Source organism: Lactuca virosa, chromosome 9 (assembly GCF_052849685.1).
Source record: "Lactuca virosa cultivar CGN04683 chromosome 9, Lactuca_virosa_CGN04683_v6, whole genome shotgun sequence".
In the NCBI taxonomy this organism is placed as follows: Eukaryota; Viridiplantae; Streptophyta; class Magnoliopsida; order Asterales; family Asteraceae; genus Lactuca; species Lactuca virosa.
Window position 1 is genome coordinate 125,453,441 of NC_136434.1, and position 72,089 is coordinate 125,525,529.

At 36.6% G+C, this 72,089-nt stretch overlaps 2 protein-coding genes, 1 long non-coding RNA gene and 2 other non-coding genes across 8 annotated transcripts; 3 read left to right on the forward strand and 2 right to left on the reverse strand.

Annotated features, from left to right (window-relative positions):
* Positions 1–13,968: 13,968 nt before the first annotated feature.
* Positions 13,969–14,867, reverse strand: LOC145136586 (uncharacterized). Its single transcript, XR_013720551.1, has 3 exons — positions 14,831–14,867; positions 14,353–14,413; positions 13,969–14,215 (listed from the first exon to the last, which is right to left on the reverse strand). It is a non-coding gene; the product is annotated as an uncharacterized LOC145136586 (long non-coding RNA).
* A 2,611-nt stretch (positions 14,868–17,478) lies between these two features.
* On the reverse strand, positions 17,479–23,846 carry LOC145136790 (GDA1/CD39 nucleoside phosphatase family protein). 4 transcript variants are annotated; one of them, XM_079070906.1, is made up of 4 exons: positions 23,574–23,846; positions 20,943–23,091; positions 20,544–20,822; positions 17,479–18,106 (listed from the first exon to the last, which is right to left on the reverse strand). In XM_079070906.1, the coding sequence occupies exons 2-3, from the start codon at positions 22,930–22,932 to the stop codon at positions 20,545–20,547; spliced, it is 2,268 nt and encodes a 755-aa protein (XP_078927032.1). In that variant the 5' UTR covers positions 22,933–23,091; positions 23,574–23,846; the 3' UTR covers positions 17,479–18,106; position 20,544. The 4 variants fall into 4 exon arrangements, with proteins under 4 accessions (XP_078927032.1, XP_078927033.1, XP_078927031.1 ...); XM_079070907.1 differs by having other exon boundaries at positions 17,479–18,109; XM_079070905.1 differs by lacking the exon at positions 17,479–18,106 and adding an exon at positions 19,409–19,733.
* A 9,015-nt stretch (positions 23,847–32,861) lies between these two features.
* On the forward strand, positions 32,862–32,934 carry TRNAK-CUU (transfer RNA lysine (anticodon CUU)). The gene has a single exon. It is a non-coding gene; the product is annotated as a tRNA-Lys (tRNA).
* A 98-nt stretch (positions 32,935–33,032) lies between these two features.
* TRNAK-CUU (transfer RNA lysine (anticodon CUU)) lies at positions 33,033–33,105 on the forward strand. The gene has a single exon. It is a non-coding gene; the product is annotated as a tRNA-Lys (tRNA).
* A 4,766-nt stretch (positions 33,106–37,871) lies between these two features.
* LOC145139765 (uncharacterized) lies at positions 37,872–38,692 on the forward strand. The gene is made up of 3 exons (XM_079073473.1): positions 37,872–37,889; positions 37,935–38,184; positions 38,259–38,692. Exons 1-3 carry the CDS (start codon positions 37,872–37,874, stop codon positions 38,690–38,692), a joined length of 702 nt encoding a protein of 233 aa, XP_078929599.1.
* The last annotated feature ends 33,397 nt before the right edge of the window (positions 38,693–72,089 follow it).

Below are 72,089 nucleotides of genomic sequence, written 5' to 3' on the forward strand. Positions count from 1 at the left end.
TAGTTAAAAGATGCCTCCGCGCCGATCAACGAGACGCAATCCTCCGATAACTTCAACACCACCTACTCCTCAAATCGATACGGCAGCTCTAAATGTTGCAGTAGCTGCGGCTGTGGCAACAGCCATGGCTCAATATCATTCTTCAAGTGCCACCGGAGGTGGGACTCCTGTTCATTCTACTCACGGTGAAGCCCCCGTGTGCTCGAGAGAGTGCTCCTACAAGGACTTCACCAACTGCAAGCCAAAGTCCTTTAAAGGGACTGGCGGAGTCATTGACCTCTCGCAATGGTTCGAGAAGACCGAATCGGTCTTCGAAATCTGCTCCTGTTCAGAAGGGAGCAAGGTCAAGTTCGTTGCTTGCACCTTCGAGGAAAAAGCCCTGACATGGTGGAATAGCCATGTCAAATCACTATCTCTGGTAGTGACGAATGCTATAGGCTGGGAAGCTCTCCGAGAGCTAATGATTGAAGAATACTGCCCGAGGGGCGAAATCCAGAAATTGGAACAGGAACTATGGAGCCTAACCATGAAGGGCTCCGACATAGTTTCCTATACCGCCAGGTTCAGCGAACTGGTGGCCCTCTGTCCTAACATGGTTCACACAGAGGGAAAGAAAATAGAGAGGTACATCTGGGGGCTGGTGCCTCCATTTCAGGGGAATGTTTTAGCCTCAAACCCCACTACATTCGATAGTGCCAAGAGGTTGGCCCAGAGGCTCATTGACCATGGGGTCCGTACTCCAGCAGCAACAACAACCCTAGCCATCTCGGAACCCTCCAAAGCCGCTGGCAACAAGCGAAAGTTCTGGGAGGATAAGAAGTAGAAGAAGGCTGCCAAAAAGCAGCAGGTCGTGGCGATTCATGCTGCGATAGCACCTACCGCTGCTGCTCCGGTAAAGCAGTACGCTGCAAGTTTGCCAAAGTGCAACAAATGCAACTTCCACCACACATGAGCCTGCCGGGAAATGCAATGCTCTAACTGCAACAGGAAGGGGCACACTGCCCTTTTTTGCAAAGCTCCGGCGAGGCCAATCAACCAAGTCCCCGGTGCTGGCGTGGGCCAATCTTGCTACAGTTGTGGCGAGGTGGGCCATTACAAGAGGAACTGCCCGAAGGCAGGGAATGCCGGCGGAGTGGGAAGAGTTTTGGCTATAGGCCACGAGGAAGCGGTTGTCGACCCCACAGTGGTCACTGGTACGTTCCTCCTCGATAACTCTTATGCATGCATTCTATTTGATAGTGGAGAGGAGAGGAGTTTCGTGAACCAAAAATTTGCTTATTTACTTAAGCAACAATCACGAGCACTTAATGAACCGTTCACTATAGAAATGGCTAACGGAAAGACAGAGAGTACTAACTGCATATACATAGGTTGTACTCTAACTCTAGATAGCCACTCATTTTCAATCGACCTCATGCCGGTCTCAATTAAGAGTTTCGACGTCATTATCGGCATAGATTGGTTGAGTCTTCATCGTGCCGACATCATGTGTTATGAAAAGGCTGTTCGCCTTAATCTGCCGTCTAGCGAAACTCTAGTAATCTACGACGACAAACCCGACACTAACCTTCGCCTCATCTCGAGTAATCTTGCGAAAGGAATGTCGCGCATTCCTTGCTCATGTTGTCGATGTGAGCCAAGAAATGAAATACATTAAGAACATTCCAGTAGTACGCGATTTTCCCGACATCTTTCCAGACGAACTCCCAGGATTACCTCCACAACGTCAAGTCGAGTTCAGAATCGACTTAGTTCCAGGGGCTACCCCAGTAGCCAAATCGCCCTATCGTCTAGCACCTGCAGAGATGCAAGAACTGTCCGGTCAACTTAACGAACTGCTCAACAAGGGCTTTATAAGACCAAGCTTCTCACCCTGGGGAGCTCCAGTCTTGTTCGTCAAGAAGAAAGACGAATCGTTTCGTATGTGCATCGACTACAGGGAGCTCAACAAGTTGACCGTCAAGAATCGTTACCCTCTGCCTCGTATAGACGATTTGTTCGACCAACTTCAAGGGGCAAACTTCTTTTAAAAAATCGACCTAAGATCCAGGTATCACCAGTTACGAGTGTTAGGGGAGGATGTTCCGAAGACAGCCTTCCGAACTCGTTATGGGCACTACGAATTCGTAGTGATGCCGTTCGGATTAACAAACGCGCCCGCAGTATTCATGGATTTAATGAATAGGGTGTGTCGTCCTTACTTGGATCAGTTCGTCATCGTCTTCATCGATGACATACTTATCTACTATCGTAGTAAGGAGGATCATAGTCAACATCTGCGACTGGTCTTAGAAACACTGCGTTCGGAGAAGTTCTATGCGAAGTTCTCGAAATGCGAATTTTGGATCCGAAGAGTCGAATTCTTAGGGCACGTTGTTAGCGAAGAGGGAATACACGTGGACCCTTCCAAAATCAAATCCATTGAGAGCTGGTCAGCGCCGAAGACGCCTACAGAAATTCATCAATTTCTAGGCCTCGCTGGCTACTATCGCAGGTTCATTCAGAACTTTTCGCGGATTGCGAAACCTCTTACGACTTTGACCCAGAAAGGCGTGGCCTTTGACTGGAAAGAGAAGCAGGAGAAAGCGTTCCAAACGCTAAAGCGAGCCTTATGCACCGCACCGATACTATCCCTCCCTGAAGGAATAGAAGACTTCGTGGTCTATTGCGATTCGTCAAATCAAGGGCTCGGCTGTGTGTTGATGCAGCGAGGTAAGGTCATCGCCTATGCCTCGAGACAGCTGAAGACACACGAGGTCAACTACACCACTCACGATCTTGAGTTGGAAGCAGTAGTGTTTGCTCTGAAGATCTGGAGACACTACCTGTATGGTATAAAAAGCACAATCTTTACAGACCATAAAAGCCTATAACATATATTCGACCAGAAGGAGCTCAACATGAGACAACGACGGTGGGTCGAGCTACTCAGTGATTACGAATGCGAAATTCGTTATCATCCCGGCAAGGCCAACGTAGTAGCTGACGCCCTGAGTTGGAAAGAATACTCTGGTCGTAGATTCAAATCTTTGACTATGACTATCCATTCACACTTGTCCACACAAATTAAGGAGGCTCAGCTCGATGCTTTGAACCCTGAAAATGTGGCGGGTGAATCCCTAAGAGGGATGGATAAGAATCTGGAAGTCAAGGGTGGCGGAGCCTTATATCTCATGGATTGGATCTGGACACCGAAACACGGTGGTTTCAGAGACTTGGTCATGACCGAGGCACACAACACTCGATATTCCGTCCACCCAGGTTCAGATAAGATGTTTCTGGATCTTAAAAAGCTATACTGGTGGCCTAACATGAAAGCAGAGATTGCTACCTTCGTGAGTAAATGCCTTACTTGCGCCAAGGTTAAGGTCGAATACCAAAAACCGTCAGGATTACTCCAACAACCGGAGATACCTGAATGGAAGTGGGAGCGGATCACAATGGACTTCATAACCAAGCTACCCAAGACGACGGGTGGTCTCGATACCATTTGGGTGATCGTAGATAGGTTGACCAAGTCCACACACTTCCTGCCTCTCAAAGAAACAGACAAGATGGAGAAGCTTACAAGAACCTACATTAGCGAAATCGTACGACTGCATGGTGTTCCTATATCTATTATCTTAGATAGAGATAGTAGATTCACTTCGAGGTTCTGGCAGTCGCTACAAAGTTCCCTAAGAACTAGGCTGGACATGAGTACAGCCTACCATCCACAGACCGACGGACAAAGTGAGAGGACTATCCAAACCTTGGAAGATATGTTGCGAGCCTGTGTGATCGACTTTGGGAAAGCCTGGGATACTCATTTACCCCTTGTCGAGTTTTCCTACAACAATAGTTATCACACGAGCATAAAGGCTGCTCCATTCGAAGCCCTCTATCGCCGAAAGTGCAGATCCCCTCTATGCTGGGCTGAGGTGGGTGACACCTAGTTAGCTAAAGGACGAGTTCCTGACAGCACTCTCACCGGTCCGAAGATCATTCGGAGAACGACAGAGAAGATCGTTCAGATTCGTGAACGATTGAAAGCCTCTAGAGACCGATAGAAAAGCTACGTAGATAAACGAAGGAAACCTTTGGAATTCCAGGTGGGGGACCGCGTTCTTTTGAAAGTCTCACCCTGGAAAGGCTTGATACGCTTCGGAAATCATGGAAAGCTAAATCCAAGATACATAGGGCCTTTCGAGATTCTCGCTAGAATCGGCCCTGTAGCTTACAAACTCAACTTACCTCGCGAACTCAGTAACGTACATTCTACTTTCCACGTCTCGAACTTGAAAAAGTGTCTGTCCGACGAGACTCTTGTAATCCCACTCGACGAGATCGAGATCAACGAGAGCCTCAACTTCGTGGAAGAACCTGTAGAGATCATGGACCGAGAGGTCAAGCAAACGATGCAAAGCTGTATCCCGATAGTGAAGGTTCGCTGGAACGCCAAGCGAGGACCTGAATTCACTTGGGAGCGCGAGGATCAAATGAAACTAAAATATCCTCATCTTTTTACTTAGTTCTTTGTAACTACTTATTTGCTTAAACTCTAATTTCGGGACGAAATTCCCTCTAACGGGGGGATGATGTGACAACCCGAAATTTCTATTATGTACAACCATTCACTTCAAATAGAAGTCAGTCTTGTTTCTACTAACTTTTGAGCTGTTTAGAGTCCGTTTGAGTGTTCTACAGCCTAGACCTTCAAAAAGGAAATTATAGGACGTATACTCTAGAGTTTATTGTGCATCAATAAAGTCTCAAAACTCCAAGAGTTTGGAGTTTACGGCCCAAACATGGAGTTTACGGCCGTAAACTCTAATGAGTATAAATATGACACTTAGTCATTTTATTCACTTTTTACCATTTTCAAGCCTAGAAACTCATTCTCTCTCAAGTATCATCCGATTTTTCTTCAAGATCTTCAAGAATGTAAGTGTTTCTTGCCTTGATTAGTTGATATCCTTCATCATCTAGTGATCTTACATGATTTCATCCATGAAATCTCTTCATTTTGATAGATCTTCAAGTGTTCTTCATTTCACCAAGAACACACACTAGTGTTCTTGGACTTTAAACACCCTTACAAGCTTCTATATTGTAAGTACTCTTACCTTAGCTTGTTATAGGCTTGATACACTTGTTAAACAACTAGAAAACATCAAGAAACACAAGATCATAAGTGTTTACGGCCAAGGCAATCTCCTTGGGCCGTAAACTCTAATGAAAGGGCCATTATGAGCCCTAGTCCCTTCCTAAGCCTTGGATGCAAGTCTAGATCACTTCCTTGAGGAGTGTAGGACCTTAAACAAACAAAAGAACCAAGCACACATGAGTTTACGGCCGTAAACTCATGAGGAATTGACCATGGGCCGTAAACTCTAAAAGGTGGTGCAATTGTGCCACTATTACTTCCTAAGGCTTGGACTTGATCATGGGATACTTAACCTTGATTTGTAAGACCTTAAAAACACAAAATGGTAGAAGTTACCATGGGTTTACGGCTGTGTCATAACTTTATGGTAAAGTCATGGAGTGGGTATGGGAGGTTGCATGTGTCGTAACTTTATGGCAAAGTCAACACTCCACCTAAAAATCTAACCCAATAGATTTTATTATTGGAAAAGGATTTCCCCCAAAATATGATTAATTTATGAATATTTAGGGTCTTATATGTCAAAATATGAGTTTGGGTGAAAATCCCACGTTAAAATCACGAGAAACGGGCTTAAAACGGAGTCGGGGTCGAAAACCGGGAAAAAGCAGCGAACATCCAAAATCGGGGCCGAAGGTTCGGTCCTTCGTGCTTGGAACCGAGAGGAGTTTCGGTTGATGGATGAGAACCGAGAGGAGGGTTCGGTCCGAGCATCGCAGGCGAACTGGTCAAGAAGAACCGAAAGCGAAGACATGCGAAAGAGGAGGTTCGGTCCGAAGGGACCTTCGGTCCTCCGAGGTTCGGGTTCGGTCCATGGCAGGTTCGGTTCTTTAAGCTAGTTTCGGTCCTTAAGGAGTAGTTTCGGTTCCTAAGAGGTTTCGGCTCCTAAGAGGTTTCGGTTCCTAAGAGGTTTCGGCTCCTAGGAGGTTTCGGTTCCTAAGAGGTTTCGGTTCCTAAGAGGTTTCGGCTCCTAGGAGGTTTCAGTTCCTAAGAGGTTTCGGTTCTGTATGGCTTATTTTCCATTTATCTTCCCGTTTCGAGTTGTTTTTGAATAAATTAAGGGTCGGGATCCCCCGAGTGATGTTAAAAAGTTGAGAGAGATTTCGGAGAGAGATTTGGGAGAGATTTCACATACTTGGAGAGATTTGGGAGAGATTTCACATACTTGGAGAGATTTGGGAGAGGCTTTGTTTGCGACCTTTGCGAGTGCTTAACTTCGAAATGAAAGTTTTGTAAACCCCGTTTTGCCTTGTTATGAGCGTTATACACCCCCAAAGGGTATGCATTAATGTTTTATTGAGTTGTTCCATCAGTTACTCTGATTAGGGTTTAGATTTTCTGAACACGTGAAGACTCAGAGTGATACTTTGCATAAAGATAATGTGTTGTACAATAGTAAACACGATGTAAACCCTAATACACAAGGGTTAATTGAGTTGACCGGTTTGACTTGTTGACTTTATTTGACTTTGACGTGATCGGAAATTGACGGTTGTCACAGATTCGTAGAACCGAAAATGATGTCATCAACATAAATTTGGACGATCATCAAGTGATCACCCTCTTTCTTGCGAAAGAAGGTTGGGTCAACTGAACATTGTTTAAATTTGGACATTTTAAGGAATCGAGTAAGAGTTTCATACCATGCTCTTGGAGCTTGCTTTAGACCATAGACCGTTTTGTCTAGAATGTAGCAGTGATTTGGATACTTTTCATTCACGAAGCCAGGAGGTTGTTCAACGTATACAGTCTCTTCTAATTCTCCGTTCAAAAAGGCACATTTAACGTCCATTTGGAATACCTCAAAGTTCTTATGCGCTGCATATACCAAGAAGATCCGAACAGATTCTAACCTTGCAACGGGTGCGAAAGTTTCTTCGTAGTCGATACCCTCTTTCTGACAATATCCCTTAACAACGAGTCTCGCCTTGTTTCTGATAACGTTCCCTTCTTTGTCCATCTTGTTGCGAAACACCCATTTTAAACCTACTATCGATGCATCTGGTGGAGTTGGAATTAACCTCCAAACCTTGTTTCGTTCAAACTCGTTGAGTTCATCTTGCATCGCTTGCACCCAATCTGAATGATCGACATCAACGTTAACTGTTTTGGGTTCTACTTTGGAAACGAATGAGTTAAACATACAAAATTCCACTTTAGAGAATAAAGCAGTTTGTTTCACTTTTATCTGAGATCTCGTAAGAACACCTGCAGAAGACTCACCAATCACTTGGGTTTTCGGGTGATCCCTGGTCCATTTGGTCAGTGGAGGATAATTTGGATCATAAGAAGGATCCAATTCAACGTTTACTTCTTCGAATTCTGATTGAACGTCCGAATCGTCATTCACATCCTTATTCTCCCCCTCGAATGACGAGAGATCCTCCTCTTCAGGAATTGAAGTATCTCCTGCGAATGAAGGTTCGTGAGTCATTGTGGGAGGTGAGTTATTTGTATCAAAGGGTGGGTCAGAAGAAAGTGACGAAGTGTAACCCTCCCCCTGCGATGGAATGCTCGAGTCTTGAGGTACTGAATGCTCCCCTTGAGGACTTGCATTGGAGTTAGAATCCCCCCTGGAATGTGTTGCTCGTGTCTTGAGACACGCTCGCAGTTGATGGCTGATTGTACATATCTTTCGCAGTATCATCAATTATCTTCTTCAATTCATCTACTTTGTTGTTCGCTGCTTTCGCTTCAGATGTGATAGCCTTTTTTGGCTCATCAAAGAGTAGCATGAATTCGTCATATAGATTAGAGATTGGAATTGTGGCTAGACTTGGCTTAAGAAAGATTTCCTCCGATTGATTCGCATTTGACTGAATCTTCTTTAAGTAGTTGTCATCAAACGTAACATAGTAGGTCTCTTCCATTTTCTTAGATCGTTTGTTGAGAACCCTATATGCCTTAGAGGTCAGTGAATATCCCAAAAAGATACATTCGTCACCTTTCGCATCGAATTTGTTTCGTTGTTCTTTGGAATTGAAGATGAAACATCTGGAACCAAAAACATGGAAAAAATTAACGTTAGGTTTGCGATTATTTATGATTTCATAAGCAGTAATAGAGAATCGCTTATTCAGGACGGATCTGTTCTGAGTAAAGCAAGCAGTCGCAATTGCATCTGCCTAGAAACAAAGAGGCAAGCATGTGAAGGTCAGCATGGTTCGTGCAGCTTCACACAACGAACGGTTTCACCTTTCAACTACACCGTTCTGTTGTGGAGTGTAAGGAGCAAAAAAGTTGTGTGAGACTCCCTTTTCAGCAAGAAATTATTCAAACGCTTGGTTTTTGAATTCTAGCCCATTGTCGTTGCGAACCAGCTTTCGCAGTTGAAGCTCAATTTTCTTTATAAATTCCTTGAGTTTAGGCGTAGCTTCAGATTTCTGTTTAAGAAAGAATACCCAAGTGAAACGTGAAAAATCGTCAACTATTACAAGAATGTACTTACTACCACCAACACTTTCAATTGCAGAAGGTCCACAAAGGTCAATGTGTAGAAGTTCCAATGGTTCAATGACTTTTGTGTTTATAATAGTTGGATGACTCTTCCTGCTTTGCTTCCCCATCTCACAGGCTGCACACAAATGATCCTTATTAAACTTCAAGAGAGGAAGCCCTCACACATGATCACCAAGAACTAGCTTGTTGATGTCTTTGAAGTTAAGGTGCGAAAGTCTTCTATGCCACATCCAGCTCTCATCAGAGTGAGCTTTTGTAAGCAAACATATGACAGGCTTCCCTCGTATCGGATTCAAGTTCAAAGGGTACATTTCTCATTTTCATTGTGACTTTAATAGAACTGCTTTTTGTCTTCTTTTCTATAATCTCAGATCCTTTGTCGTCAAATGATACTTTCAAGCCCGTCCCTACAACCAATTCTGAAACGCTAATCAGGTTGTGTTGTAAGCCTTCTACGTGTGCCACCTTTCAAATAGAAAAATCTCCGTTCGTTATCATTCCATAGCCTTTGATCTTTCCAAATGAGTTGTTTCCATACTTTACATTTCCACCATCTTTGAGAGCTCGAAACTCTTGCAACTCCTCCTTCCTCCCATTCATGTGACGCGAACAGCCACTGTCGATATACCATTCAGTGTGGAACTGTTCGTCACGTATAACCTGAAAAAATCAAGCAGATTTAGGAACCCAAAGTTTCTTGGGTCCTTGTGAGCCTTTTACAGAAAGAGGAAAAGTAATTACAAGATCAACCATATAAGTTCGTTTAACTAAAGTGGTTTTATCTTTCTTAGTTATGGTGAAAACTTTTACTTTATTATTTTTCATTTTCGCCTCTTTTGAATCAGATTGTTTTTGCTTGTTTTTAATTTAACTGTTGACGAATTCTTTCTCAACTTTCTTAGGGTTAGTAGTCGTTTTCTTGGTTTGAGCTTCAGAGTCTAAGACAAACTTTCCCTTTCCCTTGCCATCTTTGAATAATGCATTCGTGGCTTGAGAATGATGAGATTTTGGTTTCTCATTGAGTTTCTTCGAAAGAGAGGGTTTTAGAGCAAAGTCCTTTTGGGGTTTTGAGGGTTGCAAGAAAGACATTGCGAACATTGATTGAGATTCGCATGCGAACGAGTTTTCGCATTTGGATTGGAAGATTTGTCTTTGCGAACATAGTTAGAATTTTGGGATTGCCAAAATTGCTTCCTTTCATTGATATTTCTCTGATATCTCCGATTTCTTTGACGTTTTTGCTCTACAAGTTGCTCAGAAGATTTGTGAATATTCGCCTTGGGTTTCATTTTTCTGGCATGCGATTCGTCCTTTACCAACTGAGGTTCGCTTGGACTTTCCTTTGTTCCACTTGAACTTCCTTTCTTATAGCCGGAACGATTGTTCAGTGGTTCTGCCACATATCTTCCTTTCACTCTCCATGAGGTTCGTTCTCATAGACCCTTCGTTTCGTCTGCATTGTCTATAGGAGCAGACCAAAAGAACTCATCGCAACCATCTTTGTTGTCTTCGTTGACAATGGACGTTAGTTCGACAGTTTGATTTTTGTCCAGTCCTTTAGTGGCAAACACTTGATCAGGGACAGTTTGCACTTTGGGAAAAACCGTTGCCTTAGCTTTTAAAATTTCAGGTTTATTTTGAGAAATACGTGCGAATTCAACTGAATTTTCTGAAATCAAAGCTTTCGCATGTTCATTTTCGTTTTTAACAAACTCTGAGCAATTCACCTCATCCTCTACATATATTTCGCTCATATCACTGTCCTCATCGAATTCAGATGTGTTTTCAACATTTATCTTATTTTCTGAACTCAATTTGGTACTCAATGAATCGAATTTCTGTATAGTATCATATTTAATTTGTTTCTTATCATTTTCGTTCAACATCTGTTTCAACATATTTTTGTGGTCTTTGGACTTAATGTATGATTCAATTCTTTTCAGTCCAACCCTGTAAGCATCAGAAGTTTCTTCAGAGGAAACAATAGATTCGCACTTATAACACTCGACGTCTATTTCGTCTTCCTTTAATTCAAGAAAAGGTAAAATCATTTTGTGGATTTTCTTACCAATCTCACAATCAAGGGGCAACTGAGTAATGTTAAAGTAAAGCCTTTTAACAATCAAACAAAAAATGTTACGTTGTTTTAAAAGATCAAATTGTCTCGTTGCAAATAAATAGACTCATCCTTAGACCTAGATAATTCTGACTCTATCTTCTCAATCCACATGCGCCTCTCATCGCTTTTTGACGAAACCCTGCTAATTTGATCAGTTAGGTTAGAGTTTGTCAAACGAGCCCTTTTTAAACTATCACTAATGCTTGAAAAGGTTAATTTTAGGTCATTTAATTTGGATTCGTATCTAGACACAGGTATATTAAGAGATTCAAGAATAGAGTTTACATTGTTGATTAGCTGCTCGCATTCATTGATCTGCTCTGGAACTGGCCTTGCAGCGAAACATCTATCATCTCTTCTTCCACTCCCAGTAGCATTTTCCTGCGTCTTTGACCCATCACTCGTCACCATCAAACACCTTCCTGCAAACTGCGAACTCTCCTCTTTCGCAACGAACGTCTTACCATGTGTGGGCCTGCGAACTTCTTCATCTGCAGAGTCTGTAGACCAGACCTCAACTCCTCCAAACTCGTTTTTTGCCACATTTTCCTGCACAATTAAAGCGGGCATAGAGTTATCAACATTCTTTTTCTTCTTTATTTCCTCCAACTTTCGCGTGTGATACGCCTCATCATCTTCTCCTTCTTTCTTCTCATTTAATCTTCTTAGCATGCATTCCTTTGCCAAGTGATTTTTGCCATGACAATAATTACAATCATAGCCGGAGTCACCAGTAACCTTTTTCTCCTTCTTTTCTTCTTCCTTCTGTGAGCTGTTCGCATTTTCAGCTTTCGTTTTCTCTGAACTATAGCTTCCCTGCCAGTTTCGGTTTTTGTTGGAGTGGAATTTCTTCTTTGCAAATCGCTTAGGATGCGAAATCATTAGTGCGAACTCTTCATTCGTAAGCTCACATTCTGACAGATCTGACTCTGAACCATAATCAACTACCTTTTTTCCTTTCGTGATTAGAGCCACAGATCCCATTCCGGAGACAACCTTTGCTTCTTTCTTTACTTCGTTTTCGTTAGACTTTAGGATTCTAACCATCCTTGCCAAGCTATAACTTCTGAATTGCTCGTGTGCTTTAACAGTCGATACAACTGCCTTCCACTCAGATCTGAGCCCGTTCATGAATGTAACCTTCTGTTAAATAACCTCTATTCCAATTCCATGTTTCGTCATTTTGCTTTGAAGATGATTGTATCGATTAAAGGTTTGGCTTAATGTCTCGTCAGCCTCTTGCATAAAAGCACCAAATTCTGAGAGTAGAAGAGTTTGTGTAGAATGCTCGAGATCTGCATATGTTGAGTAAAGCTCCTTAAGCCTATCCTATATAGCCTTGGCTGTGTCACAAGAACTGACCAAACGAAAAGTATCAGGAGGCAAAGCAAATCGAATGATTCACATTGTTTTAACATTACTGATCAGTTTGTCCTTCTCATCTTGAGGAACATCTTTGACATCGAGAAGAAGCTGATTATAGTCCCGTTGATTTTTAATAACTCTCCTTGTTCCAGTGTGAACAAAAGCTCCAATAGTAATGGCTTCCCATATGAGATAACCATTGTCCTCAGATCCAAGAACATAGTCTTCAAAGTGAAGTGCCCAGACTTCATATTCATGAGGTAAGAGAATCGGGATCCTGGTTGTTGATCCAATACTTCTTGAAATATTCAAGGAATTGATGTGAGAATCGTCGTGCTGCATGATGATATTTTCTTTGATACTTGTAAAGAATCAGACGTGTAAACAAAGATTGTTTGTAGGGTAATATCAAGATCACTTTAAGCCGTCAAGATGACAATGAAGACGACTGAACTAGATCCTATATTAACGGAAACCCTAAAACTCTGTAAACAGAAGAGATGCGCATAGATTACACAGTCTCCTGCTCTGATACCAATTGTTAGGATTAAAATCCTTAAGGATCGATCAGATTCAGAACAAGTAAATGAATAACACAACGATGAATCAAGAATGTCGAATGATTAAGTGTCACGCCTCAGAAGAACGTTTTTGAAATACGGTGCATGCATGCACTATTAATACTCTAACCCTAATAAATACCGGATGGACAGGCCCAATACCAGATACAAAATAAACTAGTCATAAAGGCCCAATGATGCAACACAAATACCCAACATATATATATATATATATATATATATATATATATATATATATATATATATATAGTATGTGACTTTTTAATTTTAAAATTAAAAAACCTTAGAATTGACATGTAGATATTATTTATTTCAAAAATATCATAAAATGACAAGTGTCAAAACACATGAGAGATTGACATTTGACAAAATGGATCTTCATTTATTATAGTTGAAGTTGATTTTACTAAATTTTATATTATTTTGACATAAAGGTTCAAAAGAAACGAGAGTATGCTATCAACAACAAAGTCAACAATAAAGTGATGTAACAAAATGATATCATCAAAACAAGTTCATTTTGACTGAAGGTAGTATTCCATTGTCAACAATTAGCAAGTAAACATAAAAAAATGCACATAAAATTGTTTTAAATTTATCAGTATCGAATTTTAATTGTTATATAATTAGGAACAGAAATTTGGGGATACGTTAACATGATGATCAAATTTCAAAAACAAACCACGGCATTGATGGAAGAAGAAAGATTATGATCGTTTGTTAAGAAAAACCAAAAATATACAGCTTTCGTTTGCATTCTACCGAAGTAGTATTAACATGGAAATTTTACATTATATACAGTTTTACATTAGTCCTATTAAGAATGTCTTTTGTATCAACTTCTAATATAATGCAAGAGATGTGAATTCCCCTAAATATATACACACTCAACCATAGTTTAATAGAGAACAAAAAAAAAAAAAACAAAAAAAAAACACTTCCTGTTCAAATCAAATCAGTTTTGATATCTGCCAAACAAGCCCTTACACTCATCAGGCAGGTTGTGGCCGTAGCCGTGGCCTTGAATAAAAGACTCCAATATCTCATTGCTAGCATCAGGCCTGATGTGGCCTTTAATAAGAGACTCTATTATCTCATTGCTAGCATCAACCAACCCCTTCATGTTACCTTCCAGATCTGATACCTGAAAAAAAAAAAAAAAAAAAAAGTTATGGAAACCACTATGTTCAATAAACATAATAAATATTTTAAATTTGTGAAACGTGCCATTTGTTGAGCATGCTTGAAAGCCTCTGAAGCATATATGAGGCGGTTTACATCAAGAAGTTGGCTGCGTAGCTTGTCACACTCTCTTTGATACCTGGGTCAAGGTTTGTTAATTAAGTAATGTCTAACAACATAAATAAACAGAAAATTATTTTATGCATGATACCATTTTCTCTCTTTTATTAATTTAATTTCGCGACCTTTAATAGCAAAGGTTTCCACAGGAAAACCCGCTACTTTTAGTTGCTTCTTATATTCAGCAATTTCTTCATCAAATTGCTCCACTGTCTCTTTCACTGTCGCAACTCTTTCATTGATCTAGATATAAGCGATAAAAAGTAATCAGATAGATTTACAGAACCAGATTAAAATAAAATATTATTCAAAGCAATAATACAGAACCAGATTAAAAATATCAAGCAAAGTTAATACACAGATAAAGAGAAATAAAATACCCGATCTCTAATATCCAACAATGACCTCATCCCGTTTACTTGAAACTTCTTGCTGGACAAGCTGTTTGCATTCGGTTAACGTTAGAACAGAACCAATGTTAAAATTATTACAAAGTTTATTAAGACAGAATACTTCTTCACATTAGATGTTTGATTTCTTTTCTCAAGAAAGAGATCAAAGTGCAGGGTTTATCATGAATTACTTTTTTTTTTTTTTTGAAAAAGATGTTAGTGATGTTATCAGAGAAACATAGACAGATTGATGTGCAACATGATTTCAGGGTTTAAAGGATTCAGTTGTAATTAATAGGTCAAAATCTTCAACTTGCCCCCAAAATTTTGATTAGCAGATACTTAATTCGGAAGTCGTGCACATATCAGACGACAAAGAAGAAAATAATGCAGAAAAATCAATATCATAAATCGTACGAGACAGAACAAACTATAGAGAGAACATATCGAATCGAGAGAACACAACCTGAATCGAGAGAGATGAGAGAGCCGTTGAACGATGGAAGCGACGTGAGAGGCGTTTGTTATGTTTTTTAAGGGTTTATCCCATGCGGAAGTCCCCGTATTTTTTGCCCGTACAAAGTAACGTAAAAGGGTAATATATTTTTTAATTTGTATATCTTTACTTACTGAGTTTTTTTTATGTTTATATTTACCCCTTCAACTTGTTAAACTGTATACATTTAGTCATTATGACCATCTACTCTAGATTGGCCGGTAAAAATGACTTAATAGGGTAATATATTTTTCACTCTGTACACATTTAGTTCTTAATATTTTTGTACACATTAGGTCCTTAATATTTTTTTGTTGCAAAATAAGTTATTTTTGTTTTTCTAATAATTCGGTACTTATAAATGATTTCTTTAGGTTTTTATCATGACATCTTACGCGAGATAATCATTAATGAGGTGTTTAGGGCTTTTGATGCTTATGTCTATCGCGATCTCAACTACTTGATTGCATAGGTCATGTGTTCTGAATGTCATAACTTCTTCACACGATCTCGAATTTTAAGATCTTTATATCCATGAGTTCGTATTTTAGTCTACTACAACTTTCGTTTAGATTACTCCCGTTAAAACGTAATAACCAAATATTTACGGAAAAGTTACACTTTAGTCCCAAGATTTTTTTTGAACGAAAAAGTCTTAAAAACTAGCAAAAATTTGCATTTTGACGCTTTTTGACCGATTGGAACCGGTACGAAATTAATTTGATACTATTTCATAAACTAACCAAAAATATTGAGACTTTTCTGTAAACAAAAATATTTGGAATTTTCTACAAACAAAATTATTATTATTATTATTATTATTATAAATAAGAATACTATTTTTTTGAACTTGTATTATTAATATTGTTAATAATACATATAAATGCATTTAAATAAAAAAAATAATATTAATGACATTGTTTAAGGGTGGAGGAGGGGGAGATGGTGATACTTTTAACATTAAAATCATGAATGTCTGTTTGTATATTTGTACTTTGTATATGGTAATTTCACATTTGTTATTATTGTTTTCAATTCAGAATATTAATACTTAACAATTTAAAAGAAGTTGCATATTTATAAAATTGTTTATAAATAGTTTAAGGTAGAAGGATTTCTCACTTTGTATATCCACAACAAACATCTACATAGGTAGCCCTTATCAAAATTCAAAAGTATTAATTACAATATTTTTTTTTGATAAAAAGTAATAGGACATGTTTTTTGGACTAATACTTTTGAATTTTGATTAATACTTTTGAATTGTTCATATTACTTTTTATTAAAAAAGATAATGTAATTAATATTTTTGAATTTTGATATGGGCTACCTATGTAGATGTTTGTAGTGGATCTGTAGGATTTGGAAAGTAATCATTTAACCTTAAACAATTTTATATACAAAGTGAGAAATCATTCTACCTTCAACTATTTATAAACAATTTTACAAATATGCAACTTCTTTTAAATTGTTAAGTATTAATATTCTAAATTGAAAACAATAATAACAAATGTGAAATGACCATATACAAAGTAAAAATATACAAGCAGACATTCATAATTTCAATATTAAAAACATCACTATCTCCTACACCTCCACCCTTAAACAATGTCATTAATATTATTTATTCATTTATATGTATTATTAACAATATTAATAATACAAGTTCAAAAAATAGTATTCTTATTTATATTAATAATAATAATAATAATAATAATAATAATAATAATAATGGTTTTGTTTGCAGAAAAGTCCTAATATTTTTGTTTACAGAAAAGTCATAATATTTTTTGTTAGTTTACAAAATAGTCCCAAATTAATTTGGTACCGGTTCCAACCGGTCAATAAGGGTTAAATGCAAAATTTTGCCGGTTTTTAGGAGTTTTTCGTTTAAAAAGAATATTGGGACTAAAGTGTAACTTTTCTGTAAATATTGTGACTTTTCTGGAGATTTCTCTGATCTTTATATCCATACATTTTTTATAAATGCATGTATGGATGTTTTTTTATAAATCGTAAGTAAAAATATATTACATTTGAACTGGAGTAATTTTAAAAACATATGGATATAAAGATCGTAAGTAAAAATATATTATTTTTTAACGGGAGTAATCTTAATGAAAGTTGTAGCAGACTAAAAAACGAACACGTGGATATAAATATCGTTAAAATCTAATATCGTATGAAAAAATTACGACGTTCAGAACACAAGACCTACACAACAAAGTAGTCGAAATCGCGATTGACATAAGCATCAACAGCCCCAAACGACTTATCAATGATTGTCTCACTTAAGATGTCAAGAGAAAAACCTAAAGAAATCATTCATAAATACTGAATTGGTACAAAAACAAAAATGGCTTATTTTGAAACAATAAAAATATTAAGGACTAAATGTGTACAAAATGAGAAATGTATTACCCTATTAAGTCATTTTTCCCAGCTAACTTGGAGTAACCAGTTATAAGGACTGAATGTGTACAGTTTAACAAGTCGAATGGGTAAATGTGGACGAAAAAAAAAACTCAGTAACCAAATGTATACAAATCCAAAAATATATTACCTTTTTAAGTCATTATCCCTATCATCATCACTATATATAAAAACCTAGACAAAACTGAAAAAAAATGGTCTATGTGTATCTATTTTTTTTTTAGAAAAAAGGTATAAATTCCAATATTTTTGGATTGGTGGTCGGTTTTGGTCCCTATCTATGTCTAAATTAAAAAGACTAAGTTGACAAACTAAGACAAGACCAAAGTTGGTCGAATTACAATACCCAACCTGATGAACAACATGATTATACAACATGATTATAACAGACCATCATAACATAACAAAAACATACTAGCCACAACGACGGGTGTTGGATCATTCTTCCGGTCCAACAAAGACAATCATCTTGACATGATCTAGTTGATTGTGAAGAGAATTATACTTTCTTCTCTCCTTACTTACACTCCTAGCTGCAAGTATTCTCCTAACCATATCCGAAACACCTTAAGTCGTAAGCCTGATAAACTCCTATGTGCGCCTTTCCATACATGTTGCAAGAATCGCAACTCCCTGATCTACTAATGAGCATCAACAGTCTTGAACTTCCAGTGGTGCCTGAACATGCACCAACTCTTTCTTCTTTCGTCGGGCCTCGAATCATATTCTCAATCTACATCGGAGACACCCGTTCTTCCCAAAACCGGGTCGACGACTCGACCAGTGTCATGGTCTCCACCATGACGACCGAACCTACTAGACAAATAAACCTCCATTAATTTTAATTAAAATCGTAGAGAATTCTAACTTTTTAAATAAAAGTGATGTTAATGTTGATTATGACCATAAAATTCGTTATGCTTTTGGAGTTCATGAACAAAGAAATCTATTACAGACCAACCATCAATTATTGATGACAATGTTGACGTGTTGAATGCTCTTTCTAAAGCTGTTTTGTCATCTTTTTATATGGTACTTATTCTCTCATATTGTTTCCTGTCTTCTTCATGATATGTGGGCTAACGAAGAAATTAAATTAATATTTTACGTCTTAAGAAAAATATTCTACGTTATTTTAACTTTTGAAATTAAAGAGAACTTTTGTTAATTAATGAAGATCAAATAAAATTTCTAACTTCTAACTGTAGGTGATTTTCCAGTTTATTAATATAAAATTAGTTATGTTGTTGGAGTACATCGGTATACAAAAACATTACAGGCCAACACTTCCAGTTTAACAGAGGTTTGGCAATTATAACCATCGATTAACGACACATTCACTCATAAGAAAAATATTCTACATTATTTTAACTTCTGAAAATAAAGAAAAAATTTATTAATTAATGAATATCATATATAGTTTCTAACTTCTAAATATAACTGATGTTTTGGTTAATTATGAATATCAATTATATGATGCCTCTAGAGTTTATTTGTACATAAATACATTACAAACCAACTCTTTCAAATTTATGAAGGTTCCTTAGGAAATAATAACGCTAATTAATAAATATCCCTTCATAAGAATTTTTTTATGTTATTTTAACTTTCAAAAGTATAGAAAGCTTTCATTAATTAATGAAGATCACATATAACTCTAAGTTCTAAATTTAACTGGTGTTCCGGTTAATTATGACTATGTTGTTTATTTTTAAGAGGTGAAATGTTTGTAGTTTTTTTCCATATTTGTAGAAGAATATGTGGACAAAAAGTCCGCATTCTGGTAAAAACCTATTTGCAAGTTGCATAACTAATACTAAATCATATGGATCATTGATGATATCAAACAAAAAACCAAGTCGTGGTGGTGGTGAAAGTAGTGGTGGCGGTGGTGGTGGTGACAACAGAGGTGGTGGTGATGCATTGGCAGAGGTGGTGGTTGTGGTGGCGGAGACGAAGATGGTTACAGTAGTGTTGGAAAAAGTAACTTATTAGAAATTATAAGATATCTTTCAAAATCATAATCTATTTTTTGTCTTTTAAAAAAAAGTTAATCTAGACCTTTTTATGTCAATCTTGTAAAAAAAAATAGATATATAGTCTTTTGTTTTAATGTTTGTGTGTCTACCAGCTAGCAGTTACAAGAGATCACAAAGTTTTTTCTGAAAAAACAAACGGCATCTATATATTTTAACCTAAAACAAACGACATCTATGTGTTTTAGGTTTTAACCCAACGGACATCTACTTTGTACCAACGTGTTCTAGATTTCATCCCTCTCTAGTCAACGCCATTTCTATATTTAACATTTTTTAATCTACAAACTAAAGTTCATTGCAATCATTCTTCTTTGTTTTCGACTGAAAATCAGCTCGTGTGGATCTTTAGATGAAACGAGCCTGGATTTAGCTGAGATAATTACCGAGGCATTTGTTGTGATCTACATCCAGGAAAGATGAATCAATTACATTCATTTTATATGAGTGTGAAATTTGATGCACTAGGAGTTGTGAATGTATGTAGTTTCACTGTTTTATGTTACTAATCACGATGATGACGTTGTATAGGAGACAATATCTATTCTTTTCTGTTTTTTTTTTAATTATTTATAAATACAAAACTTTATATTTGTTTAAAGATTTAAAATAAAAATAGAAAAGTTTAGATTTAAGATTTTTTCGACAATCAATTTTTTTTTAGAATTATCTGTAACAATTATATTTGTAACAATTATAAAATTCTTAAGATGTAAATTCATCAATAATGAAACAACCCTTAACTAACCACTTTATCCAAACATTTATTCAGTCCAAAAAAGAAACCATTAACTTTATCGAGACAAACTTCGTTAACTATTTATAAACTGAAAAACCCAAAGACTGATGATAATAAAACCGAAAAATATAAATATAACTTTAGCCAAAAACATCTATCGAATATTGTACAAAAAAAAAAAAAAAAAAAAAAAAAAAATCTAATCCCCCCATTAGGCCAAAATATGTTAACCAAAATTTTCTTATCCTTCATTAGGCCTCCCCTCTCCTCACAAACATATTCCATCCCAAACCAAAATAAACCTCGTGACAACTTGGTCAAAGTCAAACCATGCATCATAGTCAACATGTCAGTCAGTCAACGTATTTACAAAGCACAGCTGAACATGTGTGATTTGACCATGAGTTGACTGATATTTATTTTGATTTTCTGAGAGGAAAAAAAGTCAAACAGGAGATAGTGGTAGTGGTAGTACCTCAGACTTTGACCAAATGAGCATCAGCAACAGAACAATTAAGGTCTTCACGGGATTGCGATCGTCTACTCTGCAGGCGCATTTGGCCTCGGTGTGGGCCCGAGTAGAATCCACTGGTATTACTGTTACTATCAAATTGGGATTGGGTGAGACTACTTGAAGAAAAACTATGTGCAACATTGCTTAGCGAAGATGATTCTGCCAGCTGGATATCCGGACTGAAGGCTCGGTTTTGCGAACTTGCCACTGGGCTCAGTGGCATCTTAACCCTTCCTTCCCCTGTTTTTCACATACAACAAATCAGTACTTTTACTGTTTTACATACCAAAAATACCAATCTATTTGGCTAGTTTTTTTTTTCAATTGAAAAGAAGTTGAGTTCTATAATAGAAAAATTACCTGAAATAATCGGACTCCACCTCCGAAAACTAAAAGGACTTGATATACTCAGCACGGAACTCCCTGAACCATTATTCCGCCTAAACACAAACCTCCGAAAAAACCTCGGGACACAATTCCCCGCAAATGACAATGCACAAATCACCATACACAACGATCCAATCAAAATCACATAAACAAAAACCGGATTTATCTTCATTTCAAATAATCTATAATCATAAAACCCTTTTTTACTCGATACTGAATTCCCAGCTTCCAACAATGCAACCCCAGTTGTCCATGTAATCCCCCCTGACCCAATATTCACTTGTCTATCTGTTATATGCAACCCTTCTCTCAACAACACCACAATATAAGGCGCTCTAAAACAATACTGTTCTATAAAAGGCTGAGGTGGCACGCTTCTTTTAGCAGACTCCCATGTTTTTTCACAAAACTCACGCCCTTTTTCTAGAACATCATCAAGGGCAGAATCGGAACTCAAGTTGAAAAAACGATACACCACGTAAAAACCGGACATCGCGTAGAAATTCCCGTAGGGGCGAGGGAGGGAATTTTGAAGGGCACACGGTTGTAAATCACAGTCGAGTCCCGGGGTTATATTTGACCATTCGGATAAATTTACCGTTACTTTAGCTAACGCGCTACATTCTTCCCATTTTGGAGATCCGATTAGTTGAACGGGAATTCCCGATTTTACCCCTTTACCCAAAAGGTTTCTCTTTATGTTTGATGTTTGGAAAGCGGAAAGACATTGGGAGCAAATGTATTTCTCTTTGTATCCAGATTGGAGACACGGGTGTCGGATCACGGCTTTTCCTTTGACCAAATTACCCTTGATGGAATTCGGACTTTTTTTTAAAATATGGACAACAGATTTATCAAACGCGTCGTTTAAACCGTATCCCGCTAAAGAATACGCGCTTAAATGATGGTTTAAAGGGCCAATCCGTAAATTCAAACTCGTGTCATTGTTGACATAATCATTGCTTTCGAATGTCACTTGTAAAGATGATCCACCTAAATCAAGTGCACCGAATGTTTCTTTTTTTGGTAAAGAAGATCCAAGGACACGAGCATGATAGTTTAAAGCTATCCATCCATAATACGCCTCTTCCATTCCACTTATGGTTTTAATCCATTCTTTCTTACATAAAAAAGATGATTTTTTTAAAATCGACCAAGAGGTTTTTAAAAGCCAATCGGAATCGGAATCAGGGAGGCGTCGAACACCTGCAGTGGCGTAAAGAAACACAGAAGTGGATTTATGTGAATGTTTGGGGATTTGTTTTTCAGCCCATAAAAGAAGTGGTTTTATTGCTTGTTTTAATCCGGATACATTGTGGACTAATTTATCAAATCCAGGTTCGGTTTCCATTCGATTGTAGGCTTTCCCACTTAGAGAACTTGGTTTGCTTTTGAGATCTTCAGGGATTGATTTTAACAAAATGGGAAGAACGTTTGTTTTTTGGTGGTTTATGGATGCTTGGTAGACGTATACACGTGTTCCAGTGCTTCCACAATCTAGAACAACATAGAATCTTCCGGAAGATTGAGTCCAGTTGGAATATAGAAAGAGTAAACCATAGATGATAGAAGCCAATGAAAGTAGACAAAAGAGAACCATGATTGCACGTACCCATTTTCTTCTAATCGTGGTTTGTGATGACGGTTTTTCTTTTGAGAAACTTGTGGTTCCATTTTCTCTTAGTAAAATTTGGTTGATGTTTGATGAGGTTGGTTCGATTCCAGGGGTAAAATTGCCATTTTCTGGATCGAGTCTTCGGTATGCTGAGAAATCTTGGAGGGAGGATGAGAGTCTGAGAAGATTCTTTTGTCTAGAACCAGGAAAACCATAGCCATGAACAGATCCACCACCAGATCCTAGTGGTGGTAATCCAGATGATACGTATTGATTTGTTGAAGATTTTGGAGTTGAGAAACGACTTGTGAATGAAGAAAAGATTTCTGTGATTCCATTGAATGCCATTTTTGGAGAAATTTGGAAGTTTTAAGCTAAGAAAGTTAAGGGTAAGAGAAAAATGAAGACTTGCATCTTCCCTTCATATGGTTTTGTTGAACTCTTGAGAATGAAACTCTTCATGTTTTTGTGTGTTGTGAGAATCGAGAGTTGTATGCATAGGTTCACCTGTAAAATTACATGGTTAGTAGTTAGTATGACTTCATCTAATTGAAGACTCCATGAAGAATGAATAAGAAAACTCTATCATTTCTATGCATATAACTGAAGGTGAAACTGAGTATTTTCTTTCAAGTTCTTAATTTAATTCTTCATCTGTCATCTTATGTGTGTTGCATAATATCAATTCTCCTCCAAAATCTGTGACTAGTAATTGTTTACATGAAATTAGACTCAATTTGTTATGATGATACCTCTAAGTGAGATCAAATCGTTCTAAAACTTTAAGATTTACTCGAGCATCTGTAATTCTATTGTCTGCATTTTAGGTAACAATAACTAAAGTCCTAAATGTCAATAACGTGACGCCGATAATCAGAATTCAAACATCATAGGGTAGATGGAAATTCGAAGATACAAAATTCAGATCTCATAGTAAGAACGAGTGAAATAGTAAATTGTAGAACAAAAATAGATTTACAAATACTTACACAGTGTCAAGAGCAATGAGGTTCCTTTGATTAATGAGTAGAGTAAGACTTCGGATCTCGAGGGATGAGTATGAATGAAGTGACAGTTCCAATACAATAGATTAAGAGGAAGAAGAATATAATTAATAATTTAAGGAAAGAAAGTCGGATTTGTTGTTGTGGTTGCCGGAGATCGCGAAGAACCGTCGGCCGTCACCGGATTTTGATTGGATCCAGAAAGGCGATAGAAGTAATATACGCTAGGCTAGGCTTTCCGCGTTAAACAACTCCGACGCACACATCATACCAAAGTAATTTTGAACCTTCCTTTCAATTTTATTTTGCATTTTTACCATTCTACCCCCACTTTTTTTTTAATTGATATTTATTATAGGAAAAATGTAACGTTCCCGAGTTTTACTTAAGGATAGCAATGGGAAGATACGGAAGGGAAGGAAAGTGAAGGGTGTCGAAGGAAAATCTTGTTCCCGAGTTTCATTAATGGAAGAAAAGTGAGGGGTGGAAAAAGATTTTGAAACCATATTTTCCTTCCAAATTTTTTTTCCTAAATTGGGGGATTTGAAAAGAAAATGAGGAAAATGAAAATTTTAAGTTTTATTTTCTTTTTCCTCCTAACTTAGGAACACAAAAACTAAAAAATTTCCTTTCATTTTCTTCGAGCTCGGGAACACGGAATAATGAATATTTTCTTTCACCTCACTTTCTTTCGGTCAAAATTTTCCTTCCCTTTCTTTTAATGAATTTACAAAAAAACTCGGAAACAAGGCGTAAGTGTAACCCGACTAAATGCAGTTTGCTTTTGGTTTAAAAGGTTTTTGATGTTTTTTTTTTCACTAACCGAACGCTTGAACTAAGAAAAACATTATCAAAAACGCCATTTCATCAAAACTCTAAGGGTAAAATGGTAACATCACTAATGTAGCAATCTAATACAAATTGATATTTCTAGAATTATAAATATAACTAAAATGTAAAATTGAAAGTTTGGTATGTAAATGGTTTTTACTTAACTAAAAGTGCATTTTATAAGACATATTGTAGAATGTATATAATGCACACTTCATGTTACATCATGTCATATTTAATTTCTCTAAGTTTGTATAATGCATCACTTACATTCTAAAATCACTTTCATTCCTTTATTTTCTAAACATTTTTGAAAATGTATTTTTCCACCACTCTATTTTTTAGAATGATACTTTGACCCTCAACTTTGAACTTTATAAAATATCATTTTTATCACCTCTATTTTCTACATTTTCGTGTTTATCCCCCGTGTTATATATAACTTGGTTTTATATAATAACTTTCATTCGTTAACTTTAAAAAAAATTATTTGCTTATTTTTTGTACGTGTCGATATAAATTCGAGTTTATTAACAATTCAATATAAATTTTGTGTATGTTTACGTGTTTTTTTAATCTAGGTTGAAGTGGCAGCACACTTCTTTTTGTCGAACTTTAGTCTTTGTATTTTGGTTGTTGTCATTTTTAGTCTTTGCGTTTATACCATTGTATTTTGGTCAATGTAATGGTCCTACATTGATTATTCAAAACCATACAACTTACAATAATAGTCCCTAAACTCTTCTCTATTTTTGATAAATCGTCTAACGCTCATTTATTTTAAACTTTTAGTGTTGTAGGAAGTTGTGATATGTTTTACTAGTTTAATCAATTTCCATGCCTAATACACATGAAAAACACTTAAAAACCTAGGACAAAGTGCAAGCTCAAATACTAGTATTCAACCTAACGGTTAACATTTTCAAGAGCACTCAACATGTTCTTAAAAAACATTCAAGTTTAACTGAACCAAAGCCTAAAACATTTAACTAATTTCAAGAATAAAAGTCGAAAGCATTTAATCCAATTTTTCATTAAAAGACATGAAAAAAAATCTAATTTCAAAAACAAACCCTTCGTCTTCCATATGTGTTTCTAACCTTTAAATCATTTCCTTCGGATTCAGTTCAACGTTAGAACACCTCCGCCTAATTTCATGTCTCTGTACCTGAATCCGCCACTAGAACATCACCTCCACCCTGACATGGATTTAAGTTTGACACTACTTCTTGCCCGTACGACATCCCGAGGTCCCCGATAAAACCCTGAGACCAACCATCCCCGATTATGCAAGCCAACTAGTTACACCCTTCCATGGGCTCATTATGGAATCACACTAGTCGCCAACCAGTTGTGTCTAATCCGCAACGATCCCCTTTATTATCAAGCTCGGCAATGGCTCAGCTAGATGGAAACGACTAGACTAACAATGTCATTGGTCTAGGCGACCCCTTTTTGAACCCAATGATAAGGTCATCTAGTGACATGGTCTTCGTCTTCTAGGTCAACACGGTCACAGGATATTGGTCCAGTGACACTCTCCTACCGCAAAAATGTTGCACGTCATCGTGTGATGGAAGATGAACTACTGTCCATTCGAAATGGCCTTACTTCCGATGACAAGTAAAGTCGCACACCACAACACCAGATCCCAACTCTTATACTTTGAGGTCGAAATAATCAGCATGTGGCTAACCCCGATACTTCCTTCCAGGAGGCAAAGCATTCATCGACAGGTCAACCTTTACTTTGCGACAACCTGCCAATCAGTCTATACTTCTATGAACCCAACAAAAATGTATGACCATACCTATATGTCCCTTTGGGGGGGGGGGGTTTATTAGCATCAATACACTATCTAAAGATAGCGGAAACAATCAAATGATTTACCTAAGTGTACATGCACCCTAGATCTAGGCTTTACTAGTTATATCAATGAACTTTAAAAATCAACTAGAAAAGCATATTAACCTCTTGATTGCTCGATTGAGATCTTGTACATGCTAGCACTTGCAATGGATGAAGGATCCAAAGTAACCCCCCCCCCTAATGCATTCAGATCCACAAACACCAAAAGCAAAAGGAAAAAAAACCCTAGTTTAGGTTTTAATCGAAATTCTCTAACCCTAGGAGAGAGGTTTGAAATTTCATATACTGAGAGGGGAGAGAGATGAACGATTTCTAAAGTGAATAACCAATCCCAAGGTTTTCCCATAGCAGTCTATTTATAGATCGTAGATAAAATCCTAGAAGGATTCAAACTCTTAGGTTAATCCTTATCTAATTCAAACCTGCCTTATCCTTATCCAAGAAGCAGCCAAAACCGTCCACCCTTATGTTATAAGAACTTCTACAATATTCCAAATTAATCTCTATGAATTATTTAATATTCAAGCTATTTAATTAATTAAAACATTTTAATTAATTCCAAAGTAATTTCTAATTAATTTATTGATTCTTTAATAATTAACAACTTACTTTTATCCATTTCCTTATGCTACTTGGGGTATGAGGCCAACCCAAAAGTACAATGCTATTATTAGAAATATTACCAAAAAAGTTAATGATCGTGGACACTCTTTTCAACACCTTCATTGTTTGGCTCTGATACAACTTGTCATAGACTCAAGTTCGGCACTGCTTCTTGCCCATGTGACATCTCAAGGTCTCTTATAAACCCCTGACAACAGTCCTCCCAGATTACACATGCCAACTATTCCACCTTATCATGAGCTCATCAGGGAAGCAACAATAACCCTCGACCGGTTGTGTCTAACCCGCTATCGTTCCCTTCATTGTCAAGCTCTTCAACGACTCAGCCAAAAGACAATGACTAGATTAACAATGTCCTTGGTCTAGGTGGTCCCCTTTTAAACCCAATGACAAGATAATACAATGGCATGTCCTTCATCTTCTCAGTAAACACGACAACGAGATATTCACCACGTAACACTCCCCCACTCCCAAAATGTTGCACATCCTCGTACGATGGAAGAGGAACTTTTTTCCCTTTGAAATGGACTTACTTCTGATGCCAAGTACAGTCACATACCACAACACTGGATCCCAACCCTTATACTTTAAGTTCAGAATCCTCGGCATGTGGCTACCCCTGATTCTTCCTTTCAAGGAGGCAGAGCATTCATCGATAGATCACCCTTTATTTTGCGGTAACCCACTAGGTAGTTTGCACTTCTATAGAGCCCACGAAAATGTACGAGCATACTGACATGTGAGTTCATCATTTGGCTCTGGTACAACTTTTCATGGACTCAAGTTCTACACTATTTCTTTCCCGTGTTGCGTCCTGAGGTCCCCCATAAAACCCTGAGACCATCCATCCCAAATTACATATGTCAACTGGTTTCACCCTGCAATAGGCTTATCAGGGAAGCGACACTATCCCACCAACAAGTTATGTCTAAACCGCTACGGTCCCCTTCATTGTTAAGTTCTTCAACAACTCGCCTAGACGGTAACTACTATACTAACAACGCCTTTGGTCTAGGCAGGTCCCTTTTAAACCTAATGACAAGTTAATCTAATGACATCGTCTTTTTCCTGTCAGTCAACATGGTCATGGGATATTCGGCCTTTGAAACTCTCGCACCGCCAAAATGTTACACATAATCTTCAAATGGAATATGAACTTTCCCTTCGAAATGGCCTTAATTATGATTCCATGTACAATCGCACACCACAACACTAGATCCAATGCTTATACTTTGAGGTCAGAATCCTCGACATATGGCCACCCCCGATACTTCCTTCAATGGAGGTAGAGCATTCATCAACATATCACCCTTTAATTTGCGGCAACCCACCAGTTAGTCCTCAATTCTATGGACCCCATGAAAATGTACGACCATACCGACATGTCCCTTCGTCGTTTGGCTCTTATACCACAAGTCGTTTGAAATAAAGTTCACAATTCACTACTCGTCATTAAGTCATAATCAAAATATCATCATTATAGTCATAATCAAATATCATCATTAAAATCGTAATCAAGTATCATCATTAGTGTCATAATTAAAATATCATCATTAGATTAGTAATCAAATATCTGTATTAGAGTTATAATCAAAATATCGTCATTAGAGTCATAATCAAAATATTTATATTAGAGTCATAAAAAGAGTAGATGCAATACAAGATGCTTCTAACCCTTTTCTCCTGTCAATCTCATATGCTCGACCTCACATGTTATAAAGTCACAAAGTCAGAAAGTAAAAAGTGCCTCACATTGTTATCATGGGAGAGTATCTAATTAATGTAACACATCCTAACTAAACATTATAATGGAACCTCAAAGTCATAAACAGGATATATGCTCACTCATATATTTGTATACAAGGTAGCTAGCTTTTCATGAAAGTGATGCATTGTCTAGAATACCATCACTAGAATATATATATCCACATACAAAGTAGCTAGATTTGCATGCACGTGATACATTTTCTAGGATACCATCACTAGTCATAAGTCATTATACGTCATCAAAAGTCATTTACCATGAATTTTAGGTTGGACAAACATCATTCACCTAATAGCATCAAAAGGTGTATCATAACTCTACTAAGTGATTCATTAATTCACTTATTAATCTATTAACCCTAAGTCTGAAATTCCCTTATTTCATCATCTTCGTTATGTTAAATATATGAACATAGGAAAAAACCAAGTATGATTTTGAGTCCCGATGAAAAAGTTACAAGTATAACAAGTTAGGTGACAATGATATATTCTTAGGCCCGCCCGAGCTCCAAAGTAGTGACAATTTGAATTAGGCCTGCCCGAGCTCATTTAGGCTCACCCGGGCTCATGTTGTAGGTGTAGAAAAAGTAAAAAATCCCCTTATTTTACCCATTTGACCATTATACTTTGTTCACATGGTTACCAAAATCCATCAAACTTACAAGTTATTCTAAACAACCTAAATAAGTTTCATTATCATTAATTAATCTCATTGAAGTCCTATATTCCCTATGACTTAATGGTTAAGCCATTTTAGCCTTACACGAGCTTTATAGAAAATCTTATGGACATTCACTTTTCCTAATTCTGATTAATAATTAATTAATTTTAATTGATTTCATATTAATTTATTAATCATAATAAATTAACAAATCATTTTTCTATTTCAATTAATATATTAATCATATAATGTATTAACAAATTATTTCCTTACAATTTCCAATGAGTTTATTAATCATATAATAAGCTAATAATTCATCATTTATCTATAAAATGTCATTTTAATCAAGTTCTAGTTATGAGGGCAACCTAAAAAGGACTTTGCTTCTAATTATAATAATATATCAATTTAGTTACTGGCTTAGACACTTTATTCAACATTCTTCTACTTGGATAAGTACGTAACAACAATTGCAAGTATAGACCTTGAACTAAACAACAAAAAGTGTTTTCTAAAGCCACTGTCGAACTCTGATTCAAATCAAGCGTTAGCCCTAAGATAAGTGATCATCTATTCCTTCGTTCTACAAGATATTGTATGGACGTGAGACATGAATTAGAATCAATCTCATAGTCCAAGGTTATGTTTCTCGATTTTCTGATTTATGACGACTGAATTCAGACTACTAATTGAAAGCATCAATTTAGTCAGGGACCAGCCAAGCACTTCAGATGTCAACAACAAATCATCAAGGGGCCCAAAGATATCACTTCCATCTTAAAAAAAAACTCAACAACACATTTCCCCTTTAAATTAATTCCATTCCTTTCCATTTCACTCCCTAAATAAACTCAAGAACAAGGTTTTAGATTGGAGGTCTCGGGTCTATTCCGGGTATTAACGAATTTAATTAATTCAATGATACTACTAATAACTAAATATCCGTTCAAAAAAAATCTAAAAATATGATTTTTTTTTAAATTAAATATTGACAAAACTTCATAAATGGTCCATGTGGTTTCACAAAATCTGAAGTTTCATCCCTAATTTAAAAAACCTCACGGATGGTCCCTGTGGTTTCAAAACTTTTAACAAAATGTCCTTATTGATAACTCCGTCAAGTTTTATCCGTTAAGTGAAGGACATTTTCAGCATTTCACGATTACAGGAACCATTTATGAGTTTTTTGTTATTAAAAAAAAAGAAAAAAGAAAAAATAATTATTTTAATATACAATGGTTCCCATCTCTCTCTTTCTCTCTCTCTCTCTCTCTCTCTCTATATATATATATATATATATATATATATATATATATATATATATCTCTCGATAATCCACTTTACAATGCAGGAATCCTAAAAAAAAGTTGCAACAGTGGAAGCTGCAACAATCGTGTTACCAAATCTTACTCATTCAAATCCCCTAAACCCCCCGCATCGCTCTATAGATCTCACACCCAGCTCTACCATCTTTGGTTCTTAATGAAATCTCTAATTCACAACATTCGGGTCTCAACTTTTCTGCTCATCGTCTTCCCCAAATACACCCACAAATAAAGAAAACCCAAAACCGGAAACTCCAGATTTGTCCACTGAATCATATCCTGAGAAACTAGTCTCGACCCGTGAAGAAGCACTGTGAGGGACGATCCATAATTGTGAACCTGAAATCCCACGAAAATAGGGCATGAAACCGCCTGTAATAAGGGTGAAGATGGTGGCTAAGAGAACCAAGAAGGTGACCGACGTTGGGAATAGAGTGACAAAAGAGGGGTTTGTACATCAAAAAGAAACAAATTCGTCTACGCATTCTCCTGATAGTGATGATGATGATGATGATGATGATGATTGTGAACATAATTTCAGTTTAAGAAACTTTAGGGAAGTGGAATTTTATGATGGTGATGATGACATTCCTGTGAGTCTGCAGAATGGTATCTGAAAATGACGATATGATCGATGTTCTTGGTCCTCAAATCTCAAATAGGTACAATATTGGTTTCTTTCTTTATGTACAAAGTTACCTTGACTCGTGTTTTCATCTTTTGTTCATAGTTCTAGGTTTCAGAAAAGATGCGTAAATCAATTTTATGTTGTGTTCTTGTTATGGGAAAATGATGTAAATATATTCTATATCACAAAAGATTAGTAGAATCATGTTCTTCCTCTTAATTAGTTTTCTTGACCATTGATAGTTTTTCATGGATTTTCTTGATTCTGATGGTGGATTTATGTAGAAATTGAAGCTAGATGTGAATTGGATTTTTATCGATATCCATCAGCAATCATAAATGCGCTGATGTATTCTTATATGTTGAGGAATCGTGAATGGGATGTGCGAATACAAGGGAGATGAGAGTAAGTGGGAAAAACTTAAACCTAGAATTTGTTTTGGGGGAAGCTCGAGTACATCTGGGTTTGTTCATCTGGGACTAATTCCAGGAAGAAGAAGATGGGTCATTAGAGAGAGAGAGGGAGAGAGAGAGAGAGAGAGAGAGAGAGATATTAAATTTCCGTTTAAAAAAAATAATAATAATAGAAAACCTCATAAATGGTCCATGGGTAGTGAAATGACGAAAATACCCTTTACTTAACGGACAAATACAGACGGAGTTAGCCATAATGACTAAACATTAAAAGTTTTGAAACCATAGGGACCATCCGTGAAATTTTTTAAAGTTAGAGATAAAACTTCAGATTTTATAAAACCACAATTTATGAAGTTTTGTCTTAACTATTTCTGAACCAAAATTGTATTTGCTTTGTTTACTGAAAATTGAAAATTGAAAAAGATATACTATAATAAGGAAATCAATACGTAATATCTAAATATTTGATGTTGATTATTTAAGTTGTGTGAAAGAATACAAAATAGAATTATTTAAATATATGAAATATTTTAACTTGTTAATTAAAAGGAAAAGAAAAAACGAACGAACCACCACAAAATCGTCCCACAAGGTCACAAACCATCCATTCCTCTCTCTCTCTCTCTCTCACACACACATTCATTTGTTCTATATCACATAGCGACGATGACCTCGAGGAAAGAAATGCCAACGAGGCAAGAATGGCGGCAAGAGGTGATCACCATCGCCGTCGAACAATACCACCACCGCCATTGGCCATCGCCTTCCTCCATGCACAAGCGAAATCAAGACGATGTCTTCTTCTTTCAGATCTGAAGATAAGTCTTCCATTCTTTAGTGTTAACAGATAACCTTTTTTTTGGGGGGTTTTCATATATGAATGGTGAATGTTTTATTTATTCATTTATTATTTATTATGATATGATATATATTTTTTGATTCAAAATTTTGAACATCGTAATAATCAATAATCGTTTTGAATATCCATATTTAAACATTTAATCTGTCAAACGAATTTTTAAATGTTCACAGATTTGATATTACGATGCTGAAGAAAAAAAATTAAAATTCACTCCTTGAAGTTTTGATACTCGGATAACGGATTTTTGTTCAAATTAAAGTATATAGTAGTCCAAAGTGTGAATAAAAACAAGAGCCCGTCTAGCTCAGTTGGTAGAGCGCAAGGCTCTTAACCTTGTGGTCGTGGGTTCGAGCCCCACGGTGGGCGTTTAATTTTTATCAAAATAGTTTTCGCTCTAAGTTCCGTCGGTTTCTTTCGTAAAAAATGTTTTGACTTTATAGAGAAAAGTTACTGTAAAAACAAAAGCCCGTCTAGCTCAGTTGGTAGAGCGCAAGGCTCTTAACCTTGTGGTCGTGGGTTCGAGCCCCACGGTGGGCGATTATTTTTTACTAACTTTTTTTTCGTGTTTGTGGTTTCTCAATGCGGCAGCCGTATCCTATTCACTCTAAAAATTACAGCATGCAAAATCCTTGTTTTTTATATTTGTTAAGGTGGGTTTAAAGCCGTGGCTTTATATTTCTAAAATCATAACGGATCAATGTGATAGCTATGTTTTTAGCACCCACGTTAATTGTGTATGTGGTTCACTTGGCAATACTTTGTAAGCTCCTCTCCAATCCTTATAGAAGACCCATGTTTAAATCACGGAGAGGGTGATCCGAATGTGTAACACAACGTTGCTTGTAAGCAAGACGTGTGTGTATTGATCACCAAATGGTCCCCATAGGGTTTATAATTCCAGAAAATGAATTGTTGATGGTGTACTGATTGGTTGAGTTTACTTAGTTAATACTTATACATTTTTTGTGATTATCATTTGATCTAATTTATGTATTTATTAACGTTGATCATATATATTTACCTACAAATATATCAGACATCATTGGTTGTAGGCAAACTATGGCTCGATAGTATGTGTTATGGTTGCAAGAGACAATGATCATAATCAACTTGGTCCAATGTCTAAAAACATTCTAACGCTTCTACCGAAAATTTGGCACGACTTTTGGGGAACATAGATAAATCCATGCTGACACGATTACATAAAAGTTAACCCAAAATAGCAACTTCGGACATGCCAATATTTTACAATACAACTACATGGGATACATGACATATAAAACATAATAGTATGACAATAATGGCTCATAAGTTACATGAGTTTTAGATGCAATCACTAGTACAAAAAGCTTTTGTTGATACTAGTACAAAAAGCTTTTGTTGATACGGTTAAAATGATTTATTGATGCGGTTATTGAACCGCACCAATAAATATCGCATAAAAAAACACCCTTATTTAATGGTGCGGTTATAAAACCGCCCCAAAAAATGACCACAACCACACCAAAAAACAAATGGTTTTTTCATAAAAAATCATGACAACCACCTCATTAAATGCTAGAACCGCATTATTAAATCATATAAAAGAACCGCCTCATTAAATGCTAGAACCACATTTTTATATCTTCTTCTGTAAACATTCGTGCTCTCTTTTGAGCTTTACATAACTCAACTATCATTGTGAGAGTACTTCAAACTTCTGCTTCTTTATGCTTTCATAGCCTGCATGGTGAAACAATGGTTTGCTATGACTTATCAAACTTGTACATATATAAAGTTTCACCAAAAAACTAAAAAAAATCAGAAGTTTAACTTACATGATTTGCAGTTAACAGGCTAGAACCAACATGATTATTCTTTGTAAACTTGTTAGCCACTCTCATCATAACTTCTAAAAACTATGGCAACAAACACAAAAGAAAACGATATCATTATACTTTCAACAACATTTGAGAAAATTAGGCAAGAAATAACACTTACTAATGCATATTTTATTCAACTACTTCAGGGTGTTAAGCTGCACATTAATTTAGGGCCTTGACATTTTTTGCACCCAACGTTTCATAAGGACTGATCTAAATGAACATTAATCAATTAAAAGTTATTTGTTGAAACCCTAACTTAAGAAATCAGGATATCAGACATAACTATAAAATAGAAGAAATTTTATGAATAAAAATTGCTAAAACAGAGTATGAGACACACATACCTTAGAGTCTTGGTGGTGGGTTGATGTTGATGGCGATGGACAACAAAGAAGCTAATAGTGGAGGTCGATGCGTCAAAGAGAAATCGGATTCACCACGTTGTTGACCTGAAGTCGTGAATCGACAATGATGGAGGGTGGGGTTGGCCGGAATCAGAATTGATGGGGATGGGGGTGACAGGACTCAACGATGGTGGTCATGGTGGCAGGAGTCGATGATGTTGTCAAATGAAATTAGGTTAAGAAATAGTATCGCACCGGAGGGAAAGGCATCGAGCAGGGAATGAAAATTTTGGAAGGGAAGACATTGCTCGGGAAACAAAATATTAGAATGGAATTCGTTTGGTTTAATGGTGCAATATTTGATCTAAACGCACCTATAAATCTATTTTAATGGTGTGGTTTAGAGGGTGTTTGGTTTAACTTGTAAAATGACTTTTGACTTTTTCTTTTAGAAAAAGTCAAAAAGATGTTTGGGAAGATGAGAATGACTTTTGAAAATGACTTTTCCAATAGAGTAAATTTGGTCTTTTTGAAAAGTCACGAAATCATGACTTTTCCAACTTTTCAACAGTGTTAAACATTAAAATTACTTTTATATCTCCATCTACCCCCAATAAATATGTAAACATGTCATTTTTAGTCATTTTGCATGTAAAAATTAAACCAAACACTTTAATTTTTGATTTTTTCCCTTCAAAAGCTAATCCAAACACATTTAAAAAAGAACAAATTACTGAAATAGTCCCTGTGGTTTGGCTAAAGTTGCGCGTTTGGTCCCTATGTTTTGTTTTGCACTCGGACCATCCCCACGTTTTCTTTTTATTACCCGCCTGGTCCCTGGGTCCGTTAGTCGTCAATTCCAAACGTTAAGTCCCTCACGTGCTTTGCACACGAGGGGTATTTTCGTCATTTTATACATGGCGCCTAAATGCAATGCCAATCGTTTCTTCATTCCGATCATTTTCCGATCACCTCCCTCTCACACACACTCTCTCTCTATCACTTAATCTGTAACTCATCAAAATCGAGTAGAAACCCTAACTCCTCAAAATTTTGCAAGAATCATCGAAGCAACAATGGTGGGTTGGAGGATTAGAGCAAACATGGAAGAAATAGACGTTGAAAACCATTACGGTAACCGCTTAATTTCAAAAGTTAAATTTATCACTTACAAATTTCAAGCTAATAAGTTGAAGCTTTCTCTTTTACAGCTGGTCATCCAACTATCTTCTCCATCAGATTATTCTATGGTGGAGAGTTTACGAAGTTTCCTGGAAGGAGGTACGTCAAGGGCAAAGAAAGATACGTTGATCTATTGGACATTGATGAGTTTTGTGTGCACGATATTGATGAGATGATGGAGACCCTAGGCTGTGTTGAGGAGGGTAAGTTGCTTTATTACCACTTCAAAAGACCCTTTTCAGATTTGGACTTTGGGTTGTTTGCATTGGCTAGTGACAGTGACATTAACCATTTGGGTACATACGTGGGTCAACATAAACTGATTGAAGTTTATGTTGAACATGGTAAAACAATGTTGCATACATATACAATGTCATTTACCCCTAGTAAAGTTAGGATAGAAGAAATCGTTGATCAACCTTCGTGTAGTAGAAGGCTTTTTTTGGAATGGAAGGAAACTGAAACAGGGGATTGTATTGGATCAAGTAAACCAAATGTTGTGCCAACAAAAGAAACTGAAAGTGCCCAAATTGATGCCCAATGTGAAACACAAGGTATATGTGATGAATTTGATGAATTTCTAAATAAAGAAACTGGAGGGATTACTCATGAAAGTGACAATAGAGATGATGCTGATGATAGTGGTGATAGTGGTGATAGTGATGATAGTGAGTTCTTAGTAGACGTAGATAACCTCCTAGATGAACCTGAGATAGACATGAATGAGTTTTTGTTAAATATTGATGAAGATATAGAGTGGGTGGGTGATCTTGGAGGGTCAAATGTCAAGGAAACAGAAACAAGGGAAATTGATGATATTGAGGTTGTAAACAATGAGGTATTCTTATATGAGTCATCATCTGATGAAGGTGGGAGCAACAAGAGAAGAAAGTCAATTAAGGCAATCCGAAGGGCAATGGAAAACAGTGAAGCAAGAGTTAGTGATCCATTCTATGTGTACCAAAAATTCACCTCATCTGAAGAATTGAAAAATGCAATAAGACAACATGCTGTGGAGACAAGGAGGGAACTAGACTTCATAAAAAATGATAAAAACAGAGTGAGAGCTATTTGTAAAGGCACTATCCCAGACCTTGGTCAACTTGACCCATGTGGGCCCAGTCAAAGCAATAAAGAAAGTGAAGAAAACAACTGTCCATGGGTACTTTATGCTAGCAAGTGGGAACAAGATGTTGACTGGGAGATCAAGACCTACGAAAAAGAGCATAGATGTCTACAAACAAGAAATGTGAAAGCTTGTACCTACAAGTTCTTGGCAAAGAAAATTGTGCAACAGATTGAAAGCAACCCTACAGTCCCTACACGAGCTTTACAAGAACAACCTCAACGTGAATACCAGGTAGATATTTCGAAGATGAAGGTATTTAGGGCTAAAACAGAAGCATTGAATCAAGTAAGGGGCGATTATGCAGGGCAATATACTACACTACGAGACTATGTTCAAGAACTTCGCACTCGAAACCCAGGGACAACAGTTAAGATAGAGGTCGAAAGTGAGCCAAACCCATCTTCTGAGACTAGAACTTTCAAACGGATCTACATCTGTCTAGGGCCATTAAAGAAAGGTTTTCTAGCTGGTAAAAGAGATTATCTTGGTTTGGATGGGACTTTTATGAAAGGGCCTTATCCTGGAATGATACTCACAGCAGTGGTAAGATGTAAACACATATCTTGTGTCATTTTATTCCATTTTATTTAAATTACTAACTCCTTCACTATGTTTAGGGTCTTGATGGAAATAACTGTACATATCCTTTGGCATATGCTGTCGTGGAGGCTGAGAATATAAACTCATGGACTTGGTTCTTAAGGTGCTTGGGTGATGACATTGATTTGCAAGCTAATTCCAACTTTACCTTTATATCTGACAGACAGAAGGTAAGTAATTTCAATGGACTTGGTTCTTATTGTACAATGTATACATTACATCTAATGTTGTTTACTTTTTGTACAGGGCTTGTTGCAAGCAATTGGTACATTGTATCCATGTGCAGAACACAGGTTTTGTCTGCGACACATTCATGAAAACATGAAGAAAATGTGGAGGGGAAAGGTGTTCCAAGACATGTTGTGGAACTGTGCAAGTACAACAACAATACAAGAATTCAACCATGCTATGGAAGAGTTAAGAAAGGTAAACAATGACCGCTACGAATGGGTCAAAGCTATTCCACCTCAACATTGGTCTAGGGCACACTTCACAGGTTTGTTTTATTTTGTTGGGTTAATTGTTACCAAATGATTCACTTTCTTACATAATTTTTTATTTATATTGTAGGGAGGGCTCATTGTGATGGGCTTCTGAATAACTTGTGTGAGACCATAAATAATCAAATTAAGAAAGCACGCGACCAACCAATTATCATATGCCTTGAGTACATTAGAGAGTACCTTATGTTAAGGATTGTTAGTGTCCAAAAGGTAATTGATAAGGCTGTTGGACCATTAACTCCAACTGCAACAAGTGTGCTTGAAAAAAACAAATCTGATGCAGCTCAATGTGTGGGTAAGTTCTGTGGGAATGGAAAATATCAGGTGAGTGGTCCATGGATGGACCAATGTGTGGTAGACATGGCTCAGCACACATGTTCTTGTAGAAAATGGGAACTCACTGGTATACCCTGTAAACATGCCCTTGTTGCTATATGGGACATGCGAAAATATAAGCAGAATATTGGCGTACCTGAAGAATGGGTTCATGCTACTTACTGATTAAAAACTTGGAAGGAAATGTATTCTTTCAAGATTGAACCAATTAATGGAAGAAGAATGTGGGAAAAGTTTCCATGTCCAACCACTTTGCTTCCTCTTAATCATCATGTCCCCATTGGAAGACCAAGGAAGAAAAGAAGGAAATCAGCTGTTGAATTAGAAGATATGGTGAAGGGTGGTAGGGCATCAAGGAAGGACAAGAGTGTGACATGTTCAAAATGCAAAAAGCTTGGTCATAATAAAAGAAGCTGCAAAGGTCAAAGTGCATGTGATACTAGTTCAAGCAAGAAAGGGAAAGCTGGGAATAAAGCTAAAAGTGTAGGTGATGGTAGTTCAATCAAGAAAGGGAAGGATGGGAAGAAAGGTCAAAGTACAGGTGATGGTAGTTCAAGCAAGAAAGGGAATGTTGGGAAGAAAGCTCAAAGTGTAGGTGGTGGTAGGCAAAGTGGAACTCAAAGTGCATGTGATGGAATTTCAAGCAGGACAAGGAAGGCTGGGAAGAAAGGGAAGAGTATTGCTTAAGTTATGATTGTGTTTTTATATTTTGTGTCTGTGTTATGAACCAATTATGGTGTTATGATCTTTTGTGTTTGTTATATTTGTCATTATGTTTTGTGTCTGTGTTATGAACAATTATGGTATGACTTTTGGGACCTGTTGTCTATATATGGTATGACTTTTAATGTATCTCTATTTTCAATTATGGTATGAACAATTAGTGCTATAATCTGTTGCTGTGTTTTTGTTTTAATTCAATTCCATTTTATCCAATTCTATTCAATTATTCAATTCATTCCATTCTAATTCAATACCATTCAATTCTATTCAATCATTCAATTCAATTCCATTCCAATAGAAAACCAGTTAATTGCATTCCATTACAAACCACTCAATTCCATTCCATTATAAAACAGTCAATTGCATTCCATTACAAACCACTCAATTCCATTCCATTACAAACCACTCAATTCCATTCCATTATAAAACAGTCAATTCAATTCCATTCCATTACAAACCACTAAATTCCATCCCATTAGAAAACTGCCTTGATGAAACAAAAGATAAGTACATTAATAGCATAAATTAAAGCTTGTAAATTAAAATTGACACAAAAAAAACCCAACTGAACACTAATAACAGCCTCAAGGCCCTATTCTCATGTTGAAGCTCATCCAATGACTTCTGCAAATCAGGGGAGATACTTTTTTCAGTTTTTTCACCATTAAAGTTGTCCTCATCAACCCAATCTATGAAACCACATTTTGCTCCCTGCATTTTGAGTAATTTGGTGTGTGTTAAAGGTATGTGATATATAGATATACTTAAGAAGAAATTGTCCTTACCTTTCCAGTACAACAATAGAAAAGTCTTCCAGGGTTTTTCTTGGTAGTCGATCTTCGTATCACACCAACTTCACCACACTTGCAGGTTTTTTCCATTAGGGTTGATCAAAACTTCAAAGAAGACGAAATGAAGGAGAAGAAGAAAGGGCGTATTCGAAAAATAGAGAGAATCGGGGTTTAGGGGTGTTCTAATAGATTTTTTATATAAAATGACAAAAATACCCCTCATGTGCGAAGCACGTGAGGGACTTAACGTTTGGAATTGACGACTAACGGACCCAGGGACCAGGCGGGTAATAAAAAGAAAACGTGGGGATGGTCCGAGTGCAAAACAAAACATAGGGACCAAACGCGCAACTTTAGCCAAACCACAGGGACTATTTCAGTAATTTGTTCTTTAAAAAACAACTTTTGTAAAAAGTCCTTTTACAAAAATGACTTTTGCCCCACAAAAGCTAAGCCAAACACCCTCTTACATATATAGCACCAAAAAATAACTTTGTAAAATCATTTAATGCGGTTTCTACATAACCGCCCCCAACAAATCGATTATTTGATGCGGTTTCTGTTTTTTTATGCTATGTGTATTTAATAATGCGGTTTTTAAACAAGACCGCACCAAAAAATAAAATGGCATCGCACTATTAAATGAGTTATGTACTAGTGAATTAAAACTTGTTTACATTTATCAAAATATTTTACATTGACACACTTCATGTAAGATGCTATGTATGAAATGCATGATCATGTTGGGTTTTCTTAAAACCGGATTTCAAAAAACATGAGAACAACAACGGAAGCAAATAAAATTTGAACAACATTAAAACCATTTAACACCCACCAAGGATCCATTTGCATGAACATGAAAGATAAAATCATCCATATGGAGTTTCAAAGAAAAACATCCTTTATAGCATTTGAATAAAAATAAACATGAAGATGGGTGAAGATAATGTAAAGAAGATAATGATGCTTCCTATAGAGTAGTCCACCAACAACGCAATACCAAGGAATGCTAGTTCCCTATTAGAAAACCACAATGTCTTAAGCTTGAAGACAAGATCCAAAATTTACCTTCAAGAGATGATGTATGTATCTTTTCTTCCTAAGCCACTTAGAGAGAAAACTGTGTGTGTGTACATAAGAATTCAAGAGAGAGAGAGAGAGAGAGAGAGAGAGTCAATGAGTAATAAATGCCTTCTTTTAACTACGCCCACCTTGAAAACAAAAACAACAAATGATGAACCTTGTTAGCATGCAATGGTGGAGTTTAAGGGACAAAAACAATCTCATTGGACCACCCCTAAACGATTTTCGATTAAGGATGAGGAGAGAGGGAGAATGAGAATGTCCAACACTCAAAGTGGGTGCCACTCTTTATATAATATTTTATAAAATATAACTTTTATAAATAATAAAAGAAGTACACTCATTAAAATCACACCATTTGATATTTATGCTAAGATACATATATTACTATATTAATATTATTATTTTCACAAAATAATAATTTTTCATGATAATTTACAAAAATTGATAATATTTATCAAGAATCAAATTCTTATAAATTTTCATGGGTGTTTACTTGTTATTGGTGTGACCTTATAGGATCATATATTACTGACAATGTCATTTTATAATGATACATGAGCATATAGAACCAACATATAACACTTTAATGCTAAAATATTAGAGGCCATCTAAATCTAGGTATATAAAGTAAAGACCATGCCACTTTAGTGATGCTGAATCGCCGATTATGTATTGTATCATCGATCGGTATATAAAGGACCATATCACCTTGTGTGATGCTGCAAAAGCTGAACAAAATAGAAGGAGCACATCAAACTATAACGACTCTCATGTTTATAGATATCTACTTCACGACGAGCTGTACCATCCCAATAGAATCTTAGGGGTAAAATATGACATAAGTCAAAGTACATTGTTGTTTAAATTAAATCGCACATTAACTTTACAAGTAATAATAAAATACAAAGTAGTCGTACCCCAGTTAGGAATTTCAATAATCAAAACACAAATAAGATCATATATATTAGTAAATACTCATATAAGTTTCAAAACATCAAAATTTGATAATCTGATTTAAATCAATATACAAAAATCTTATTCCTATCCTAATATATTTTAGGAAGAAACAATCCAAATAGTTAATGCAATATATTCAACTATCCCAACCCAAGTCAATCTCAAAATTCCAACACACAGATGGCTCAAGAGGGTACTCCGATGGTAATCCTAATATGGAATAGGGAATCATCACCCCTAGCCGATGGCTCAAGCCGAACACTCTGATGGTAATCTGATTCTAGGGCAAGGGAGCCACCACCTCAAGCAGAGGGGCAGCGAGCCTCTACTCGTGCACCCGGAGATTATCTAGAAATCTACTCACAACAACTAATAATTCAAAAATGGGATCCCGAGGACATAACCATACAAGTCTCCTATCCTTGTATGCATTTATGCAACAAGTAGGATGCCAAATACTCTTTTTTTTTGTCAAAATAAGTATTTTTAGCTTTATATAAACCAAAAGCATTTAGAAATATAATTTCATGAATGCCCTCCACATACGAGTAAGTATTAATCAAATATATGTTAGATATTTTAAAAACAAAAAATCGATAATAAGATGGTATGCTCCCGATATCTCCCAATAAAAATCAGAAGGGTAAGTGTAATCTTAATACCAAATTAATAAGTTAAAACCCCCTAAAATAAAACTCGTTTAAAAAAGCATGTCCTTAGTTCAAAAAGGACGTCCCCGAATAATAAACTATAATATGAAGCAAAGGAAGAATATGTTATACATATTGTTTCTAAGTAATATACATTCTTATAATATAACACAAAAGAGAGAACACAAGTAACATACTCATACTATGGGGAGAAGCGTTCCAAGGTAAAAGTACACACTGTAGTCCAGTGCTAGCAACACCAAAGATCTTCTACACTTGAACTACATCTCTTCAAGCTTCAAATTTCTCAAATCAATAAGCAAATATCATCATAAGGTCTCAAATGACTAAAATACCCTTTTATGTTTCAAATTATCATTCTAAGCTCACATGCTCCTAAAATGTCTTATTGTAGATCATGGAAGCCAAATGAGACCAAAGGAATGAACTATACTCAAGGATCACTAAAATATCATATGATCCTTAAATGTCTTATTGTGGATCATGGAAGCCAAATGAGACCAAATTAATTAACTATACTCAAGGATCACTAAAATCATGAAGATAAAAAATGGAGTGGACCAAGAACATGCCACAACCTCCCCTCGGTCGCATCATGACCACCGAACAAATTGCATAATTTGTTTTGTTTCTCATTAAGCCATCAAACTTTCAATAAAACTCCAAAACGTATCAATGAGTCCAAGGACAAAAATAGGGGTTATAACATTTCAAAGAATGTAAAAAATGATCCCCCATGGTTTATTTCTTTGGTTTAAATATCAAACATCTAAATTTTATAATAAAAAAATCAGTTTTAAAGATCAGTAAGAACCTAGATTCCAAAGTGAAGGAAATGCTTCAAAAGACCAATTGATTTGATTCCACGCATACTAATACATATATATTAAAAACCATTTTGATAAGGGAAAGTGTAACCTCTATTTTTAGGTATTGCTCTCGAGACCCAACATTTAAAATTTTGGAAGTTTTAAAGAATCTTGGCCGACCATGACATGATGATGGAGCTCACCACGACGTAGTTGTGCCCCTAAAAGGAATGCATATTTTTTAATCACTACAACATGGTCATGTATTGGATATGAAATGGTGGTGGCTGGGTGCAAACCCTAATTTTCGGGCCTTGAGCCCTATTTAAGGAACATTATGGGTAGGGTTTGCTCTTAACTCCATCCTCCATTCCTTTGAGAGAAAACATATAGTGTCTGTGTGTGTTCTTGGTGTTTAAGTGTGCATTATTGGATTTTTCAAGGAGTAAGAAGGAAGGAGGAGGTGGTTCAAGTTAGTGTTGGGATTTTTTGCTGTTGAGCATTGATTCTACAATCATCCTTAGATTCTAGAAGGTATAAATTTCAAAAATTTCCATCTTATGAGTTTCTTATGTTGTGTATGAGTCCCTTTTTGGATATTAGGAATGAATCATTGGAGTTTGAAGCAACTCCAGGACCTTGGATAAGATTTATGTTCGTTTTTGGACCTTATGGTCCCATAAAGTTTGCATCCTAACCAAGAATAAACCATGCATGGATCTCTTGGGTTATTTGGTCCCTTTTTGTGTTAGTGTTTAAGATCTAGGATTTTAGAGGATAAAAAGGGGATAAAGTTGGAAACTATATCCATGCATGACCTTAATCAATCTAGATATGAGCTTTGGAGTTATGGAAATAAGGGTTAGGAGCTTAATAAGTTAAGTAGGTCAAGACGTTACCACAACGTAGCAATGTTGCTACCACGACATGGTGGCAAGGGTTTTCACAACCATTTTGGAATTTAGCCACCACAGCATGGCCATAGTGTTGGCCACAAAATGGCGACTCTGTTTTTGGACTTTGACCATTGACTTTTTGACTAAGTTTGACTTAGGGCCAAACTTTAGGGTTTAGGTCTTAGATTGAGGATTTACCTAAATTTAATTTTTAGGTTGGTGTTGAACCGGTTTATTTCATGTGACGAATTATAGGGATATCTACTTTTATCTGTGAGCTGAGTTTTCTCACTGTTTTGTACTGTAGTTTTTTGGTGTGTCAAACCAACAAATAAAGGGATAAATAATAACAATTGAGTTCAATTTCACTGCTACAATACACTAAAGATATTATAGAATAAGCAGAGTCGGTCCACAGAGATACGAGACCTACCGTTTAACCAATTTTCACGTGACACATCAATACCAATTATTAAAAAGAAGGGGTTTTGTTGGTGAAATTAAATTTCATAACAAATTGTAAACTAGATAGTTTGAAAACTAAAATTCAAGAATTTAAAGACATTTCCGATTCTGATTCGCATTTATGTACAATGTTATAAGACGTAATATGACTATGATTCATGTTCAATCTAGGTTGGTAATCAAGATATTAATAAGCTTTAATATCTAAGTTAACAAAATTTTTTTATTCAAAATATGATCTTCAAACAAAACTTCATTTGGTTGATTCAATTCAAATAAGCTTTTGCATCAAATCACTAAATGGCATTAAGTTCTTGTAACAATTACCAACAATATCCAACATTCTTCATAAGTTAGGGAATATGAACATCTAATCTTTGATTACACTAATTTGATCTATTTGAAACTAATCAAGTGTATGTTATCAACATCAAATCATAAAATACACACGAATTTCACAATTTGACTAACTAGATTGATAAGAACCCTAATTCCATTGATCAAGTGAAAAGAGGACTAATAAAACACATATTTAAGAACAAATCAAAGATTACTAGATGGTAAACATGAAATCAGGTGCAAATTACAATCTAACAACAAACACTTAAGAATCTGGAATCGGAAATGATAGAGAAGTTAGCCACACATGGCAAAATCAAACTACAAATTCAACAAGTTTTGATCTTCAAATCAACTTAAAAAATGCAAATTAAAGTGTTTCCAAAGTGCTCAATAATGATATGATCTCATAAAATCGTCTCCTTGAAGTCTATGGTCGAAGTCCCTCTAAAATTCCCCAGAAAAACTCATTTTATCGGAAGTTGCAAATCAAAGAAACTATCAGACCTCGTTACATGGCCTGTGTAACGTATGCCTTGTCATTACATGACCGTGTAATGCTCCTGATGTGCTGAATTGCTTCCAAAGCGCGGCTGCGTAACGTATGCCTTGCCAAAGCGTGGGTCGTGTAATGAACTGTAAAATAGCCAATTTCCGATTTTTTTCAATTTCTTCAATTTAGCTCCGAAAATTCCGAAACTTCACCGAGAGCTTCCCTCGAACATCCTAAGCATGCTCCAATCTTCAAATCACCCTGAAACATCAACAAAAATTGGTGAAATATGGACAGATCCTCAATTATGTCCTTAAATGCAAAATGTACAAAAATCACACTAAAAATGCAATGTTATGCTATAAATAAACATGAAATTAACCTATGAAAAAGTTTAATTTATGCACCTAACAAATCTCCCCAAACTTGAACCTTTTCTTGTCCTCAAGAAAACAAAACAAGAATCAACCTTGGAAAAGATGAATGCAAATGCAAATGCAAATGTAAATGCAAACATAGAAATAACACTAGTACGAAAATGGGCTATGGTTACACCAAAAAAACATGACCATATACCTATATTCACACCTTTTTTTTTTCATCGGAAGTGTCACCGAAGGTCGTGCCATTTTAGGCACCATACAACCACTTTTAAATTTAGTGGTTGTGACATATGAAAACCAGTGACCATAGCATAAAAGTGTGGCTATAGGGTAGGGATTTTTGTTGTTGTACTCTATCATTTTATCCAATATTGTGGCCGTAAACACTTTCTAGACAAACATTCTACTTATTTTAGTGACTATCTTTCATGTAATGGTTACGTGAAATTATTTTTAGTGTGGCGTATTGCTATTAATAGGCCACACAAAAAATGTTCATTATGACTATCGACTATCGTTTAGAGACACAAAATTAAGCGAAGCATGACCATGTTCATCACATGGCCACATGAATTTATTATCACTATTACGTTTTGCTAATAAATTGTCACACAAAAAATTATTCAGTATGACTATTAACAATCTTTTAGACACACATAATTAAGCAACTCATCACCATGTTCCCAAAATGGTCACATGAATTTATGATTTTAATGACCAAAAGTATTTTAAAGACACATACTATTTTTTAACTATGGTTATCTTATAACTTACAGTCACATACGTATAATTTATCATGACTGTTGCTATCATTTAAAAACATAAAAGGTTGTAAGTGTGGCTATTTTATATATATTTTCGACATAGCAAATCAATTAAACATGACTGTAATTGATTTATAGACACAAAAGTATATATAACAGTGGCCAATATTCACCTTATGAACATAACAATTTGTTTTAAGTATAACCATTTTATCATTTAGACATTAAACAATTGCAGACTGTGACTATTGCTTTTATTGTAGTCATATATACATACTTAAACCATAGTTGTAAATGTCGTATAGTTACATAATGTTTTTATAACTGTGACTATTGTCGAACATACAGTCACACGAAGGTAGAAATAAGTGACATATGTTATGATTTTGACACACAATTATCTACATTGATAATATTATTTAGTTTTTAGTCACGTATATTAAATTAAAGCTAAATTAAAGCATGACTATAAAATCATTGTAGACACACACCTAATGTTTATCGTCCTTATTGTTTAGTATTTAGTCACACAAATTTTTGATAACCATAACATTTGTTATCCTTTAGACACACTTATAGTTTTCAATGTGGCTATTGCTCATAATTTAGATATCGCAAACCAATGCAATTGTAACCATTAGTGTTGTATCGACACACAATTTCATTTACCCTATTGTCACATTAGTTTTATCTTATCATGTCATTTTTTTTAAAGATTTTGACTCACAGGTATTGTTTAAATATGACAATACATAAACTATTAGTCATATGATTATTAAATAAAGTGACATGTGTATCTTTTCCGACACACAGATTTTCAACATTGTAATTGTTTTACTTCTAGTCACACATGTGTAATAAAAAATGACTGTAAAACACTTGTAGACACATATTGAGTTTCTATCATGACTATTGTTAACCCTTTAGTTACACGACACATTTGTTGTGAAGTAACCATTATATACATTTTAGTGACAACAAAATAAAACACAGCGATAAAATTATTAGACACATGGAATAAAAAAACAATGTTAAATAAACAAAACCGTAAATGGACAATATAGAACAACAATAAAATATCAATATTAATAATAATTCAAATAAAAGTTTCCACACAAAATTTCCCTAGTTAAATGGTAAAAATCCTTGTAATCAAAACAAGTTTATTAAAAATGCTAAAGAAAGGAATAAAGAGGCATAATTAACCAAAAAATAGATTTGTTTAGTCTTGTTGAAAGTGCTCCTTGTATGCTTGCCAATGCTATCTCTTGTTATAAAACTTTTTTTTTGTTTCTTGGAGCTTTTATGCTCATCATCTTGAGTTAAACTTTTTCTTTGTTTCTTGGAGCTTTTATGTTCATCATCTTGAGTTGATCCCATTCGTGGTACCTGTAGCAACATTGAAACAAATTTGAACAACTATTAACTTAAAATACTAATTTAAAAGGGAAAAAAATTAATGCATAAAGAAGTTAATAGAAGAAACAAACCTTTTCCTCACATTTGACAAGGTATTTTGGCCATGCAACAAAACTTTTATGTGCATCCTCAACTAATTTGATATCACCGTTTGGATATGGTAAAAATGCAGCTCCCTTTATCACATCATCAATTGAAACTTTATAGCAGTCGTCTTAAAGTGGAACTCCATGAATGACTTGTCTTTCTAAAGATATGTAAATGGTACCAAAAACAACATTACTTATGTTATTTGGATATTGTAGAATGCACTTCATTGTCTTCATTGTCTACAATGATTGCACATATTTAGATAAAAAACAATAAACACAAATTTATATTTGCATGTCAAAATACAAATACATACCTCTGGGAGTTTTGGTGAATGAGTATCTTTTGTTTTTGGATGTGAATTTGTAGTCACACTCTTAGATTCAACAGTTTTTTTGGTGGTTTTTGTCATTACCTAGAAAACAATAATTCAATATTATATGGAAATCAGAAAATACTGCAAAAAATATTAAAATCAATGAATTTGTCAAATAATTACTTACTCGTGTAACTGTTTCATTCGTCGATGCTTTATCTTTGATAGGTGTATTCTCTATGATAGTATTAGTAACAGGAATGGCATGAGATTCAACATTCTTGTCCACTGAAAATACCTACAAAATTTAAGGAAAAATGGTCAATTTATGTAATAAATGCATTTTGCAAAAACAATAACAATTCACTTATTTGTGTTGGAGACTGATTCGGATGAGATGTTAGATTAGGTATCATTGTTCCTTATGATTCAAGATAAGCTAAAACTCACTTTAGTGTATTATCTTGTTCTCTCACCTTTTTTGACAACGCCTTAAGTTCTTCATCTTTTTTCTGAAGCTCAAGTCTCTCATTCTGTAGTTCAAACTTTAGGTCCGTAATTTGTTCTTTTGAAGATCCTTTGGTTCTAGGAATATGGAAATATCTGTTAGCAGTCACTCCTATGCCAATCCCTTTTAAGAATCCTCCATTTTCCTTGCCAAAGACTAGTGTCATGGCATCCATCCCAGGATCAAGCTTCACATATCCATATTTGATTTGTTTTTCATGTTCCATCTATACACAAAACGATATCAAAATAATGTCTTCAATAGTTATTTAACAAGTCTAACATTTATTATAGTAATAAAACAATAAAGGAGAAAGTTTCAATGAACTTACCAGTTTTTCTGCCATGACTTTAACATTAGCATCTTCCAATTCTCCTGCTTTGTTTTCACGTCCTTTACACCACATTAATGACCGGGGGGGGGGGGGAGGGGGGTATTTCGTCTTTGGCAAGTACTTTATTATTAACCTAGTAATCATATACAAAAAAATGAAAAAATTCTATCAAAATGAACCAAAAGAAGCAAATAAAATAAAAAAAATACATTCTATTGTTACTCATAAGCTTGTATGCATAATTCCCCATAGCCTAAGGTGTTGTTTGGTTCGTAGAATGTTTTCTAAAGGAAATGGAATTGGAATTGGAAGAGGAATCTGTCAGGACTTTGAGTCCAATTTTATATACTGTTTGGTTGGCAGGAAATAGAATTGGAATTAATTCCAGGGTCTGTTTGGTTGGCTATAAATGAAATTATAATCTATGTAAAATGACAGAATCTCCCTTTTTGTCTGTTTTGTTTAATTTTACTTTGTTTTCTATCTTACATGTAAAGATATATTATATAACCTATAAAAATAGTAAAATTTCATTTTATTAATTGAGAATTCATGTCGATGGATGTGGTAGGTGGTGGTGGTGATGGATGATAGTGGCTAATGATGGTAGTGGTGGTGGCGGTGGTTGTAGTGTTGGTGGCGGTAGATGGTGACGGTTGGTGATAGTGGTTGTTGGTGGTGGTGGCGGTAGTTATGGCAGTGACGGTAGTGGTAGCGGTGGTGGTAGTGGTGGCAGGTGGTGGTGGAGATAAGCGGTAGTGGTGACGATAAGTGGGTAGTAGTGGCAGTGGTAGGAAGTGGGTGGTGGTAGCGTTAGGTGGTAGTTGAGGTGATAGGTGCTGGATGGTGGTGGCGGCGATGGAGGTGATAGGTGGTGGTGGATTTGATGGCGATGACGGTATGTGGGTGGTGGCGGCGACGACAGTAGTGGTGGTAGGTGGTGGTGGAGGCGACGGTGATGGGTGGGGGTGGTAGTGGCGGTGGTGGTGGCGGTGGTAGGTGGTGGTGGTGGTGGTGGTGGTAGTGGTTGACGTTTGTGGTGGTGGTGGAGGTAGGTGGTGGCGGTGGCGGCGGTAGGTGGTGGTGGTAGAGACGGTAGTTATGATGGTGGCGGTAGTGGTAACGGTTGTAACGGTCGTAGATCCGGACTATTCAATTTAGAGATAATAGGGGTCGAAAATGACTTTTTGACAAAAGATTATTTATAAATAATCTTAACCGAGTTGTAGAATATGTCTCAAGGGTTTCGTACATATAAAGAACGCCGAAATCCGAGTTATAACGAAGAAGTTATGGCCCGACGATGTTTTTCGGCAAAACCGGCACGACACCGGGAGACGCAAATAGTGAATTTACGATAGATGAGTTTTTAGCCTTATTGATCTAAACAAAAGTTGTAGTATACGTTAAACCGAGAACATACAAAAAAAGAACGCCCAAATCTGACTTCGTATGAGGAAGTTATGAATTTTCTAAGATTTGGCATAGCAGTGCACGGCCCGAAACTCGAATTTTAGTTCAAGCGGTTTTTGGCTTACGCAACCTAAATGAGGGTTGAATATCTCATTAATAGGAACTCAATGGTAAAAAGACAGACGAAAACGGATTTCGTATGAAGGAGTTACGAATTCTTCGTGGTCATTTAACAGTCTAATCTCCTCCTACTGTTAAATTTAAGATCGATCGAGAATTAGCCGACGGAGTCAAAATGAAAGTTGTAGATCTTGTTTTTACCTACGCGTGGAAAAAAATAACGTCGAAAACAGAGCTCGTGTGCAAAAGTTACGGGGTTTAGAAGTCGGCAGAGTGCTGCTGCAAAAGGGGTGACGTGGCTGAATATGGGCCAATGATTTCTCCCCAAGAAAAGCCATCAGGTGATGACACATGGCACTGACTCGGCGAGTCAGTGAACCGACTCGGCGAGTCCATCAGGAAATCAGCCTGCCGGGTTCCTCCATTTCTCACACCTTCCCAAACCATTCTTTCTCTCTCTAGACTCTCTCTCTAGCCCCCAAACCCCCCCTAAAGTCTAGGTAAACCCTCTAGCACCCGAAGGAAGCCCCGAGGCGCCCGGAGTCCCGAGAAAATAGCCTTTCGGCTCAGAAACGCTGCTCCAGCGAAGCCCGGTTTTGAGAAAAACCCGCTGTAAGTGAGCTACGCCTAACCTATCTTTAGTATAGCTTATGTTTTAATATAGTAATGTTATTAGGACCTTATAATAAGTACTTGGGATATTATTATGGGTTACATAAGTATCGTTTAACGCTTATATAATAGTAATAAGAGTAAATTACACGAATGGTCCCTATGGTTTAGGGTAATTTGCATGTTTGGTCCCTAACTTATTTTTTTAACTCGGAAGGTCCCTACTGTTTGTTTTTGTTACGTTTGGTCCCTGTTTTACCTAAAAATACTATTTTTCCCTTGAGTTTTTAATTTATTTAAATAAGCACACCCTCAACACCACCTCCCTCACCTTACCTTACCTACCCCACCATGTTTCCCTATTTAAATAATAGTCTTTTTAAGTAGGACAGGGACCAAGTGCGTAACAAAAACAAACAGTAAGGACCAAGCGTGTAACAAAAACAAACAGTAGGGACCTTCCGAGTTAAAAAACTAAGTTAGGGACCAAACGCGCAAATTACCCCAAACCATAGGGACCATTTGTGTAATTTACTCTAATAATAATAGCTAGACTATTAATTAGTCTCGGTGAATATTAGACTAAACTCTAGTGGTAATGATACTAGGTTTTGTCCGAAGAAAATTGTGTTAAGAGTAACGAAGTGCTGTCCGAGTGCCGAGTCACCACCTTCTCAGGTGAGTGCATAGTTACTTTTATCTTACACATAGATATGAAGTATTTTATATAAATTACGTGCTATGTGTGCATATTATCTGAATACTTATTGTCTATGTTGGATGAATGATTTTATACATGTTTTAAATGATTCAAACTGTATATTTATTTTATATCTACAAATAACCTTGTCCGACAATATGGAGATGTAGTCATCTACCAGAGTATAGATGGCGACCACGGACTATTCTAGACAACCCCGTGGAAACACCAGCAGGCTCATAACCTGTAGGTAATGAATTACGAGTTCAGGCGATGTTGTAACTACGTATTCATGCGATGATACTCCAACCCTTACTAAGCGCGTATTGAGGGGGTAATCCCCGAATAATTACTGTCTATGCGTTGTAGGCAATGATCCTTAGGAAAAGTCCTTAGGAACGAACATATAAGGAAATGTGATGTAAAGAGATGAGAGGTAAATACGATATAGGAGATGACCCTTAAGATAATTCTCTAGGGAATATTAAATGAAGAAAATGGGGATGGGCAATCGGGTTAATTGTTTGACATGTATTATATGAAGAAACAAATTAACTATATTATTGTGGGTTGAAAACCCTATGTACTCACCAGGTTTCCCAACCTGACCCACTCAGTTTATTTGTATCACAGGTGTCGATATGAGGTTACATTACACTGAGGGATTAAGGAGATATAAATCAGTAGTGATAATGAATGTAAGTTCTGTTTATGATAATGTTTATTGATGATCACATCCCAATATTTTAAAATGAATAAAAATACATTTCTTCGGAAATGCTTTGATAATGTATTTATCATTTTTTCTGGGAACAAATTCCGCAACATTTTTATTAAAAGAGGTACTCTGATTTTTATAAAGCATAAACAAAATCGGTCTTTTCTGGCCGTGAAAATGGGGATGTCACAGTTGGTATCAGAGCATTAGTTTAAGAGAACTAGGAATAAGGATTTATTTCTAGACTTAAACTTAGAATGCTAAGCGATGATCGTGAGGAGTGTGTCTAATATATTTTAGGAAAGTACACCTAAATAGACACGAGCACTAGCTCATTTAGGGAAGATGCCTAAAATTGCTTTATGTGCTAAATGATTGTGATGTTTTATGATGTTATCGTTTGATCGGATCTATGGTCTGTTGTCGACCGGATCTGGAAATTTCATGTGTTCAGATTTCTAAACGTTTGATTACGCTATTAGAACTGACATGTAACTTTTCGGAGTAATAAGGAGGATTACACGTCTAAATCTTCTCTATCTATATTCTCGTCTCGATGCACTGAATGCATTCTTCCCTGAAAATAACGTCATGGTGAAGACTCATAGAGAATTAGGTAAATAAAGGAAATGAAAAGGCTTATGATAGTGAATGACGCCTATCGGAATATATCGTAAGAGTGGTATCTTGCCTTTAGAATATGTCAGACAGTACGTTTAGAGGAGTACGGTACGTCCGAAGTACACCTTCGATTGGCGGGATGATGGAATGATTGGTGTAATTCCCGAAGTTGTCCCATCGTATGGCATTTCCACCACCAACCGAGTTGACGTAGAATATATGATTGAAGATACGCATGGAAGAAGTCCTAGTAGAGTCTAGGGAAAATTATGTGATTGTTTGGACATATTTGTATGTGTTAAAATTGTTTTTGTGGTAATGACTTGGAGAACTGCGAGACAATACTTGGGACGAGTATGAGTAGGTGTGAATGGTAGTAGAGGCCTATACTACTGGAAGCACATGACTCACACTTGGATCAGGGAAAGTCACAAGGTTACCAAGGAGCTAGTAATTGATTTTCGTTTTATTCAAGTATGTCGTTACCATCGTTTCGGTAATGACTAAGAAGATGATTGTTATTCCGACCCTAGTGGTCATATCAAATTGAGTCCGACTACGCCGAGTATGTTACATGGTTCAGAGAACCAAGTCCGATGTAGCACCTGACTTAAGCCGGAAGAATTAATCAAAGCGATCAGTAGAGGTATCGCGACGGTTGCTTGTAGCTAGAAATGCTACCTTTTAAGATGAGATTAGAACATAAAGGAAAGTATAGTCTGTTCAGGAAGACTCTAAGAGACCTGAGTCTAAGCGTTGCAACATACGATGATATGTCATTAGAATATGACACATCGTTCCATTGTAGTATTCGTATCCAGTGAGGATCGAGAGTGTGACTTCAAGGTCATAATTTGGAGTCTAACGTGAGATAGGGAGCAAGTGCAAGATCGAGCACCGCCTGCAGTCAAGGAGTCCAAGAGTTAGATACTCATTCGAAGGAACATAGAAGTTATGATTATTACCTAGGATAAATAGATAACATACAGAGTCATTATACTGCCCAGTTTCATTGATGATTTCAGGACGTAATCATCCTAAGGGGGAGATAACTATAACGACCGTAGATCCGGGCTAGTCAATTTAGAGATAATAGGGGTCGAAAACGACTTTTTGACAAAAGATTATTTAGAATAAATAATCTTAACCGAGTTGTATAATATGTCTCAAGGGTTCCGTACATATAAAGAACGCCGAAATCCGAGTTATAGCGAAGAAGTTATGGCCCGACGAAGTTTTTCGGCAAAACCGGCACGACACCGGGAGATGTAAATAGTGAATTTACGATAGAGGACTTTTTAGCCTTATTGATCTAACAAAAAGTTGTAGTATACGTTAAACCGAGAACATATAAAAAAAACGCCCAAATCTGACTTCGTATGAGGAAGTTATGAATTTTCTAAGATTTGGCATAGCAGTGCACGACCGAAACTCGAATTTTAGTTCGAGCGGTTTTTGGCTTACACAACCTAAATGAGAGTTGAAGATCTCATTAATAGGAACTCAACGGTAAAAAGACAGACGAAAACGGAGTCCGTATGAAGGAGTTACGAATTCTTCGTGGTCATTTAACAGTCTAATCTCCTCATACTGTTAAATTTAAGATTGGTGGAGAATTAGCCGACGGAGTCTAAATGAAAGTTGTAGATCTTGTTTTTACCTACGCGTGGAAAAAAACAAACGTCGAAAACAGAGCTCGTATGCGAAAGTTACGGGGTTTAGAAGTCGGCAGGGTGCTGCTGCAAAAAGGGTGACGTGACTGAATATGGGCCAAGGCTTTCTCCCCAAGAAAAGCCATCAGGTGATGACACATGGCACTGACTCGGCGAGTCAGTGAACCGACTCGGCGAGTCCATCAGGAAATCAGCCTATAAATAGAGGTGCCGAGTTCCTCCATTTCTCACACCTTCCCAAACCATTCTTTCTCTCTCTAGACTCTCTCTCTAGCCCCCAAACCCCCCCTAAGGTCTAGGTAAACCGCCTAGCACCTGAAGGAAGCCCCGAGGCTCTCAGAGTCCCAAGAAAAGAGTCTTTCGGCTCAGAAACGCTGCTCCAGCGAAGCCCGGTTTTGAAAAAAACCCGCTGTAAGTGAGCTACGCCTAACCTATCTTTAGTATAGCTTATGTTTTAATATAGTAATGTTATTACGACCTTATAATAAGTACTTGGGCTATTATTATGGGTTATATAAGTATCGTTTAACGCTTATATAATAGTAATAATAGCTAGACTATTAATTAGTCTCGGTGAATATTAGACTAAACTCTAGTGGTAATGATACTAGGTTTTATCCGAGGAAAATTATGTTAAGAGTAACGAAGTACTGTCCGAGTGCCGAGTCACCACCTTCTCAGGTGAGTGCATAGTTACTTTTATCTTACACATAGATATGAAGTATTTTATATAAATTACGTGCTATGTGTGCATATTATCTGAATACTTGTTGTCTATGTTGGATGAATGAATTTATACATGTTTTAAATGATTCAAACTGTATATTTATTTTATATCTACAAATATGTTGGGATAAAACATGGGTAGATGAAATAGTTGGTGTGTGATGAAATAAAATGATGAGAGATAGGTGATGATAGGAAGGTGATGATAATTAGGTGAGGATAGATAGGTGATGATGAATCGGTGATGTAGGATGAAAGATACCATAACCTTGTCCGACAATATGGAGATGTAGTCATCTACCAGAGTATAGATGGCGACCACAGACTATTCTAGACAACCCCGTGGAAACACCAGCAGACTCATAACCTGTAGGTAATGAATTACGAGTTCAGGCGATGTTGTAACTACGTATTCATGCGATGATACTCCAACCCTTACTAAGCGCGTATTGAGGGGGTAATCCCCGAATCATTACTATCTATGCGTTTTAGGCAATGATCCTTAGGAAAAGTCCTTAAGAACGAACATATAAGGAAATGTGATGTAAAGAGATGAGAGGTAAATACGATATAGGAGATGACCCTTAAGATAATTCTCTAGGGAATATTAAATGAAGAAAATGGGGATGTGTAACGCCCGTAGATTCGGGCTAGTCAATTTAGAGAAGATAAGCGTCAAACATGACTTTTTAATAGAAGATTATTTAGAATGAATAATCTTAACCAAGTCATAGTATATGTTACAAGGGTTCCGTACATTTAAAGAACGCCGAAATCTGAGTTATAACGAAGAAGTTATGGCTCGTCGAAGTTTTTCGGCAAAACCGGCACGGCACCGGGAGTCGTAAATAGTGAATTTACGATGGAGGACTTTTTAGCCTTAGAAATCTAAACAAGAGTTATAGTATACGTTAAACCGAGAATGTACAAAAAAAAGAACACCCAAATCTGACTTCATATGAGGAAGTTATGAATTTTCTAAGATTTGGCATAACAGTGCACGACCCGAAACTCGAATTTTAGATCGAGTAGTTTTTGGCCTACGCGACCTAGATGAGAGTTGAAGATCTCATTAATAGGAACTCAACGGTAAAAAAATAGACGAAAACGGAGTCCGTATGTAGAAGTTATGAATTTTACGCGGACATTTAACAATATAATCTCCTCGTAATGTTAAATTTAAGATCGGTCGAGAATTAGCCGACAGAGTCAAAATGAAAGTTGTAGATCTTATTTTTACCTACGCGTGGATATAAAGAACGTCGAAAATGGAGCTCGTATGTGAAAGTTACGGGATTTAGAAGTCGGCAGGGTGCTGCTGCAAAAGGGGTGACGTGGCACAATCTTGGCCATTGCTTTCTCCCCAAGTCTTGCCACCAGATGGTGACATGTGGCACCAAGTTCAACCATATTTCACCCTATAAATAGAATCTCTCCCACCCTCATTTTCTTCACACCTTTCTCGTTCTTTCTCTCTCTCTACGCTCTCTCTAAACCTCCCAAAACTCCCCTAGCGCTAGAAGAAAGCCCCGGAGCGCTCGACGGCTCCGAGAAGAAGAGCTTTCGGCTCGGAAGTTCTGCCCCTGCAGAGCGCGGCTTCTAGCCAAACCCCCTCGTAGGTAAGATTCGCCTACCTAATTTTTTATATAGCTTTTATTTAAACATAGTAACGTTATTAGGACCTTATAATAATTATTTGAGCTATTATTATGGGTTATATAAGTGTCGTTATAATATCTTTTTAACCACTCGTTGTACGGGGAATCCGGTTTGAAGGGCCGCCTGGGTTGTTGGATTTCAAAAGTGTTATATGCCAAAATGATCCTACCCTCCGGTGTTTTATGTCTGGCCCCTGTCTGTACATAGTGGTTGGAAAATATTGTTTAAACGCTTATATAATAATAATAATAAGACTAATAATTAGTCACGGTAAATATTAGACTAAAATCTAGTGGTAATAATACTAGGTTTCGTCGAAGGAAATTATTTTAAAGTAAACGAAGCGTTGTCCGAGTACCGAGTCACCACCTTATCAAGTGAGTGCATAGTTACTTTCATCTTACACATACATATGAAGTATTTTATATAAATTACGTGCTATGTGTGCATATAACCTGTATACTTGCTGTCTATGCTGGATGAATGATTTTATACATGTTTTAAATAATTTAAACTGTATATGTATTTTATATCTACAAAATGTGTCGGGTAAAACATGGGTAGATGAAATAGTTGCTGTGTGACAAAAACAAAATGATGAGAGGTGATATACACCATGAGATAAGGGTGAGAGGTAAACCATGAGAGAATCCTTTTACCCATGTGTTGGCCCCGTCATTCAGCAGAGTATGGATGACAACCACTATGAGACTTAGTGCCTATTGAGTAAACCATGGCATCGATGGACTTCGTGCCGATTCCTTAGGATAATCCTTAGGAATGAATGAACGATGAATAGCTGATTCTTAGGGTAGATCCTTAAGAGTAAATAAGATAATGGGGATGGGTAATTGGGTTGATTGATTGTTTGATGATTAAACATAATGATTATATTATTGTGGGTTGAAAACCCTATGTACTCACCAGGTGTTGGGTCAAAAATATGGTTTATACTTTGCTTTTCTAAGCATTTATTGTTTTTATTATTTGGGCCAAAAATAGTATAGGATTAATTGTAGCTTGGACCGAGCATTGGATTATTTGTATTTTGGGCTTGGCCTTAGGTCCATATATATATAGGGTGAGGAGTGCATGTGAAGGATGAACACACAGAATAGAGGAGCTTAAGTGTGTGCATTTGAAGGTGTTCTAGAGAGAGAGAGAGAAAAGAGAGTGTGTGTTTGTGTGTGTGAATCTTGTATCCGGATCTTCATTCTAATCAATACATACAATATTCATCATCTTCTTCTTCTCCTTCTCTTCTATTTTATCTGACATCATCCGTTTGATTGGGATTCCGCACCATCAAACGGATCTGATTGATACACAAGCAGATTAGGGACTTACAATTGGTATCAGAGCTTGGATTGTATCAATCATTTTTGTCAGATCTGGAGCATATTTGATCTTATTTTTGAAAAATTCCTGCGTTTTTGGATAGATCGCTAAAAATTAGGGGGGTTTGTTCTTCGCGTTTTTGATAAAAACGAGTTTTTGATCGAGTTTTGGAGCAAAAAGAGGTGAAAAACGCTGTTTTTCACGTAATCTGCGAAGAGTTTACGGTCTTTGAAGGGTTTACGGTCGGCGGCGGCGGCGACTAGGGTTTCCCGGAGTTTACGGCCGTAAACAGTTTACGGTCCGGAGTTTACGGCCGTAAACGTGTTTATGGTCGCCGGAGTTTACAATCGGCAGTTTACGGTCGCCGGATTTTGCGGCCTCGGCTCGGAATTCGGCTCGGTAAACGGCTAGGGAAGCCGGCTCAGCAGCAGCAAGCTTCGCATCAGCGCTTCGCACGCCTTCTCGGTCAGCAGCATCCTCGCACCAGGTCCTCGCCTTCGGACTTCAAAAATAGGAAACGGATTGGGGGGTGCCGGGGATCGAACCTGCGACCTCTGGTAGAGCAACCCAACGCCTTACCAACTCTTCTAGGAAACGTATTGTTCCTTAACTCCCGTTTTTTGTTCTTAAAGACTCCTATTCGGTTCCAAACTTTCGCATATTTAACACTTTTAACCCCAAAAATCAATTTCTTTCATTTTTAAATTCTTTTTCAACCAAAAATTTTAATTTTTAATTTTTGACTTTTATTTTTGACTTTTTACTTTAAAGTTTGACCTTTGAATTTAAACTTTGACTTTCTCGTTTGACTTTTAAATTTTCAAATTTAGCTTTTCGGTTTGACTTTTAAGTTTGACTTTTCAAGTTTGACTTTTGAGTTTGACTTTTCAAATTTGACTTTTGAGGTTGACTTTTGAGTTTTTAGTCAAAGAGCATATTTAAAAAAAAAACAATGAGTTCTTCAAACGTTCCAGTCAATAAAGTTTCATGTACTCCATCTTGTGAAACTACGATTAAATTTCTTCGGGAACAAATTGATTTATTAAAAAGAAAAGTTGAGGACCTGAGATATGAATGATATCAACTTAGAAAAGGACAGAAACCCCTAAAGGCCCAGTTAGAAACAAAAATTAAGGACTTTAAAAGAATTCAGACAGAATACAGTGAAAAATGTGAGCTTTATGATTATGTTAAAAGACAAAATGATGAGCTAATTACCGAGCTTGATACATTAAAAGGACAATTTGAAACTCCAAATTTTGATTTTAGAAAATTTGATGGATCAAGCGAGGTAGTTGCCAACATGATTGATCACTGCATGCAGTTCAAACGAAACCAACAAAAGGGTTTAGGATATGATAGTGTACCTCCTCCTTATAATCATACATATCAGTATCAACCCCTATCCAAGGATGAGATTGCCAACGAACCATTTATGGTTTATGGAAAGCCGTCTGGTTTCGTTTCAGGCGGATTTATTAATGTTGAAAGTACTAACATTTCTACTTCCCCTGCAGATCAATCCTTAGATCAGTCAAAGCACAAAGTTGAAGGATCTGGTTCTGATAACAAAACTGAGCCTAAAACTGATGTTTCTGTTTCCAATGAACAACCTTCTGTTTCTGATATTAAAGTTGATGATACATCTTGTGATGCCTTTGATGCTTTTGCAGCGGATCATGTTGAGTTAAATTTTTTTGACATATTTGATTATTTGTTTGAAAATACTGATGTTCCTGTTTCTAGCACATCTACTTCATATGCAGGTAAAGTAGCAGAAGATGAGAACAAGGAGAACACCACTGAACAAACCAACATCTCCTTGAGCTCTGAATCTGTTGCTTCGTACTCAACTGCTTCTGATCAACCCGCTGTTGAGAAATACAGACCACCAATTCCAGTGAAACAGAGTGCCTCCTGCAATTGTGCTTGTGGGAACAATAAGAAACAAGGCAAAGATACGCCACTAGGGGCAGGAAGAAACAACTTCACAGTGAAGAAAAAGACATGCTTTCACTGTGGAACACCTGGTCACATTGCCCGAAACTGTCCAAATCGCGCATACGTTCCCTACTACGCACATGGATGGCAAAACGCGCCAAGAGGGAGATACTTCAAAAGAAACCCCTCAAGGTCACGTTCAGACCATGATGACTGGAACGCGCAGAAGGCCAAGAATCAAACCCACAAGGCCATGAATCTAACTCCCAAGGACAAGAAGGGAATGTCGGCCAAGAAGCCCAATCCAAGAGATGCTCCCGTGAAGCCAAAATCAAAGTCATCTCAACGGCCGACATCAAGATCAAAAGCAAGTACTGAGCCACCCATCGGATCGAAAAAGAAATCTGTTAAACCCAACTACAGATGGGTACCAAATGTTCAATCTCCCAAATCTCCTAATGCTTCTAACGTTTCTTCATCTTATGTTTGTGATAAACAGGACATGTCATGGGAGAATGTTTCGTGCAAGGATGACAAAGGTCGACCAAGTTTCAAAATGGATTGGGTTCCAAAGACCAACTGATCCCGCTCTGTGTCGGAGCATCTATGGAGGCATATCATCAGACTTCGGTTTGTTGGTAGTGGCTGTTCCTGGCACATGATAGGAGACATCTCTCAACTGTACAACACTCAGAACATTGTTTGGGAGTATGTGTCCTTTGCGGGAAAGGAAGAAAGGAAGAGATCACAAACGGGGTTAGTGCTTAATGACATGAAGAATTTTCGGATCTGTTCTGAGATTACGCGTGCTGTTCTCAGACCTTCTGGATGCAAATTCAATCGGTGACTTATGGTTTGAGTTTTCCTCTCAATACTCCTGAGTTTTTCTTAAGCTGATTCGCTTTAAAGACTAATTTTTGTTTTAGGATAGTTTAAATTTGTGCATTTACTTTCGTTTCTCTCCTATGCACAAATTTAGGGGGAGAAATAAAAACAAAACAAAAATTAGAAAATTTTAAAAATCCAAAAACATTAGAAAATCAAAAAATCAAAAAAATATGTTGGTTATGGAATGTGCTTGAGTGAGATGTTTTGGGAAGTGATATAATCATGTGATAACAGGCAATCTGAATCTGTGTAAGGTACTGAATCTGAATTGTCTAGGCTCTGTGTTCGATGCGCTGGTAGGCACGAAAGATTCTAAAAGGACTTGACTAGGCAGAGTTGAACTTAAGGAATTCATAGACTTGACAAATCTTGACCTAGTTAGATCCGTTTAGCCTGACAATACGACGCTTGGATAGGTTGAGCATGGAGATATACATGATAATCCACCGGTCACACTATAATAATCTGTATCTAGAACCGTGGTTTAACTCTTCCTCGATGTACGGACTTTGTCCTTAATTCCGGTATTGATGGGGCGACTGGGGAATTCCGATAAAGTAGGTCTGTAGGAAATTATTTTCTTGCTTTCTTTCTGTTAGTCATATGTTGCCTCATCTGCGTGATTGAAATACATCCGACCTGGACTACAACATATGTAATTCTATTTCTCTGCATCTTTTATCTATGCAATTCTTCCTGTCTGTTAGTCATATGTTGTCTCCTTTGCGTGATTGAAATACATCCGACCTAGTACACAGGATATGCACCATTCTACTTCTCAATCCCTCTAAATCTGGTTAGTCATATGTTTCACCCTCTGCGAGATTGGAAGAGATCCGACCTGGGTGTATAGCATATGTACTCTAAATCTGACTTCTTTCATAATAATTATCTGCTCACCTAAAGTAAGGAGTATTTTGGAAGTTCCTGATTATTGGGGTATGTCAGGAAGCGGGAAACATGTTCTAGTACATTTAAAATTGAACAATCACTAGGTTGTCTGTAGATCTCACTGCTCAATTTAGGTGGACAACAATATCTTTGGTCGTCGTCAGCTGAATGGTCCTTAAGGAATATTATCTAGGAACTTAGGATTACATTGTCTTGTCACTTATAGTATGTCCTAATTTTGTCACAATCTCTTGTGTTTAAGTGGACCATAATATCGGCGATTGACCAGATCTATTCATGAAGGGAGAGGTACTGATAAACGGATAAAGGCTGTCTAAAAACTTTGATCCCAAATCACTCTTAAAGTTAGATATCATTTTATTTTTGTTAAATTTGTTCATAGCTTCTTCTAATTTAAATATTAGGGGAGAATCAAAAATTTTAAAAACCAAACAAAAATCAGAAAATTAAAAATCCAAAAAATAGTGTTATTTATGTTTTATTTCTTTTTCAGAAAATATGAAAAATCCAAAAATATTTTTGTTTATGTTTTAATTTGTGTGCTAAGTTTTCTTTTAGTTTTGTTTTGTCTTGAAAAGTGAATTCAGGTGAAGATGAAACTCATGGAAGTTTGTGTCGAAGATTTCTGAGCCAAGGCTTCATCCGTGATCATCGAAGAATTCTCATTCGAAGGAGGAAGAAATGAAGATTATTCTTTCGACATTCAATCTTTCAACCCCAGAAGCAAGGTGAAGGTGAAATTAAAGAATATATGACGGATTTCATTGAAGCCTCCTCAATCAGTCTGCTGCTATCTTGAACCTGCTGAAGTGATCCAGAAGATTTGTTCTCTCTGATGTTCTCTCCGAAGATTCTCAAGCTGAAAGCGCTATCTTTCAAGAATCAGTACAAAAAGCCTCCTCACCCAATGTGCGTTCAATGTCAAATTCTGAAGAAAAGCCCAACTGCTCAAGATGAAGTCATTCATTGAAGATTCATCAAGTTCATCTTGAAGTTGTGAAGAATTTGAAGATTAAAGTTGAAGCCAAAGCTCCCAATGAAGATTAACAAGAAAAGCCAGCTACTTTTTAGGGGGAGCTTGTTGGGTCATTTAAGAAAAGAAAAGAAAGCTATAAACCAAGGGGGAGATTGTTGGGTCAAAAATATGGTTTATACTTTGCTTTTCTAAGCATTTATTGTTTTTATTATTTGGGCCAAAAATAGTATAGGATTAATTGTAGCTTGGACCGAGCATTGGATTATTTGTATTTTGGGCTTGGCCTTAGGTCCATATATATATATGGTGAGGAGTGCATGTGAAGGATGAACACACAGAATAGAGGAGCTTAAGTGTGTGCATTTGAAGGTGTTCTAGAGAGAGAGAAAAGAGAGTGTGTGTTTGTGTGTGTGAATCTTGTATCCGGATCTTCATTCTAATCAATACATACAAGATTCATCATCTTCTTCTTCTCCTTCTCTTCTATTTTATCTGACATCATCCGTTTGATTGGGATTCTGCACCATCAAACGGATTTGATTGATACACAAGCAGATTAGGGACTTACACCAGGTTTCCCAACCTGACCCACTCCAGCTTATTTCTATCACAGGTGTCGATATGAAGCTACTTTACACTGAGAAATTTAAAAAAGAGATGTAGATCACTAGTGTAAATGAATGTAAGTTATGTTTATGCTTATGTTTCTGTATTGACCATGACATCCCAAATGTTTTGAAAATGAATAAAAATACATTTCTTCGGAAATGCTTTGATAATGTATTTATCATGTTTTTCTGGGAACAAATTCCGCAACATTTTTATTAAAAGAGATACTCTGATTTTTATAAAGCATAAACAAAAAATCGGTCTTTTCTGGCCGTGAAAATAGGGATGTCACAGGATGGGCAATCGGGTTAATTGTTTTACATGTATTATGTGAAGAAACAAATTAACTATATTATTGTGGGTTGAAAACCCTATGTACTCACCAGGTTTCCCAACCTGACTCACTCAGTTTATTTGTATCACAGGTGTCGATATGAGGTTACATTACATTGAGGGATTAAGGAGATATAAATCACTAGTGATAATGAATGTAAGTTCTGTTTATGATAATGTTTCTGTATTGACGATGACATCCCAATATTTTAAAATGAATAAAAATACATTTCTTCGGAAATGCTTTGATAATGTATTTATCATGTTTTTCTGGGAACAAATTCCGCAACATTTTTATTGAAAGAGGTACTCTGATTTTTATAAAGCATAAACAAAATCGGTCTTTTTTGGCCGTGAAAATGGGGATGTCACAACGGTGGTGGTGGCGATGGTGGTAGCGATGACAGGTGGTGGTGGTGGTGGGTGGTGGCAGTGTCGGCAGGTGGTTGTGGTGTTTGTTAATACCCATATATCTATAACTCCCCTTTGGCCTTATGTAGTGGTGTCTGTTAATAATCATAAATACAAAAACTATTTGCAAAAATAATAAAGTCCTTTTAAACCAAATGTAAAATAAGCATAAAGCCACAATCCCAAACACTCCCATACATAATAACTCATTAGCCTTAAGTGGTATGCCATAATCCCATATTCCCTAAAGACACAAGCCATTAAATTTCAATGGTTACTCATAATCTTGTATGCATAATTCCCCATAGCCTAAGGTGTTGTTTGGTTCATAGAATGTTTTTAAAGGAAATGGAATTGGAATTGGAAAAGGAATCTGTCAGGACTTTGAATCTAATTTTGTATACTGTTTAGTTGGCAGGATATAGAATTGGAATTAATTGCAGGGTCTGTTTGGTTGGCTATAAATGAAATTATAATCTATGTAAAATGACAAAATCGCCCTTTTTGTCTGTTCTGTTTAATTTTACTTTGTTTTCTATCTTACATGTAAAGATATATTCTTTAACCTATAAAAATAGTAAATTTTCATTTTATTAATTTAGCATTCATGTCGATGGCAGTGGTAGGTGGTGGTGGTGATGGGTGATAGTGACTGCTGTGTTGGATTAGGTGTTTAATCCCATAACTATAATTGGTGTGTTCTTGAATTGATAGTAGCATGACCCTTTTGGGTTGCCTTTACTCTTGGAACTTGACATGATGCCTTTTGGAGAGAAAGGTTGATAAATGATTTATTAATGTATTATGAGAATAATATATTAAATAGAAATCATGTTATTTAATTAGTATTTAATCAGAACTTAATTTGGAATTAATTTTGGATTAAAGGAACTAATTAAAGGAACAAGGACTATTTTGCAAATCACTGATAGTTGTGAAATTGGGCTACTGGACTCCGTAGAGAGGAGTGGATGAAAATTATAGGGAGGCCCTATAAGTTTCTTCCAAGTCTCCTTAATAAGGTTCCACGGGCTACTTAAGTCTTAAGCATGAAATTAGGGTTTCCTCCAGCAAACCCTAGCAGCCCTCAACTATATAAATACCCCACCTCTTACCAATTTCGGCCTATGCTTGCTATTTGCTAACCCTAGCCGAAATTCTAAGTGTCTTCCCTCCTCTCTCCTCTCATCCTCTTGCAAAGGGTATTTGTAAGCCATTAGAGGTGTCATATTTGAGGCACTTGCTTTCAAGAGTCAATATCGACAATGTGTTCTTGTGATTACTACATAACAAGTAAGGTAAACATCCCTAATTTTGTGTAATTTTCGATTTATATACTAGATCCTAGGGTTTTGCTTTGGTATTCAAATTTGCATGTTTAACTACTGAAAACTTAGATCCAAAGCAATTAGGGTTGCATGAACACATAGGTTTGTAGTTATGCTCATAACCCATCTGTGGTATCAGAGTCTAGGATGTTTTTTAGTTGAATTTGATGCAATTGTGAACTCTCCAAAGGAGGAGGGAACAGATTCGTCAATATGTTCATCAAACTCGACGAGTTCATTCTGGAACTCGACGAGTTGGATCAACTAGAAAAGTTCATTGCCTGACTCGACCAGTTGACTCGTCAGATCCCTGATTTTTCGTTTTTGATATCTTGATTTGATTAGGATAATTACCTTAATTCGTTTTTACTGCTTAAAATTGAATTTTCTGAAAAGGTAAATACATATCCTTATCAAAATAAAAGATTTGGTCAAATTTTTTAAGATGAAGACAAAATTAATTTATTAAATGAATTATTTAAAAAAAATTGATCTAGTATTTTTAAAAGGTTTTAAAAATACACCATTTGGTTTTATAATTTAAAATTTAATTAAATAGTTTAATTTTGAAATCTTAAATTTTAGAACCCTAGTATTATAAAAGTTTAAAGTACACCCTTATACTATTATAAAATTAAAATTTTAATATATATATATATATATATATATATATATATTTATTTATTTATTTAAATATAAGAAAAGTCAGTCTTACCGTTAGTAGGCTTCATTCACGAAGCCGATCTATAAGGGGGGTATAAGGAAACTGCCTATAAAATGGTGGTTGAATGGGTGTGCACTATCACCCACCACTTCCTTGACTGGTGGATGGTCGTTAGCCGAACGGGTAGGATATGACATTAATTTCTCATTAATAAGTATAATAAAAAATATAAAGTAACTAAATGTTTTTATAAAATTCTCAATCTTAGTTACTTTAGGAAAATATGAATTTGACGTTAATCCATGAAATTGCACATTGCACTTTGTAAAATTCGTTAGTGGAGCGTGTGTGGTTAAACAACACACTAACTTTGACTAACAAAGGGTGGAAATGGGTAGCTCGTAAATTATCATTGATCAGTGGAGCGTGTGTGGTTAACTGGCACATTGATTAGGTGGTAAATGACATCGAGAGTATCAAACTAATTTGCATGGTTATTCACACCTTGTTTTTTATCCTCGATATCCCAATCACAAATGGAAAGGGCATAATTGAGATTAAACATGTCATTGAATAGTTCAATGAATCTCAAAAGATCTAGGAATTTCATTTAAAACGTAATTCATTTTAAATTTTGTTTTCATGGTGGAATTGGTAAATCGTCATTTACCTACCTTCAAATAATTTAAAATTGGATTACGACATCCCTTTTATGAATTGTGAATTATTGTGTTGGGTCCTAGCCTTAATATTTAATTTGGGTGTTATATTAAGGATTTCCTTATCTAATCAAAACTTGTCTTTCTTCTTTTTCAGATGTCTACCTCAAACAACGCTTCTGGCTCCTCAAACAACACAACAACAACTCCTCAAACTCTTTCTCGCTCTTGAGCATTTGTGCCAAGGTGACATTCGATGGTTCCAATTTTAATGATTGAATCCGTAACATTAGAATGGCCTTGCGATTCGAGGATAAGTAATACGTCCTCGACAAACAGCTGAACGAGATAGCTGAATCTAAAGCTACTCCTGAAGAAATAGCTGAGGATAGGGCCCACTGCAAAGACACGACCAAAGTGTCGTGTATCATGGTGGCTACTATGACTCCTAAGCTACAACGGTTTTATGGGGACTATTGGCCTTATGAGATGTGCCAATACTTGATGGAGAAGTACCATCAAAGAGCACGTCAAGAAAGGTATGAGATAGTCAGGTCACTCATAACCACCAAGATGAAGGATGGATAGTCCATCACGACCCACTTGCAATGCATATAGTGCTATGTTTATCGTTTGCTGAAACTTAATGTGAACTTCGATGAGGAGCTGGATATTGACATAGTCTTGCACTCATTGCCTGATTGCTATGATCAGTTCAAAATGACTTATCATTCGAGAAAAAAGGAAGTCACGTTGAGTAAACTTCAAGGCTTGCTGAGAACCGCTGAAAGTGGATTGAAAGGAAAAGGTGTTGAATCCACTCCTACTGCTGCTGCTCCAGTCCTGGCTATTGGAAAAGGGAAGGGGAAAAAGAGGAAAGCTCACTCAAAGAAAAACTGGAAGGAAAAGTCTCGTGAAGGGTCTTCTAGTGGACCCAAAGGAAAATCTGGTTCTGCTCCCCCTCCTGCCTCATATCCAAAAGAAGCAACATGCTTCTACTGCCAAGACAAGGGGCATTAGAAACGAAGCTGCCCCAAGTACCTGCAGGACATTAAGGATGACAAGATCAAGCCTACCTCATAAGGTATTTACACTATTTTGTCTAAAAACTCATCGCATTCTAATTCTTGGGTCCTTGATACAGGATGTGGTTTTCACATTTGCTCTGACTTGCAGGGATTAAAAGAAAGTAGGAATTGATGGGTTTTATGCATAAGAACAATCCTATGTGCTCATACAAACCCTAATGCTTGGATCTATGTTTCTCTATTGTACATGCAATGAATCCAAGACTTGCAAACCCTAATCTAGCATACATAATATCAAAATTAACATATAACATCAGATCTAGATGTTTACCTCTTCAAATCGTATCTTGAATCTTCTTCTCTTGAGCTTAGAATCACAATTGTAATTCCTCTAATGGATCACAAACACCACACAAGCAAGAAGGCAACTTTTAAATAGAGGAGGATGCTAATTTTCGGCCTAGGATTTTTCTCTTGGGAACAAGTGGCCGAAAATTGCATGCAAGGGTCTCTATTTATACTATAGGCTGATAGGGTTTCAGTCTAAACCCTAATGGATACCTTAGCCACCAAGTAGCCCAAGGAACCTTCTGGAATAGGGCCCTTGGACGAAAATATGATGATCCCTCATCATAATTTCGTTCCCCCTTAGTCCATTAGGTTTCCCAGCCCAAAACTCAACTATCACACATTTGACAGTTTATGCCCCTTTATTTAATTAATCTCTTTTAGTCACCAAATTAATTCCTAATTAATTTAGGACTAATACTAATTAAATAAATATGATTTCTCCTTTAATATATTATTCTTATAATATATTAATAAACCATAATATCCTCTCTCTTTCCTTAAATTACCTTGTCAAGTTGCTTTGGTGAAGGCAACCCAAAAGGACCATGCATAATCGGGTCAAGTACATATCAAATATAGTTACGGGCTTAGACACTAATCCAACAGTCTCCCACTTGGATAATTCTAGTAACTATATCTCACATACGACTTCAGGATCCGGTTAGCAATCGTAGCTCTTATACGCTTCTGTCAACTCTGATCAAAATCTTGTCCTTCAGATAAGGGATCGTATAATCCTCTGTTCTAGATATCATGCCGACAATACTTATTGTCCAGCATTTGTTTCTCGATCTCTGATTTGTTCGACATAGAATTCAGTTGAACACATCAACCTCATCCTGAACGGGCCCGACACATAAGTCAAACCAAATCATCAAGTGGCCAAGATATCGCTTTTATACTCTTAGAATAAAAGGAACAAAAAACTTCGACCTATATGCTTTTATTATCTATTAGCTAAGTTACACACAATAATACGTTTTATAACATCAAGTTACTGATGCGTTTTCGTATTATCAATGCATAATCAACTAGTAAACAATAACCATATCTCTAGGTTTAAAGATTATATGATATTATCATCTTGAGATCACTTGTGATAACTTTCATGAAGTGATACTAGCAAGTGCGGGTTTATTCCAATGCTCAAAACATATTTCATAAGCACTCATAAACTTTGTAGCAAACCTTTGCTATGTCTAAAACCTTTTAGACAATCTACAAACAAATTTATGACAATCTTATTTCATATCTACTTCCAACATATGAGTGATTGTGGACTGTTCGAACAATCTTATTATTCAGGAAGTCAAAACATGCAAAATGGAAATAACAGATAAATAATCAACACAAGATAGTAACTTTCTTATAAATAACACACCTTTATTTAATCATCAAAATGTTGAATACAAAATTATCCATTACAAATTTCCTACCTATCTAATCTAAACTAATATCGTCCTTTAGCCCAACGCTCCTAGCGTGCTTCAAATGCTTGACCCTACTCAATCCCTTCGTAAGGGGATCTGCTGGGTTATCTTCTGACGATACCCTCTTCACAACGAGGAGTCCCTCTTCTACCCGATGTCTAATAAAATGGTATTTCCTGTCGATATGTCGAGATCTGCCATGATCCCTTGGTTCCTTGGTCAAGGCAACCGCTCCTTCATTATCACAGAAAATTTCCATGGGCTCCTTTATGGATGGCACAACTCCAAGGTCTCCTATGAAGTTCTTCAACCATATAGCCTTCTTTGACACCTCGCTTGCCGCAATGTACTCTGATTCGCATGTTGAATCAGCTACGGTCTCTTGCTTGGAACTTTTCCAAGTCACTGCTCCTCCGTTCAGGGTAAAGACCCAGCCTGACTGCGATCGGTAATTATCCCGATCCGTCTGAAAAACTAGCGTCACTGTACCCTCGCACCCTTAAGTCCTCACTCCCACCGAGGACTAGAAACCATTCCTTGGTCCTTCGTAGGTACTTAAGAATATTCTTGACAACAATCCAATGCGCTCTACCAGGATTCCCTTGATATCTGCTGACCATGCTCAAAGCGAAGGCCACATCAGGGCGAGTACAGGTCATAGCGTACATAATCGAGCCAACTACAGAAGCGTAAGGTAAGTGGCTCATATCAGCTATCTCTGCCTCTGTACTCGGGCTCTGAGTCTTACTCATTTTGGTATTGCATTGAATTGGCAACTCCCCTTTCATGGAATTTTCCATACTAAAACGTTTTAGTACCTGACTGAGTCCTATCAGTCTCTTACTTCTGTATCCTGACTGAGTCCTATCAGTCTCTTACTTCTGTCTCTCACTATCCTTATTCCCAAAATATACGAAGCCTCTCCGAGGTCCTTCAAGTATGTATCCTGACTGAGTCCTATCAGTCTCTTACTTCTGTCTCTCACTATCCTTATTCCCAAAATATACGAAGCCTCTCCGAGGTCCTTCATAGCGAAACACTTCCCAAGCCAGGACTTGACCTCCTGCAAGGTTGGGATGTTGTTTCCTATGAGCAGTATGTCATCGACATACAATACGAGGAAGCTTACTATACTCCCACCGGCCTTGACATACACACATGACTCATCTTCGCTTCGTAGAAAGCCAAACTCTTTGACCTTCTCGTCAAAACAAAGATTCCATCTGCGAGATGCTTGCTTTAATCCATAAATGGATTTTTTAAGCTTGCACACCCTATTGGGATGCTTCGCATCGACAAAACCCTCTGGCTGATTCATGTAAACATCCTCAGCCAACTTCCCATTTAGGAAAGCGGTTTTTACGTCCATCTGCCAAATTTCATAATCATGAAACGCAGCTATTGCGAG

What these genes read in the sequence shown, in the direction of transcription:
- LOC145136790 (XM_079070906.1), bottom strand. Translation starts at nt 22,932, where the DNA reads ATGGCATTCAATGGAATCACAGAAATCTTTTCTTCATTCACAAGTCGT. An exon ending in GTGGAGTCCGATTATTTCAG is followed by an intron (nt 20,823 to 20,942) that starts GTAATTTTTCTA and finishes TGTGAAAAACAG; the next exon opens with GGGAAGGAAGGGTTAAGATG.
- LOC145139765 (XM_079073473.1), top strand. An exon ending in GTCTAGGGCACACTTCACAG is followed by an intron (nt 38,185 to 38,258) that starts GTTTGTTTTATT and finishes TTTATATTGTAG; the next exon opens with GGAGGGCTCATTGTGATGGG.